Source organism: Dipodomys merriami, unplaced genomic scaffold (assembly GCF_024711535.1).
Source record: "Dipodomys merriami isolate MVZ:Mamm:240054 unplaced genomic scaffold, mDipMer1.0.p SCAF_2, whole genome shotgun sequence".
Taxonomy (NCBI): domain Eukaryota; kingdom Metazoa; phylum Chordata; class Mammalia; order Rodentia; family Heteromyidae; genus Dipodomys; species Dipodomys merriami.
Genome location: NW_027203381.1, coordinates 105,678,413 through 105,750,501, shown reverse-complemented (window position 1 = coordinate 105,750,501; position 72,089 = coordinate 105,678,413).

Here is a 72,089-nt window from a genome sequence, read left to right as displayed (position 1 = left end):
GTATTTGTCTCCCTGTGGAGAAAAGTTTGTAAATTCATTGGCATTCAGTATATAATGGTAAAATGAATGTCTTAACTAATACCCTATCTCAGCTCTTTATAAAAAGAATATGAATAAAGGATTTGAATTCCTAAGAAAATACAGATGTACAATGATAATCCATTCTTTGTATTGTCATCATTACTTAAAAGTGGAAGTAAATTGAATTGCTTTATTATCCTATTTTATTAAACCTACTTTATTTGTAATACAATAATAGTAAAGATTTTAGTAATTTCTTCAAACATTTTGAAACTTTAAACATGGATGTAATAGTTTTACTATACACATTTGACTTCTGAAACAAGCTGAAATGCATAAAATATCCTATATAATCTGATTCAGCAGGCCAGGTTATAGACCATGCTCAGAATGCATGCAAGTGAATTCTTAATTTATACTAACATCTTAGTGGAAAAATATTTGAAAATAAAAATTGATTCCAACTCTGATCATATCTACTAAAATAGAAGAAAGAAGAGCTGTAGAAAAAGTATGATAATACTTTCCTTGCCCATTTTTTTATAATTCCTTCCCTTCTCCTCTTCATTTAAATTTTTTTATTCTTAGTTTTTATTTCTAATAGAGAAACATGTATATTAAGGATAAAGTCATATATGTGTTTTAATGCATATATATGAATATTTATATATATATATGTATACATGTGTGTATATGTACATGTGCATATATGCATGTGTGCATATATAAATATACACAAAACCCATAAGATTTTCCATTAACAATTTGCTTATATTGTTGCCTTTACATATATAGTACTTTTTTTTTACAAAATAAAATAGTCAATATTTGTTAATTGGACTTGCAATATTTATAGATTTCTTAAATCTATAATTTACAACTTAAAATTGAATGACCTTGAAGAATTTTTATCTTAGTGTTTTGTGGAGCTTTATTTGGAGAATTCCTACCTACCTTTCTCAAATTAATCTTCAGAGTAGTGGATTTATCTTCAGCTAAAGGGAGAAATGCATTTCCCGAAGTAACATGAGAAACAATTTAAATATAATACATTTCTGCTTTTGACAACAGAGGAATGTAGAGAGCAAATTTAATATCTTTTCACTGAGGAAAAAACACACTGGAACAAAATATAAAACAACAACGTTCTTACCATAGACCACAATCATTACACTTCTGTGATTCCTAAAAAGAGTTTTTGAGTTTGTAGGCTCTAGCTACACATATTTTGAATTTGTATTCCAGAAATACTTTAGAATTCGGAAATCAAAGCAATGAATTCAGGAAATGCCTAGGTATATCCTTAGTTGAAATGATTGTAAAGAGAGTTTAAGAAGGCTGAAGCATCAGTATTTGAAAGAGAAGTTCTGGAAAGGAAAAACTAACAAGAAAATACTTTCAGGTATTTGCATTCTGAAGGTCAGTCATGATACTTCATGATGCTAGGCAGAAGTGACAGATGAAGAGAATTTCTGAAGATCACATAGAACAGGAAGCTGTTTGAGCTTTTTATATATGGATTATCTGAGACGGACAGTAGAAGGGACTTATCTACACATGCCTGTATGATTATATCTAGAAGAACACTTTGTTTAAATGAGCACAAAGCAGAAGAAAATTTCCAATAGGTAATTGACAAGAAAAATGGTGAGACAAAAGACAGATGAACCAATGCAACAGCATACTCACAAGGTAATATGTTGGCAATGAATTGTACAATTAAGGGGGAATATGGGGTGGGGAGGCATAGTGGGAGAAAAATAAGGGAGAGGGTAACACTGTTCAACAAGAATGTCCTCACTACTTTAGAGGTAACCCCTCTATACATCACCTTGACAATAAAATTAAATTAAAAGAAGAAAATACATTTTACCTTCAAAACAAATGGAAAACTCATTTTAGAAATGAGAGAATCCAGATACTTTAGAAACCTCACAGGTCTCTGCTTGAACACAGTAAGAACCCAAATATCAAAACTGATAATGTAACAGGAACACCATGGAAATATATAAATATTTATTTGATATGGTAATTTGAATCTCAGTATCTATTAAATTCTCAAGTTTGTCAGATTCTATATCTTAGCACATGTTATATTACATAGTCTAGGTCTGTTTTCAAGATTAGAAAACAGGAGCCAGGCGCCGGTGGCTCAGGCCTGTAATCCTAGCTACTCAGGAGGCTGAAATCTGAGAATCGAAGTTCAAAGCCAGCAGAAAAGTCTGTGAGACTCTTATCTTCAGTAAACCACTAGAAAACCAGAAGTGGTGCTGTGGCTCAAGCGGTAGAGTGCTCACCTTGAGCTGAAGAGCCCAGGGACAGTGCCCAAGCCCAGAGTTCAAGCCCCACGACCCACCAAAAAAAAAAAAAAATTAGAAAACAGACACATATACATATAGAGCCACTCTCATGAAGGATGTATTGACTATAGCAACACAGAATAATTTGGGCACTGAAAATTCAATTTTCCTTTATTAACAATGAGACAATGACCCATCTTTTTAAATTCAAAGCCATATATTGATCTGTTTCAGATGGAAATGTCAAATAAATTTCCTTGGCAAAAGATACCTAGTATAATGGTTACTACACTCCTATGGCAAGCTGAATACAGCAATTTGAGCTCCAATGTGAATTAAGGCCTTGAAATATTGTTAATTGGTATATATTAGCAAATATTAGAGTTAATTACAATAGTCTTTGATGAATAAGCCCAACAGTTTGTTGTTTTGAGAAGGAAAAAAATGTCAATTTCCTCATAGTTTGTGGTACTAAATTATACTGCAAAATAATAGTGATAAAAATAGTATATAACTGTCATAACACAAATGGACAAATGGAATACAATATAATACCCAGAAATAAACACAAGAATAGAGACAACTAATCTACATTGAAGTCACTATGAATACACAATGGATAAATGATGATTCATTCAACAAATTATGATGCCTGAAGTCTTGTTTTTATATCATTTAGAAGAAATAACTCAGATTAGATTGAAGAACTAAGCCCTGAGAACTTAAAATTCAAAAGAGAATGTATTAAGGAAATTATGGGGGATTGAACCCTAATATTGGCTTGGTAATAATTTTCCATATGAGCCCCAAATTTCACATAATTAAAAGGAAAATAAATAACATATCAAATAAAAAGTCGGTATAATAATAATCAAATTGGAAGACAACCAATACTGGGAAAGCATAAGGGAATTTTATCTCAGATATAATTTTAATATCCAAAAATAAGGAACTCAACAAAACAGACACACACAGAGGTAAAAGAAAAGGTACTTCTACTGACTTGTCTTCTGAAACTAGCCAGTATCTCCTAATATTTTCATTACCTCCCAATAATGCCATTGAACTTTGGATCTATGGATTTCCATTGATCAAATCAGAGCTTACAGAGTTCATTCATTCATACAAAGCTCCACTTCTGAACACTTCTGCAGTGAGAGCCAAGACTTCATCTTATATCCAATGTATAACAATCATAAAACAAGATAACCTGTTTGTGATGTGGAAAAAACAGTTTCAGAAAATTATTGTGATTATATCAGTAATGATAGAAAGTATTATGTAAACTGTTGTGCAGAAAGATGAAGAGAATACCATGAAAATGCTATTGAAATACAATACATTATAGAATATTCTATGAATATACTGAACTATGTGATTGGAACATGATATTCTTTGAGTGGTTAAAAATAGGCTTCTGCCTTTACAATAATTGGCCACTGGGAAAACTGGGTATCCATATTTAGAAAACTAAAATTGGATTCCTGTTTGTCCCTATGCAACAATGTCATCTCAGTGGATCTAATAGCTCAATATCATACCTGAAACTCTGAAACTCCTACAAAACTGTCTAGGAGAAACATCAGAACTTATAGGCATACGCAGGAACTTTGAAAAAAGTCCCAAGGGCACAGCAAATAGAAAAGAGACTTGACAAATGGCATTACATCAAACTAAAGTTTCTGCACTGCAAAGGACAGTGTTTCTAAACTAAAAAGACAGTCAATAAACCAATCAATAATGGGCAAAGGAGCTAAAAGGAGACTTCTCAGAAGCAGCAAGAATGGCAAATAAACACACAAGGAAATGCTCAACATCCCTGGCCAAAAAGGAAATGTAAATCAAAACAACACTGAGAGTTCATCTCAGGCAGCTAGATTGGGCAACACTGAGAATTTAAATAATAAACACAGGTGAAGCTGTTGAGGGAAAAGAACCATATTAAACTCTTAGTGGGAATGCAAACTAGTACAGCCTCTCTGGAGATTGCTAAAAACTAAACATAGACTTTCCCTATGATCCAACCATACCACTCTTTAACATTACAGGTCCGGATATGATTTTTTATAAATATTTGCAATCCCATGTTTATTGATGCACTGTTCACAGTAGCCAAGTTATGGAATCAGCCCAAATGCCCTATAACAGATGAATGGATCAAGAAAATAAACAATGAAATTTTTTTCTCACCCATTAGACAGAATAATACTATGCCATTTCCAGAGAAATGCACGGACCTAGAACAAATAATGTTAAGTGAGGTAAGCCAAGCTCAGAGAGACAAGCGACACTTTTTTCTCTCATGTGTGGAAGCTAGATATAAAATAAAGCTGGATAACTTGTACAGGGTGCTATGCATTTACAGACAAACCGACAAAAGGATACACACAGGAGACGAATCTAAATAACTCTTCTCAGCACCTAAGTACAATTTATCAAAACAAATTTGAGGTAATGGAAATGTGTTTGTGTTGGTGGTGGTAGTAGTGTTGTTTTATTTTCTTTTTCTTCTTATTGTTGTTTTCTTTTAGGGAGGCCAAATGGAAAGCAAAGGAAAGAGAGGAAAGGTGAACAAATGAAGTCATTATATTCAACATATACTATATAAAAATGAACTCTGCAACTTGTGGGATAATAAGAAAAGCAAAGAAAGGGTGACACTGTCAAAGAAATACTACTTACTACCTGATGTATGAAAATGACACTCTTACTAATAACCATAAAAAGATTAGGTTTCTGAAATAAAATAACTAACTTAGACTTGATCGATAAAACAACAGCACTGACATATAAAATGACTGTAAGTGAAATTTATGTACTTTCAATATATAATCACAGAAAGCATAACTCGATGTCAATTACGTTAACATAGCTCTCACTAGAAACTATAGTCTCAAAGTATTTTGAAAGTTCGGTATCAACTAGATAGGTTTGTCGGGTGTTTTTACACCCTGCAGAATAAATCTTATCTTTGCCAGACAAGAATAAATGTGCTAGTTCTTTTGTATTTTGACTTTTAAGTTTGAGCCAGAAGTGCCACTGAAATCAGCTTCTGACTAGAAGAGATAAAATAAACTCTCCAAAGAGCTGAGCCTGTCAAAGTCAATGAAAAAAAAAATCTCTCTCAGATGCTCAAATAATAGATGCTGAATACAGAAGTAAAACTCAAGAGAAGTCTCAATTCTTCACACATTTAAATTAAGTTTTCTTGTTCAACCCAGTGCTGGATTTCAACATCTTTACTTAATCACCCTGAGCAGGAAAATGTATTTGGATCTATAAATATTAGAGTTTTCATTGATGTGACACTGAATTTCTTTTCACCATAATGAGGCAGATTCCAGTAGAAAAGAGATGAATGAAGAATACTCAGAACTTGGTTTCTATGGAAACCAGCAATGTCTTTTCCTCATGATTAGACCCTGAAGTAACTGATTTTTTCCTTTTATATATATATTTTTTGTATTACAGAGGAATATTTCCTGAATTTTTGAAACTTCTAAACTAGCAATCCTGTGTGTTTTCCTTTTGAACTGAGTTCCATTTGCTTTATTCCAGCAGTCTCAGAATCGCTATGAAATATATATTAAGTAAGTTTAAAGCCAGTCAGTTGTAAAAGGAGGGAAACAGGTTGTATTTAACTACAATATTGTACTTGCAAATTGTTTGCTTAAGGAAGATTACATGAAAATTTTCTTAAGAATACTTCTGTCTCTTGAATCTAATTAGTATGTCTCTTTATGGGAGTTACACATGGATGTATCAGTAAGTACATATAATGGGATGCATTTTTAGCAATATTTACTTTTAGCAAAACACATAATGGTACACAATTAGCAGAACTCAGACAGCAGTAGAGAAGAAAGGAAGCAAATGATCTGGTTATTGGTCTTTGGACTGAGAAGAATCAGAGAAAACTTTCTGACACATGTTTAGACTTTTCTGATTGCCTACTTTTAATTATAAAATAGCTTGATGTAAATTTAATTAAATGTAAAATGATTGATGAAATGGGAGGGAAAGTAATAAAAGCATGCATAAAAACCAACAAATGAAATTCATTGCATTTTTAAAAACAAGGATGGTGTGTGATACAAAAGACTAGAGACTGTAAATCTGATCAATGATTATGTATGTATGGAAGTATTCAAGTGAAGCACCTTTATAATTAATATACATTAATTATTCAAAAATTTACTGTCTCTCATTACCTTGTCCATGTAATTGTAACCCTTCTGTACATTTTCACAATTAAAAAAAAATTACTCTCCCTCTTAGCTAATCTACTTTTACTCCTGCTTCAAAAGAAAAGAAGCCTTTGTTTTCTACTTTTGGTCTAAATGCCAGCTACAGTTGGATTAATTCTAAATCTCATCTCATAATTCAACTTGAGTTAAAGAGCTGATTCAAGCAGCTTTGTAGTGGACAAAAGAGCGAGTACTCCTGATTCTTCTTTTAATGGTAGATATAATTTCTCAAAATGTAAAAAAAAAAATCAGTTGATTTTCATTTAAAATTTTAACTCTTTCTCCTTCCCCAAACAAATTCTATGAGTAAGATTTGTTTTATTAAAATACATTCTACATTCTCCATTGTAGGACAAATATTATAGATTAAGAATTGTATTTTTTTTTACGGCTGGGAAGGTGGCTCCGTGGTAGAGTGCTTGCCTTGCATGCATGAGGCCCTGGGTTCAATTCCTCAGCACCACATGAGCAGAAAAAGCTGGAATTGGTGCTGTGGCTCACGTGGTACAGAACTAGTCTTGAGCTGAAGAGCTGAGGGACAGCACCCAGGCCCAGAGTTCAGGCCTCACCAACAAAAAAGAAAAGAAAAGAAAATTGTATTTTTCTCCTAAGACAGTCTAATAGTTACCTCTTTTCTATGCTGCTTGTTTAACTTCTTATATTCCTGAATCTCATCTATTATTTGTTTGATTTTTGTAAGTTAAAAATGTTAACTCCAGCAACAATATTAAAATATTTTACTTATTTCTATCTATTGTTCAGTGTTGACAAAAAACAAAAATATTTGTTCAAGTAAGTTTATAAATATATATTTGAAATTTGAAGCTTTTTTCTTCAAGGATTTCTTGAAAACCTTAATGTATCAATGTGTTTTGGTCATTGTCATCTAAAAGTGTGAAGTAAAATAGGAATTTTCCGATCCTCATCTTCAAGTATGGAATGCCTTTAATCCTCTGTGTGTATGTGTGTGTGATAGATAGATAAATAGATAGATAGACAGATGAACGGATTGTTTAACGTTAAAATGATAGATAATTTATAGTAATTTACTCTTTCACTTTAGCTTATTTTATCATTATGATATCTAGTTACATTATATTATCTTACAGATGATATATTTCTTTCTCCATTGTGTCTCAGCGATACTGTTTGGCACGTATGTACCATATTTTCTTTATCCATTCATCATTTGTTGAGCACATCATTTTGGCTATTATGATCAGAGCTATTGTTTCTGTGTCATTTTACCTTCAAAACTTTTGAAGTAATTATATTAAATTATTCACTAGATATTTTGAATGTCAAAATTCAAAGCCTAATGCATATTAATCAAGGGATGGATTTGATCAAAATACAAAACATGAACATATGGAAACATTATGATATTGATATAATTAGTTTAATCTAAATAAAAACAAAAAAATCCTCCATTGGGAATTCTTAATGAAGCATTCTGAGAATCCTCTGAATTCTTCAGTGGCATTCTGACAGTATCTTTACAGGGCTTGTGTAAAGAAACTAGTATATGAAAATGCCTTGGAAGTGGAAGAATGACCCTCAGACTTGAGCATATGTGCTACAATTGACACTTACCAAGATCGCTGAGCATTGTTCACCAGACATCGTCTCTTAAGAGAAACCCATCTTTAAACACTACCCCTTAAGTGACCCAACCACAAAATGACAGGCATGATAATAGAATATCATCCTTTTTCCTATTCTCATTGGCTTTGTAGAATCTCACTTTTATTTTTGAGATATGAATGGGGGGTTAATTGCCTTTGTGACATTTTAAGATGGTGAGAAGGAATGTAATTAAATGCTTAGATTCTTCAGAGGGTTTAACGATAAATTCTTTATTGCATAATGAGGAAAGCTATGTACCAAAAATATAAAATGATTTGGGCAAGATTTTATGAACTGGGGTTGAGAGTTCAGATAAATATTTTGTTTATTTTTCTTATTCTTTCAACTGTAGAAAATGACTTTTTGATAATTTATTTAAATTCTTAAAATTCATTGTACCTACTTGTTTGGGCCCAACACTCTTGATTTCATTTGCTTACAAACTTCTAGAACCTGCAAAGCCCTGGTAAGGTCATCAGAACCTATTAAGAACATGATAAAACTGCATATTGAATTATTTCTTAGTTATATATTAGAGATTTTTTACAAGATGACATTGGTTATATTCATGTAATCACAGAATCATAAGGTCAGACTTAAACCAATATGTCACTTCTTTATTGGTGAAAGGTAAGATATCAAAAGATGCTTTCCCAAGCACAGAATATCCTGATTCCTTTTAAAGATATTTAAATATTTATTTCATAAATTAAATATTTATTTTAAAATTAAACATTTTGTAACTAAATATTAACTTTATGTGAAATATTAACTATTTTGTAAATTAAATATAAATATATATATAATACTCCTTTTTAAAGTATAGATTCCTTTTTTTCCAAAGGAAAATTGATGCCTGACTCATAAGTTTGTGGAGAAGACCAAGATGTTTTATCATAAGAACATTGGGCACTAATTTTTATTCTTGAGTTATTATTATCCAGAAATTGCTTATATCCCTCAGAGTATATAAGGGTACTTCTCTAATTATATAAATGGCATTTAATTAGAATTACTTATTTTTGAAAATTGCCAGGAAAACTTGCTGAAGTATTTAGTCCAACAGTATGAATAAATGGTTATAAATGAATATGTAAAATACCTAAATTATAGGTGAGATCCCTATTCATTTATATTTAGAATAATAATTATACATTTATATAAGTAACATTCATTCATAGAGTGCTCTTAAACACACTTAAAATGTTTCCTATCATTTATCACAAAACCTTAAATTATAGATATTATTTGTTTCTAAAATAAAATGTAGCCTATGAAATATTGAAATCTGTCATTTCAGTTTTTATGCTACAACTAAACAGAGAAACATAAGCCATGCTGGTCAAAGATCTGGAAATGTACTTCTACATAAAAGCATAACATTCAACTGTATACAAGTCAAAGGATTTCACTAAGCATTTTTAACTTGCTAAGTCAAATATTTTAAAGAACATTCCCATTATCATACACAGTCTTCAGAATGACTTTCTAGGTGGCTTTATTCCTTCAATTCTAAAAAAAAATAGACACTCCTTTTTTTCATTTGACTCATGAGAAGTAAGATAACTTCTATAGACACTCAGAAATAACAAAAATAGTAAAACTTATGGCAACAATAATTCATTTTTCATTCTTAGAGCTTGCAATATTTAAGTAAATTGCAATCTAACCATAATCCCCTGAGAAAGTTATCAATGAAGGCAAAGTCTTAAGATCAAACCATGTGCTTCAGTTGTAAAGCTTATAACCACTTAAAATGAATTAAAGATTAATACTTAGTCTGGTGAGAAATCAGGTTCTGAGATTTATTGCAATACAACCTTGAGGATATTGCTTTTCTTATTGGGACTTGGCTTCTTTTTCTGTAGAACAAAGATGATGACCATATCATAAAGCTGTTGTAAAAAGGAATCTTCATATCAATGTCTACTGATAATCATGTCTATTCTTTTTTTTGGGGGAGGGGGTCCGGTAGTGAGGCCTGAACTCTGGGCCTGGGCACTGTCCCTCAGCTCTTCAGCTCAAGGTTAGCTCTCTACCACTTGAGCCACAGCGCCACTTCCGGCTTTTTTCTTTTTTGCCTATGTTGTGCTGAGGAATGGAACCCAGGGCCTCATGCATGCAAGGCAAGTGCTCTACCACTGAGCCACCTTCCCAGCTCAATATCTATTCTTTACTTACTATTTCAGCACCTGTACATTATTTTTCTTTCTCACTGTGTTTTTCTAATAACCTTATTTCACAAACTAAGTGATGAGTAATTTCTTTCAGAATGTGAAAATAGTTATGTTATGTGTTTTCAATTTATTTTCTATTTTATTCACAATCATTAATTCAAGAGATTTTTTTTACATCACTCAGAGATTAAGAATACACATATTTTCCCAATTTGCTTAACTCAATGTGTCTTTGTTCCTTATGCTAAGCATTTTCTTTAAAAGGAGTGTGGGATAAACTAATGATAAATATCTGGCCTACATAGCCATCTCTCACTTCCTTGACATTGTCTTTCCATTGACATTGTCCCCTCTCAAATCCCTACACTGTACATTGCCACTATTTCAAGTTGAAATTTGCTAAATTCAGCTTGCTCACTTACTTTACATTCTACCATTTGATTAATGTCTCTGATATTTAACTTTTGTTCTTAGGAATCAGAGGTTCATGGGCTTTTCTGTCTGTAATTGCTTCCAACTCCAGTCCACTGTAACTGTCTCCTGAGTAGGTAGAATCACTCAGTCTCTCTTTTTTTCTGTCTCTGTTTCCCTGCCCTCCTATTATATTTTCTCTCATATTTTTCCTTCCTTCCTTCCTTCCTTCCTTCCTTCCTTCCTTCCTTCCTTCCTTCCTTCCTTCCTTCCTTCCTTCCTTCCTTCCTTCCTTCCTTCCTTCCTTTCATGTTTTTGAGTATTGAATCCAGGGCATTATGAATTCCAGGTAAATACTCATCACTTGAACTGTGTCTTCAGCCATGCTCATGTTGTTTAATTTTCTTCTTTCTATTTAGCCATTTTGGAACTTAAAATTTATGTCCTTATACAATATTTCCAATTTGCAATAATTTTACTATGTGAGTTGACCACTTTTTCTCCCTCCTTTCAAAACTATTGACATTTTTGTGGAAACTGAGTAGGAAAAAAGGGAAGATTTTACCTCGTGGAACTACATTGTAGTAAGACAATTACCATACCAACTATAAAATGAATTAGAGGGTAACAAGCAATGAGTAGTTATGCAAATTAAGGGTTTGGGAATTCTAAAAATACATCCATGCTGTAATTATAGAGAAGTGAAGGAATTAGCTACAAGAATGTTTGGATGAAGTCATTCTAACAGAGAATAAGAAGAGAAAACACTATGTGGCTGATAATTTCTTCTTAGTCTAGCTGAAATAATTTTCTTGGTTAAGAGAATGGTGGGATCCTACATTACAGTATAATGTCACTTGCTATACATATATATATATATATATATATATGTACATTTTTTTATTTCCACTAACCCTTTGCCTTATGTAAGACATATATCACACTTAATTACTTCATGAATCTTGGCCTTGAAGCTCATGTTGACAGCTCTCATATCTGCTTTTTCTGGAATGAGACAGAGATGAAGAGCGTATTTCACTTGATTCATTAGATCATCTGTCTATTGCTGCCAGATGGCTCAATGCCAAATGACCATTCACACATCATTGGCCTGAGTCCAGTTATATGTTTAATCCTGTATAAAAGGAAGGTTGGAGAAACAATAATTTCATGATGTCCTTGTGCCTAGCTAAAAGTTCCCTAATAAGAAAAGAAATAGAGCTATTAGAGGGCAAATATAAATTTTGCTGATAATTTCTTCTTCATTGAAGAACTAATTGATTAAGGATTAAAATAATCTAAATGTGATTTTTAAAAAATTTCACTAATAAGAAGAGGTCATTTGTAGGGCCTCAGTGGCTCACGCCAGTAATCCTAGCTACTCAGGAGGCTGAGATTTGGGAATTGCAGGTCAAAGCCACACCAGGCAAGAAATTCCATGAGATTCTTATCTCCACTAAAGCACCAGTAAACAGAAGTGGTGGTGTAGTGAAAAGAAGTCAGTAAACCAGTTTAAAAAAAGGAAGGGCAACAATGCACCTGCAACCATAGAAAAATGTGTACAGTTAAGCAATGTTGTGGAGTGCTTACTTTATTGTCGACAGTGCTCCAGTTATTTTTTCATATTTGTTCATTTTAATCACCATAACAACCCTTTTATAATGGAGCTTGTACAATTTTTCTTTTACACTTTGTGTGAAATCCTACAAATAGCAAGAGGAAAAATCAGGTGGGACTTCTAATCTAAACCCTCTTGTTCATTTATGAACATATGAACATATTATTATGTATATTTAGGAACAAACTCATTTTCTTTGATTAATCTGATGGTTCATAAATTAATACAAATATACCTTAAATTAATACATAATAATAAATCTAATGTGAAGATGAATTTATTTCCACCTTTAAGGCGATTTAGAAATGTGTTAGTTATAATTTCACCATAAGAAATGCACATTGAGGCTGGGAATGTGGCTCAATGGTAGAGTGTTTGCCTTTCATGGATAAGGCCCTGTGGTAGAGGGCTAGACTTGAGCTAAAAAACTGAGGGACAGTGCCCAGGTTCAGAATTCAAGCCCAATGACAGAGAGAGAGAGAGAGACAGACAGACAGAGAGAGAGAGAGAGAGAGAGAGAGAGAGAGAGAGAGAGAGAGAGAGAGAGAGAGAGAGAGAGAGAGGAAAAGAAAAAGAAATGCACATTTGGGTTATTAGAAATTAAGACAATTGAAAATTACTCACAATATTGGAAATGAACTTTACAAATTTGGGCAGGGCGGGAGGAGTTAGAGCAGTGGGGAAGGGAAAGGATAATGGGAGAACAAGGGAAGGGGTAACAATGCTTGACAAGCAACGTATTTATTACTCATGTAACTGTAACCCCTCTGTACAGCAGCTTTATAATAAAATAAAATTTAATAATTACTTGCAAATAAAACAATTCTAAAGAAGGGACAAGATATAACTGTTCAAGTACAGACTATATAAATGTTAGCTACACTCTCTCAAAAATCAGCAAAAGGTAGTTAGGAGGATCATAGTTTAAGGTGAGCCAAGGATAAGTTAGTGGAAGATCCTATCTGAAAAGCAAATTGATAATAAAAGACTGGAGGAATAGTCCAAGTATTAAAGCTCTTAAAAGTAAGAAGCAGCCAGGTACCAGTGGCTCATGCCTGTAATCCTAGCGACTCAGGAGGCTGAGATCTGAGGATCACGGTTTAAAACCAGCCCGGGTCTTGTTTGTGATCATTTGGGTACAAACAAGACCATACTAAAGCTACCAGCACAACATTGTTTATTGCAGCATTATTTACCATAGCTAAGATATGGAACCAACCCAGATGCCCCTCAGTAGATGAATGGATCAAGAAAGTGTGGTCTATATACACAATGGAATTCTATGCCTCCATCAGAAAGAATGGCATTGCCCCATTTGTTAGGAAATGGAAAGACTTGGAAAAATTATATTAAATGAAGTAAGCCAGGCCAGAAGAAACATAGGTCCCATTGTTTCTCTTATTTTCAGTAACTAGTATATGTCTGAGACAAGCAGAAATGGTCAGATAAGTTGATGTTAGGCGAAATGAACGCCAAGATAAGTATTCAAATGTTTTTTTTTTCTTTCATGCGATTGTTTCTAACATATTTATAAGATGATTTCTTTGTTGTTTTGTATGTCCCTCCCCTCCGGTATAACCCCTGCTTTCACTGTATTTGATGTTGGTATAATTTGGGGGGGGGAGGGAAAAAACAAATCTTTTAAATAGAGATACAGGTGGACCCATTGCAACAATGATATGTACAAGTCATTATGTCGAAAAACGAACTTTACAACTTTGGCCATGGGGGGAGGGGGCGTGGGAGATGAGAAGAGTTTGGAAAGGAAACAAAGGAGGAGGCAACAATGCTTGATAAGAAATGTACTCATTATGTTGCCCAAGTAATTGTAAACCCTCTGTACGGTATTTCACAATAGAAAAAAAAATAAAATAAAAAGAGAGACCTCTCCCCCATCACAAAAAACAAACAAACATAAAACAAACAAACAAACAAAACAGCCAGGCAGGAAAGCTGTGAGACTCTTATATCCAATTAACCAGAAAATCGGAAGTGGCATTGTGATTCAAATGATAGCCCTGAGCTGAAGAGCTGAGGGACAGCAACCAAGTCCAGAGTTCAAGCCCCAGGACCACCACCAACAAAAACAAAAACAAAAAATTCTATTTGATTTTCAGAGAGCATAGCATGTACTCTGACAAAATGAACATTTAGAACCCTAAGATACGTATTCAAATGTTTTTTTTTTTTTTCTTTAAGGTGATTGTTTCTAACACATCTATAAGATCATTTCTTTGTTGCTTTGTATGTCCCTCCCCCATGGTATAACCCTTGCTTTCACTGTATTTGAGGTTGGTAGAATTTGTGGAGGGGAAGGGAAAAAAAATCGTTTAAATGGGGATACAGGTGGATCCATTGCAACAATGAGATGTACAAGTCCTTATGTGGAAAAATGAACTTTACAACTTTGGAGGCTGGGAGGAGGATTGGGTGGGGGGACGGGGAGGATGAGAAGGGACGGGAAGGGGAAACAAAGGAGGAGGCTACAATGCTTAATAAGAAATGTACTCATTATCTTGCCCATGTAATTGTAACCCCTCTGTATTTTCACAATAAAAACATATTTTAAAAAATTTTAAATTGACATGTTTTTGATCAAATTAGTTTTATATTAAAATCCATCTTACCCCTGCACCTAATTTCCTACAATAGGAATATAGCAGAAGAGGCACCTTGAAAGTTTTCTGTAAAGCAATGTAGTCAGTGCTTGGAGATATGAGGTTATCTCCTTCTCTCTATGATTTATCCTAATTATCTTTTAATTGGATGTTTCAATGGGTGTTCCAGAAAAGCACATTTCCAAAAAGTTTGCTCATTAAAGACTTCACTAATTACATTGTCCTTCAAGACTTTTCAAAGAACTTTCCCTTTTTCTCAAAGATCTTGAAATAAACAAAAGAAAAAAATCCTGATGAGATGGCAAATCCTAGAAGATTGCTATTTTCATAATGTAGATTTGCTATTTTCATAATGTAGAGCTGCATTCACCACAGAAACTTCAGACACAAAGTCTAGTGCTCCAGGAATTGGCTTAATTGCCCCTTCATATAAACCTCTGTGTGGGTAAAGCCTCCATTCGCCTATTTTTCACTTTATAAGTTGTGCCGTAGGAAGTAACGTGCTATTTATTATTGAAATAATTTTTTTTTCCATGAAGACACACTATCCTGAATCTTAGATAAAAACCTAGAGATTCTTTACTATACAGTTAACGGGTAAAGAGTCAGTAGTGGACATGTGGCTAGTACATTAGAGAGCCAGCCTTGTGCTTACAAGCCAACTCAGAGTAGGAGGCCCAGAGTTCAAGCTCCAGCCCTAGCACATATATATGAAGAAGAAAGAGAAATCATGGCTTTTATCCTCATACATGAAATCACATGCAAATTACTTTGAATAAGTAATTAAATTGAAAAGACAATGATGTCATAAAGATCATCATATGTACTTTCATCATATGTACTTTCATTCACAAATGATAACATACTTAATTTTTATTAGAAGATAAAACACTCAAATTATTGTTATATACTAATAATTCATAAAATGAACATTTATTGAAAAGGGAAATACAAGCAAAGTTGAGACCAATCATGCCAATATGTATTATAAAACTATATTGGAAAGGGAAAGCATAGCACAAGATCTTTCCAGATATATACAATGAGTATATTAATTAGAAATAGGGAAAGTTTTGATGCTAAATATGATCTGAATACACTCCAAAATATCTGATTGGTTTTATAAAGAAGAAAAAATAGTATAAGGCTGGGTTCAGTCATTCATTCTTGTAATCCTAGCAATATGAAAGGTTCATGTGCAGCCCAGGCAAAAAGTTAATCAGACCCTGTCTCAAAGAACAAGCTGGGTGTAGAGATTTATACTTTAATCTAGGAAAAATATCAGAGAAGTAGATATTTGAGATTAGTCCTGGGCATAAATGAGAGGCCCAATCTGAAAAACAAAAAATAAATAAATAAATTGGGAATCTAGCTTAAGTGGTAGTGTTTAAGAAAAGTGTGGACTTGAGTTCAAAACTCAATTCAATACTATCAAAAAACAGTTCAACATTGACAGAACAAGATCTAGATAGACAGAGGTATAAATATAGATATAGATAAGATTTATATAGGTACAGTTATAGATATATCCCTGGATATGTGTATGTGTGGGTGTTTGTGTGTGTGCGCGCACGTGCATGCACATGCATGCATACAGTGACAGGGACCATCAGAAAAAAAAAAAACAACTCCCTGGAGTTGGGTGAGTGTTTGCATATTCAAGAAGCTAGAGCATTTTCAGTTCAGTAGAAATTGAAAGGAGGAGGATGGTGGGAAGGTGGGTAAGTAGCAGACTATGCAAACAAATGAGATATTATAAAATTCTGGACTTCAGTAGGTTGTTAATAAGGGCAATGGTAAAATGCACATACTGTGAAAACAGGAAGGTGTTATGTAAATTTTCCTCTTTCATCTCTGGATGAAGACTCTTGCTCAACATTGGACAAGTGTTCAGAAAAGTGAAAGTTAGACCCACATAAACCAGTTAGGATAAGATTCGTGGAAATTTGAGGTGATGAAGATTCCCTCAAGAAGTGAGAAATCTAAACAGATTCCCAGCATGTTTAGAAATCAGAACCCAAGTAACTTAGCAATTAGAGATTTCAGTCTGTAATAATTAGATGGATAATGGAGTTATAGGTGAATTTTATAAACCACAGATGTCATTTACTTACCCACATGTCTCACATGAGACATTTAGAAATTCCTTGCAAATGCTGACTTCACATAACTTTACAAATGACTTAAAATGTACTGCCTGACGCGCACATGTGCACAAGCATACACACACACACACACACACACACACACACACACACACACACACACCAGATAAAAAGTCTAAACTCAATTTTTATTACCATGTGAGGCAAAGCAAAGACTCCCCTCTAAAGAATGAGTCTGACAGAATAACATACTGGTCATTTCTGAGTCATAAAGATCAATATCCTATTATTTTCAAGCAATCAAATGTCTCTCTAGATTTGTCTCCCTGCAATTCCCACTATCACTGCTTTATAATTTCATTGAGTTTTTCACATTTTCTATCATTCCTTTAACTTTTGATTTATTTACTGCTTCTTTATTTCTATGTCTTTTCTATGTGGCATATTAGGTAGCTGGCCTCCTCAAACAATGAGACTATTCCAAAGGAACAAGAATCACAACTGAGCAGCTGCCTCAGAGGCATTTTCTCCCCTCTGCTTTAGGTAGGTTACTTCATCTATCTGTTACTCCAGACTAGAAAAACCAGCTGTGACCTGCAAAATAGACAGGTTTAATTGTTGTACCCACATAGAGAACTTTATTCTCTGCTGTGTAGATCAAGCAGAGAGACTTTTTAATTATAGTGCATTGAACAGACTTTGGTGAAAGAGTAGACGCAACAAATTTCGCTATATAAAATTCTGTTTGCCATGAAAACAAGAGAGGGGGTAACAATGTTTGTCAAGAAATGTACTCATTACCTTACTTCTGTAAATGAACCTCTCTGTACATCACCTTTACAACAAAATTAATTTAAATTAAAAAAATAAAATAAGCAACTTCCCTAAATAAAAATAATGTATCCTAAATTTTAAAAATTCTGTTTGGCAATATATAATCTTGTTTATAGACTTAATCCTCTTTTCTTCAAAAAGAAATAATCAATTTTAATTTGGCACTATCATAGACATCTATGAAAGTGTAACAGAAAATACATTTATGTGTTTGCTTATCTAAAAGTTTTATATCTATAATTTCATCTACATATTTATACATTCTTTTACTGTGTTGCATTGCATAGATTTAATCTTTGTTGTTTGTTGTTTCTTCTTTTGTCAATTTCCAGGATGCTTGGTTCTCATGGTTCTCATTTTTTACAATTTCACTAGGGAGATTTCTCATTTTTTATGCCCATAAATCAACTCAGGAAGAAAGTGTTGATTAAAAATCTAATATTTTTTACAAGATATTAATAATCGTAGCTAAACTGGAAATTTCAGTTTTTGTATCTGCTACATAATTCAATTTCTATGAAGGTTATGCAGGTTTTAGACCTAATATTTATAGTGTTTATAATTTTAAAACTCAGTAGTTCTCAGGTCATAGAAAGAATTATTGAATGGAAATTCAGTGCAATACACATGCCTTTTTTATGCAACAGTTTAAATTTGTATTTAATACAATTCATTCACATTCCTGTCATAGAGAAGAGCATCATTTCTCAGCTGTCCATACTGATTGAGTAAACCCAAGTAGCCATACTCAGAGTAAATATGAATAAAAACTTCTGTGTTCCAACTCACTCAGAATTTGAAAAACTGCAGAGACAATCAAGCAAAAGCTGTAACATTCTGGATAAGTTAAGTGTTTCTGAAGTTGAAAGATGGATTTATTATTTATACAGTCTCATTGTGTTTAATGGGCTGTTCATTCATGCAGAGATAAACCTTCATACTACATTTGAAATCAAAGGAGATGTATTATAAACAATATTTTGAAATTCTTGTGTATACTTATATATTCAGATCTACAATATAGTCATAATCTCAGGCAATAAAAGAATGATTATAAACAAAGGCATACCATTTGTAGGAAATGGCCTTTAATTATGTAAAATTTTAAGTTTCAGCATTCTTTTTATTTCATATAATTTTAGGTACTCTATTACAAAGTAAAGTCTGAAAATATATCAAGTGCAGTGTGTAAGCACTCCAATGGGAATTTCCATAACTAGAATATATATTACTCGAGGGCTTATGCCACCATTTGCTTTAATTTGATCAGTTTAATTAAATCAAATAGTGTTATAATCCTCAAGAGAGGAATGGCTGTACTTAGGATAACTCCATTAGAAATACTTGAAATATGAGTGTTTTTCTAGAGTGTGTTAAGGACTGGGTAAATCTGTAACAGGAATTGAAGAGAAATTCTAAGGACCACTAGAAACACTATATTTTATACTTTTACTAATCAAGAAGATGGCAACACAGTAAAACAAAACAAAACCAAACAACAACAACAAAAACCCCAAAGCAATAATAAGATTAGGTAATAAATGTTGTATTGCAGTCCCACATAAACTGCTCTAGAACTATTTTATGGAGATAAAATTTTAAATGTATTTAACTAGAACACCTTTGCAATGGAATGGTATCACACATCAGGAAACACATTAGTGTTGCTATTGTTTATGACACTGAACTCTTAAGTTATCTATAGCGCATTAGACTGAGCCCTGAATTCATTCTGTAAGCATTTATTGAACATCCGTTCTCTTTACACCACTATTCTTGCGTAGTTTTTATTTATCTTATCACATGTATGTTGTTTAGTTTTCTCAAGTAGACTTTCACCCTTAACTGATGGTACCACCTGAAAGCGAGGATTGAAGTGATTTAGTTGAGTAGGCAGTAGCTTAGTGTGGTTGTATTTAAGAATATTTTAAGGAGATGGGGCAATGACTCATTCCTGTAATCCTAGATGCCTGTAAGCCACTCAGGAGGCAAAGATGAGCATTGAGGTTTGAAGCCAGAATGGGCAAGAAAATACATGAAACTCTTATTTACAGTTAACCAACAAAAATCCAGAAGTGAATGTGTGGTTCTTGTGTGGTGCAGAGAGTTTTGAGTGTGAAAGATAAGAGACAATGCTAGCGTCCTAAATTCAAGCCTTAGAGGATATTTTAAGGAAGTGATATGATCCGTTAAAAATCAAGAGTATAGACAAGGGTTCCTTTATTTTATTTCTTTTAATTGTTAAGGTGATTTACAGAGGGGTTGCAGTTATATAAATCAAATAATGAGTACATTTCTTTTGAACAGTGTTACCCCTCCCTCATTTTCTCCCAGCTTTTCTCTTCCTGATTCCCTTTCCTCCAAGTTGTATTGTTCATTTCCAACATAGTATCTAGTGAGTATCACTGCTGAATTAGTTCACCCTTTGTCCCACCATTTCTGTATTTCCTCTTTCCCTCCCCAAACCAGATACAAGAGAAAGGGTACAGAAATTAAAAAAAAAAATACAGTGTCAAAAGGAGAAAAAATATATATATATATATATTTCTTTTTAAAGAACCACAAACAGGGCTGGGAGCCCGGTGCTGGTGGCTCATGCCTGTAATTCTAGCTATTTAGGAGGCTGAGAAATGAGGATTGTGGTTCAAAGCCAGCCCCGGCAGGAATGTCCGTGAAACTCTTATCTCCAATAAACCATCAGAAAACCGCAAATGGCTTGTATCTCAAGTGGTAGAGTGCTAGCCTTGAAGAGCTGAGGGACAGCGCTCAGGCCCAGAGTTCAAGCCCCACGACTGGAAAAAAACAAAAACAAAAAACAAAAACCAGGGCTGAGAAGGTGGCTCAGTGGTGGAGTGCTTGCCTTGCATGAATGGAGTTCGATTCCTCAGCACCACATAAGCAGAAAAAGCTGGAAGTGGCGCTGTGACTCAAGTGGTAGAGGAGTGCTAGCCTTGAGCTGAAGACCTCAGGGACTGCATCCAGGCCCAGAGTTCAGGCCCCACAACCCCCCCCCTCCAAAAAAAATCCACAAGCAATACAATTTTTTAAAAAACCTCTTTTTTTTTCATTTCTTGGAGCTTATTTCGATAAGCATCATTTTATATGATCATATGTATAGAGCTATTGAGCCATTGTGATCCTCTCCTAAGAATATACTTTTTGGTCTCACTGTATGAATGTTTAGAGTCCTGTTTAATTTATCATGTGGGTTTACTTGTAGATTTTAGTCATCTTCTAATTATTACAAATGAGGGCAATTTTACTTCACTTTAATTTGAATGGCAAGAGTTGAAACAGATCACCAGAACTTACTTTAAAATTTTAAGTTTCACATATTTAACTATTTACATATTAACTCACTAAAGAGTTGAATCTGATTTTTACCATTAGAAACCATCAGCTACCCCTGAGAACTCTTAAGTCCTTTAGCAGTAGACTGACATAAATAAATGAGAACTGGGCTCAGTGTGTATGATGCTGTTGGGGTGTTATTACCCAACTAAAAGAGTATGACATGGTGAATCTATTCTATCATGTTTATGTGCACGTATCTATAAATGCTGCTAACTCTATTACCAACTTGACCTATAGTAAGCTTTCTATAAGTTCCCAGTAAAGACTCAAATGCTAGTTTATTATATCATGGATCGTTCTCAAATTCCTTCCTTGCTTCTTTGAGGCTTTCACTCCAACTACAAAAACTATTTAAAAAATCTATTAAAATTTTAAGAAGAGTAAAATAAATAGAGGTATACATGGCATATTGGTAAACGTAATCCAAGATATAAATTTGGAGAATGCTTCCAGTTGACAGCAAACGCTGTTGGTTGGATTTTTGTTTTGTTTTGTTTTTTTCAGATGCATCAACCATAATTTCTCACTTGTTCCACTGATCTCATGGGTGATAGTGGGTGATACTTCTCCATACCCTGCTACATTCAGAAAGGACTTGGTCTGAGGCACCACTTTGGGTATAAGAAATGGCTGGCAGAAAGGATGGAAACTTCTTTATCATCACTTAAAACAGGACTCAGCATTCCCATCCCGTCAATGTCTTGTCATCAGTATAAAACTGGTTGCTGTTCTTGGATAGAGGGTTAATTACTTAGCCAGGGGTGACTGTCTTCCAATTTAACCAAGTAACATGAATAATCTGTTTATTACATATGTGTATCACATAGAATTAGAAACTCATAAGGCAGAAGCTGAAAGTACTGGATAATATGGAATATAGCTTAAATAATAATATTTAATACAATTAAAAAGGACAGCTTGTAACATTAAAAAGCTAAAACAAATTCCAATTGAACAAACTGTGTGGTTACATTTATCTATTGGGATGGGTGTGTAACTCTGTACTTTTTGTCACAATATGATAAGTGGCTTCCTGTTTATACCCAGAGCAGATATCATCATATTCCATACCAAAGCAATGTCACTTTTGTCTTCATGGCTGTACTTCGTGGCTGTGCTTGCTAAGCAATCATTCTACCATTAGATCGACACCTACAGACATTGTTTCCCTTTGGTTATTTTTTATTTTCATATAAGACCTGTGATTTTGCCTTGGCCTAGGTTCAGATTACAATTTTGGTCAATTATTTAAAAACAAAAACAACACAAAAACTGACTTGTGTATCAGTGCAAACATATAGGCAAATTTGGATTTCCTAAGACAGAAAAATGTAGATTGAGGAATATAAAGAGACAAATGAGCAGAACTAGGAATACGAGAAATTTACCATATGTGTAGAACAACGCTGCAATCTCAACACGATTCCATGGTAGGATAGTCACATGTTCAAGGCTACCCTGAACAATAGAGCAAGTCCCTTACTAGCACTGCTTTTGATTAAATTAAAATATCTACTTTTTTTGGGGTGCTATGATAGTTGTAAAGGTTATAGACTTTCCTTTCAGGTGCATGATATGTTCTCCTACTTATATAGTATTTTGATTGCAAGTTGATTGCAAGATAGGGTATTTCAGTAGCTTTACTACAGGTGTTCATGTATTTTGCTACTTTTCAAATAACAATGTCTATATTTCTCTAGCTTACATATGAAAATAAATTGTTCTTGATGTAGCATATGTTCACCATTCTTGGTTAATTTCCATACTAACTCTGATATGATTGCAAATATTAGATTTGCTTTGCATATAGGCAAATGTTCTCAAATGCTTCTTTCAACCTATTTTTTTGCTCATTGTTTTATTCTGGCCTGAGAAATATGGAATCAAGTTCTACCCTGAATTATATTTTCTACTTACATAAGAGGTAGTTCAAGCAGTGAGGAGAGCATTGTCCTGGAAATATGTCACTCAACTCTTGCTCAAGGCAGTGCTTTTTTATTCTCTATTCATAAAATAGTATTAGTTGAAAATACTTCTCAATCTTTCTTAAATCTAGTATTTTTCTTCTATTCTTTAGCTTGTTTTCCTATGAATTAAAATGTTATTTTCATAATATACTTTAATGTCACCTAAATAGAAAAATAAACTTTCATTGTAAATTACATTGAGTTATTGGTTTCCTGAAATTCTTGTGAATGAATCTAAAGAGTAGCATATTAAATCATCTGTAAGATTTATTTCAAAGCTGTTCAACCCAACCACACTGGTCAGGCAAAAATATTTTCATATTGAAAATGTATCAATGAATTTCTTTTCTGTCCCTGATACTATTAATCTCTCTCAGGAATGTTTTTTACACATGTAAATATGATGATGCTTTGAATTCAGGGAGACAGGCTTCAGAGTCAAGTTCAGTTTCTTGAAATATTGAAATCTAAATGGGCAGCACTTACTGAAAATAAGACTGACATCACCACCCCAATCCACACACCATATGTCACAGAATTGCCTTCACTCTCTGCCAAGAGGTAATTTAAAGCAGTGACCTAGAAATAAAAGACTACATATACCATTACCAATCAATCCCCTGAGCCATTCAGTCTCTGCTCAGTAATATTTTAATAAATCATTTCCGTTTATATTGATGAGCTCTTAATGCAAATTGTAAGTAAAAGGACAGTTGACTTTTATTAGAAAAGGCATGAATATTTAATATGCTATACCAAAATGTTCATGGTCTATGGTTAGTATTGTACAATCTAACTCATTTTTTTAGGAAGAATTGAAATACTGGAAAATTTAAAGAACTTCATAAATATATACTTTACAACTCATTTAATTTCATATTGTCTCTAAACAACTAGCTCTATAGATAAGTTTTAGAATTCTAGTTCTGTTGTGCTTTCTTAAAAAATAAGGTACATAGGTAGTAGTTTCATTTGTAATAATTAGTATATATCTTCTTCCCAATGCAACAGCAATACTCACAAGACAGTATGTTCAGAATGAACTTTACAACATTGGGAGGAAGGTATTGGGAGTAGGGAAAGTGGGAGAAAAAAGAGAGTAGGAATGACAATGTTTGACAAGAAATGTATTCACTGCCTTACATAAGTAACTGTAACTTCCCTGTACATCACCTTGACAATAAAATTAATAGAAAACAAGAGGTAGTTTCAATAATAAAAAGTTTCAACACTCCTTGTCATTCTTCTAAATGACAGTGGACTGAAACTTGTAGGGTTGAAATGCGTACCTCTACTTGTGTGATTCTATGTTGACAGGTTCATTTTACTTCTTTATTTTACCACTGTTCTTATGATTTCATTTATATTCTCATACTAAGAGTGAAATCAGTTAACAACCAATGTTTTAAAGCTTTGAGATTATAAATTGCAATCATATAATCAATCACATTATCTTTTGTAAGCAATTTCCAAACTTGTAATTGATATGAACACACACATGTACACACATAGATTAATTGAATCATTCCCTCTACATAAATTCACCTACTTCATACATTGGAATAAATTCTAGAAATGAAAAGTCTGAGTTCCAATAAGTACAGAAGCAAGGGTTATTTCATCTTAACTTATATTGTTATCTAGTCATATTATCAATTATTTCATCATTATATTCAATTCTTACTGAGTGTGTAGAGAGGCAAGTATAAAAGTACCTTTGTTCTTGGCCCAGAAAGCTCTTCTGAATCAAACTGAGTCAAACTCTTATGACTGAAGAAGATAGATGAAATTGGATTTTATGTCATTTAAAATCTGGAGTAATACCAGTCAGAGTCTCTTTAAAAAAAAAATTCCAGCTGGGTGTTGGTGGCCTGTAATCCTAGCTACTCAGGAGGCTGAGATCTGAGGACCACGGTTCAAAGACAGCCCAGGCAGGAAAGTCCTGAGACTCTTATCTCCAATAAACCACTAAAAAACCAAAAGTCGTGCTGTGGCTCAAGCGGTAAAGGGCTCACCTTCAGCTGCAGAGCACAGGGATAGCGCCCAAGCCCAGGTTTCAAGCCCCACGATCTACCAAAAACAAGAAACAAAAACAACCCCCCCAAAAAAAATTCCATTTGTAAAAGGTTAAGGAATGATTCACTTTATAATTTTGTACACAAATTTTATAGTATAGTAAGATGTCACATAATAATTGTTATATATTCGATATATATGCATATATATCAAAAAGCAATTTCATTAGTATCATGCAATGAGCTTGCACAAGCTACCATGTCTGAAACATCACCATGATGGTATGTTTGTCCTTGAGAGCAACATCAATAAGTGTCACATGACTACAACTTAAAAAAATTTTCAGAAATACAGCAATAACAAACTATAGAAATGATCTCTGAACTATGGGCGATTGGGGGGGGAGGAAAGAAAGTGGGAGAAAAACAAGAGAGGGGGTAAAAATGTTCTACAGAAAATGTACTCAAACAAGAGAGGGAGTAAAAATGTTTTACAGAAAATGTACTCACTACCTTGTGTATGTAACTATATATCACCTTGACAATAAAATTAAGTTAAAACAAAATAAATACAATAAGTCATCAAATTTCACTTTATGATTTCTAAACTTCCTCAAAAACAAAATGAACTTCTGTCTAGAAATTTGACAGTAATGTATGGGGTATTATTATCATGTAATAATAGAAGCATTGGCTAGACACTTTGAAGTGGTTGATAAAATTTATCATTGTAGGGATAGTTTTTTCTCTGTGAATGTCTATTACAGATAAAATATTAATATCCATATAAATAGTTTATTCCATTTATTTATAAAAATTGAAAAATATAGGAGCACAGACCTGATTTGTTGATTTAAAAACCTGAATAATAACAAATAATAATAAAATCTTCAAATAATTTATAATTATATTAACTTTTGAAGTGTGAATATGAGTGATTAGAATTCTAAGTTTGTCCTTAGCATGATAGCACTAATATCTTGTTTAAAAAATCCATAAATATTTAGATAACACTCAAGACTTATTGTCTGGAATTCTGGAGGTGGAAATTAATGATCTAAATGTATATGTTTTTTTCCAGATTATTTTAATGAAAACTAAATTTGGAGAATCATTGCTCAATAGTGGACTTACATTGCCATGTGAAAACTCTTAATTGGTTTTATTATTAATCTTTAGATCTAGGTCTCATGTTCAAACCAACTAAGTGAATATTGAAAGCATGAATAGGAATAAGATCTTATTCATGGTGTGGTTTTTAAGTTTCAAATAAAGTGTCATTTATTGTCAATCTTTGATGCTACTTCTGTCTCATGCAAATGGAAATACCTTGTAAAGATAAACATTCATTTAATGACACAGGCACTGGGATCATAAAACAAATATGCATATATAGCAGAGTAGTTTGTTGTATACACAGTAAAGAAATGAAATTAGTTATATTTGTTAGTTCCTCTGGTGTACTAGTATGGCAGATACTGGGTTCTTACATTAGTGTAACTTTTAATCAAGTAATATATGTTTCCAGCTCCTATCTCCTTCTTGCTACTTAGATTTTCCAGAGTTTAACTTTGGAAACTTAAATGCCAAGAGTTGTGCCTTCAGTTATCTAAAAGCTATTGTTTCCATGGCCATCACGGCCAATGGTGAAAGGCCCTGCGGGATGCCAGTAACTCCTCATGAAGCTCTAATTCAATTCCTTTTTTAAAACAGACAAACGAAAAATGGTGTGGAAGAAGGTAGGGAATTTGAAATTATATGGGTTGACATCACTAAGATTATAATTCATAAAATCTTAAGATTATAATTCATAAAAAGTGTATCCTCCAAGCCTGATCCTGTAATTGGTCTGAATAACTAACGGACGATTTAAAAAAAATGAATACCAGAACACAGAAGTGTGTTTGGGGTTGGGTGGCGGAAGCAGGAAGGAGGGTGGGACGAAGTGGCATACAATTGAAGAAAGGGAGGGTGGGCAAGTATAGTCATTTTCTTCAATGTGCATCACATCAAAGAGAGTCATGTAACTTGACAGTAGGGATGGGAGGGGGAACTGGGGAGAACAATAAAAGGCCAAACACATAGGCTGTAAAAGACGTAAGGGGGGAGAACAACGGAATGTGTACGTGGTTTTTCAATTTTAATAGAGGAAGATATCAGTATATTTTTAATAATTTTTAAGGAAATTCACTGAGTCAAGTAGGGGACATGAAAAATCAAAAACAAAACCAAAAACTATTGTTTGCAAGCACAAGCCAAGTAATTTTCTTTAACAAATATATGAGCAGAAGTATATCCTCTGCCTGCAAAGAAAAGAAACCCAGAATTCTACGTTTGGGTGATTGAGAAGAAAATGAAAGTGTATCATATTATGATCATCCACAAATGTGTAAACACAATTATCATGTGATTTTCATTTTCTTAGCAGAGCAAATAAGTTAAGAACCCAAACAGATGCACAGGAATACCAGTGTATCTGATTTTCGATGTCAAATTAATATTGCAATATAATAATGTTTAGGAGTAAATCACAAATGCTTATAAAGAATGAGTTTATATATTATATATTCGATTACCAGTATTATTTATTTATTTATGTGGGCCTGGACTCCAGCCCTGTTTTTTGCTGATTACTTTGTAGATGGAATGATCTCATAGACTTTTCTGACCAGTCTGGTTTTAAACTGTGAAGCTTCTGGATCTCAGTATCTTAGATAGGTATGATTACAGGTATGGCTACTGTCAGCTGACTTCTGGCATTATTTCATTGTCTTGAAAAAATTTATAAGATGCATAAGATGAAACAAATTAAAGGCCCAGTCCTTATAGATTCCTAATTGTAACAATTTCAAAAGATGTGTTTTAATTAATTCTCGATGCTAGCATTTCATTTCTGTACAAAAGGTAACACTGAAATTAGTTTTCCAGTAATATTTCTATGAGCCTGAATAACTCTGTTTATTATAATACAAAAATGCCTAATAAATACACCCTTCCATCTTTGTATTAATTACACGCTCCGTGTGTGCTTATGGTGTCTAATTTACAGAAAGCAATATTCTCTTTTATTTAGGTTTCTGAATGGTGTACATATTAGTGTAATGGGCAACACACTGAGTCGCTAATAGCCTTCATGCAGGGCTGTGCCTCCCCACAATTCATGGCTGAGCTATTTCCTTAGACATAATCTAATTCATTTTAATTCTGTTAAAATCATTGTTTTCTTTGAAGATAATACAAATTAAGAAAAAATCCGAACATATTCTAATTTAAAAATATCTTCAAATAGATTTCTCATATACTGATATAGAGATCACTTATTAAATTTTATATTAATTGGCAATGATTAAAGCACGAAACCAAGACAAAGCTATAGATCACTATGAATGTATGAATGCTGTGTAATTCAGTTTTGAAAGTATATTAAATTTAAAATACAATCATGTACCAAATATTTGAATGGCTATGTTTTCTCTTACTTATCCATTAATACATAAATCTTAGAATGTCAGATTGAAGATAATACAGAAAGAAATAAAATTTGAGTTTATTTGTAGTTCTCATTTAAATGAAGTTCTTGTTTCCCTTATCTTCCCATATCTGTGAAAGAAGAATTTATTTCAACCAATATTTCTGATCTGATCTGATATTATCTTCCCAATTATAGTACATCTACTTGTATTCTAAATTTTTTATTAAAAAAAGAAGTTTCCTGGAAGCTACTTCTTATATACTTACTTTAAGGTCAAATATAGCAGCCAAAATTTGACTTTTGATTAATCATTTAAAAGTGATACATTTAAATTTTTTTTATTGGTGGCATCACTGATTTGTATACAATTAAAGAAAAAAATAAGTACTGGAGAAAAGAGTAATAGAATCCCTTACTGTAAAGTCCAACGATTTTTTTCAAGTGAATATACAGAGCAGAGATTATAAAAAATATTCTATAATCAAACTTGTTTTAAAAATAAATCTAAAACACTTTTTTTCTTTGAAATTGAGTCAATCCTTTATGGGTTCTTATTGAAGGATTGACTCCCACCTTATTCTCCCAGGTCAAGCAAAGCACCAAGTCCTTGCATACAGGCCATTCTCACTGGGGTTCAGCCAAATGTCCCCATCACCCCAAGCTGAGCATTCCACTCTGGGCTGGCCAAGGAACAAAGAGACCATAACCCATTTTTTTATATGTTCTGTTTCCTTGCTAAGATCCACATAAACCTGGCCCCAAATCCAGTCCCTCGCGTTCCTCCAAATCCGCGGGAAGGTTTGAGCTCCTGGCTGGCAATCGACAGTCCTCGCCTGTTGACTTGTGTCTGGCCTGTTCCACTTCTATTCGCCTTCATTTTCCTAACACATAACAGTTTAACTTTTTAAAAAAGAAGCACTAGTTTTATTTATAAACCAGTAATAAAAATTTTGTTAATTACTTAGTTGCTATGTACCAAGAAAATTTGCAAAGTAAAAGTAAAATTTTGACAAAACATCATTAGTTATATCTATAATTTCTCATCAGTTATGTCAACATTTAGACAACCTCTAAAAATTAGAACAATGACTTTACTTAGGAAGTATAAGAAATTCCTAAAAGTGCCACGGAGAATTATGACTTTTGATAGCATTTTAGCATGCCTTCAGGATCATATTCTGTGCTCATTTTCTGGTTTTTCCCTTGAATATAAACTAAACTGATACCTGCTTCTTTTCCTAACAGGTAATATTGAATGGAAAGGGACACAAACTATAGACCATTTTGCCAACTGTGTAGAATTAGAAAAATAAACCACCTCGTATTCCTATGTTCAAATACCATTAACATAAATAAGGAAATATAGTAGGGTATTGTTTCATGCTTGTAATCCATCTACTGGAAAAATGGAGGATCCTAGTCAGAAGTTGACCAAGGCAAAATTATAAGATGCCATCCCCCATTTCCATCCCCCAAAGACAGCCAAAATGGCTAAGGACATTAACGGTAAATTGCTTGTGTAGAAAGCAAAGTCCAGACTTCTGAGTTCAAACCTTGCCCCTCCTCTCTTAAAAATTAGCAACAATATACACAAACAAACCAAATGTCATCAGAAGCTGGGAATCCTAAAATTCAAAATGTTGCAAAAACCAAGATGCCACACCTACTACTATGGTCATTTTTTAATATCTAAAAACCATATTACTTGGAAAATATACTCTACTTCATGGCCATAAAGATAAAGGAATTTTCAATTCATAATCAATAAAAATCAATGCTTTTGATAGTGAAAACCTACCTAATTTGATGCATGGTAATATATGAATATATATATATATAATGTGTGTGTGACTTCATACTGATAAATTATGATGATATAATAAAATAAGCAAATAAAATAATTTGAGAAAACTTTCTATCTTGAAAATGGAAAATGGAAAAAATAGACAATTACAGAAAAGAGATCCAAAAAAAGAAATTTGAGTGAATGTACTTCCAAAAATTTGCTAAAGAGCCAGGTGCCGGCAACCAAGCGAGGTGCTGGTGGCTCTCCCCTGTGATCCTAGCTACTCAGGAGGCTGAGATCTGAGGATCACAGTTCAAATCCAGCACGGGCAGGAAAGTCCGTGAAACTCTTATTTCCAATAAACCACCAGAAAACTGGAAGTGGAGCTGTGGCTCAAGTGGTAGAGCACTCACTTTAAGCTGAAGAGCTCAGGGACAGAGCCCAGGCCCAGAGTTTAAGCCCCATGACCAACTAAAAAATTAAAAATTAAAAAAATGCTAAATTTATGATATCTAAGTATGAATGTCTAGCACTAGAGCTCACTTAATGCTTTAAATAAAACCCTGACTTCAGTCTGAATACAATCAGACAACCAAGCACAGAAAATACAAAATAAAACCACTTGTCCCCAAATCGATTCCATCATCACAGTCCATTATAGAAAAACAGTCAGGAAAATGGCCAAGAAGTCTGTGTCCTTGATCTACTGAAGTCTTTGCGTTTCCATTTCTATCCATGTGGCAATGTAATACATTCTGAGAGGTTTTACTGTTACCTTTCCTGCAAGCTATCAGCAGGAATGTACTTGGTTCATTGACTTAGTCATCAGGCAACAATTATTTGGAAAAATGGAATGAGTTTCACCCCAGGCCAATAAAAAATAAATTTACAAAAAACAAAAAGCAAAACACAGGTTGAGTTTTCCAAGAGGAAAAGGATCAAGGACTATACATATCAACCTGTCCTTGATTGTTCATGTGAAATAGTTCTACTACTAAGCTCCCCCTTGCAGGGAACTTTAAAAGATGCCAGCCTTTCTGTACTTATTCACAACCGCTGCTTGAGTGGCTCACAGAGACTCTATTTTCAGCCTGCTGTGGGTGGGATTGCAGCTGTGTGTGTGCAGCTGTCTTCAGTTCAACAGAGAGGAAAATGAAAACATCATTTGACCTTAGGCCTGTGCAGCAACTTCTGATTCCATTTAGCAGAAACACTTCACTGGAAATAAATGCACACAGGTAATTTGTAAACCTCAATACCTGTATCCCAGAGGAATCCTTGTCAACTACTTAGAGCTCAAAGAAAGGATGAGGGATTAGCAACATTATAACATTCATGAAAAATATCCTAGCACTTAATTTAAATAAACTAAGTATAATTTTGTAATTGTGAGAGTTCTAAGCTCAAATTGAATCATTAAATCAAGTGGTTAATTCTTGACCAGTGAACACATATAATTTTAGCGACTATTTTACTCGCTGGTAATTCAGAGAGGTTTTCATTCTTTATCCTAATAGATGAAATTAATGTTAAAAATTAAATGCCACTTAAGTTAAACTCGTATAATCCAATTATGTTTAAATAATTCAGAAATATTTTATTTGTTCCTTTTAAGTTGACATTCACTTTTAAATTAAAGATAAAATGATTCCAAAACAATATAATACATATGTCTTTTTCTTTCTTATTATTACTATCTGCTTCCTTAAAAGTCTCACCAAATGCTTTGCTAATCATCTGTGATTTCTTCCAAGCTTATCTTTCCTACCTTGATCTTTGATTATTGGAAGTAGAAATGTTGAAAACTTTATATAATTTCAGTTGGCCAACGTAATAGAGAATAAAACAGCATGTTTGCAAGGATGGAGACCAAAAATATGAGAGAAGTCACTACTGTAAGTTTGGATCCAGGACCACCTATTATGATTGAGATAATCAATACATCAATACATTTGTTTTATGTTCTGTTTGTCACACAGGACCAACTTACTAACAACTTGCATCTGTTTTTGTTGATTTTATTGTTATTGTTTAATTTCTAAATCTGACAATTCTCCACAGTGTAAACTAGAAGTTCAGCTTATGGGAAATTTCCTTGATATTATCTATACATTCTTTCCATTCTTGTTTTTGTAGTATTAAAAATAATACTTTATGAGACTAGTATCTGAGATTGAGGGAGTGACCAGATAGAAGAATTGTTTTATATTGCAGTGTCTAGATCAACATGTTTCTTTCCCACCCTGGGCTTCTAATTCAATAAAAGATCTCTTGTTCTTAACCTAGAAGAAGTAGGGGAGGGGGGAGACACTACAGACACTGAAAATTCTAAAACTTTTGTACATTTCAGGTTTTAATAGAAATAACTACCATGTTTCACTCTGCTTTATATTGCTTTACACAAAGGCAATTCATTAGAGCCAGGATTACCATTACTTTACTGAATGGGAAAAATGTGTGACATCACACATGCAAATGCCAGGTGACTGGCCAACATTAACCAGCCATTCAGGGTAACTGTTTTACCTTTGATATTGAATGCTGCCAAGCATTTATTCTTAAACTGGACTAGTTCATTCTTTTTTCCTTATAGTTATGGAAAATATTAAAAGTAAAATATTGTATACAATTTCTTTTTCTCCAAGAAGAAAAGCAATGAACCCTTTCTAAAATTTGGTGCCCAGATTTTGTGTTTTATTTTTTTCTAAAGTCATATGTGAAAAATAAAATGACATACATCAATTGTTTGTGATGTTTGAACTGAACAAAGTCAGAGAGAGAGATTCTCTTCTAATTATTATCAAAAATTTAGAAATATAATATGTAACTGTTTGGACTTTTTCATGATGTTGTACTGTCAACAAAATGCTAACAAATTTCTATGGCAAAGTTAAAACTATAAAATTAGATAGACTTTATAAAACCCAAATCTGAAACGTTTTATTGACTCATCTTTTAGGTTGGAGCATAACTCAAGTGGTATAGCATCTTCCTCTCAAGTGGCCTTGTGCTGTTGTTGTTGTTGTTTTCTACATAGCTAAGCATAATGCATTGGATAAAGAAAACTGGAAAATGTCTTTAGTAATATAGTCGTGAAGTGGTAAGGCAAAGTTGCTTCCAGGAGCCCAGTCACTAAGCTTTACTCATTTTGTGAGCCTGTGCCTCAAGATTGTGTTATCCCCAATACTTCTCAGCTCCTCCTCTTCCCGTAGGAGGAACAAGGTGGCTAGAGTTGGCTGTTTTCCTTTTTCCAGGACACTCACACTCCGGAGAAAAAGCAAAATATTCCAAGTTTAGCTAAAACAATTACTCTTGTGACTATCCTTTCTGAGAACATAGTATATTGGCTGTCAAAATAGTTCATTTCCTCCGACTCTCTACAGGATGAAGGATTTTATTTTATTTTTTTCTGTGACATTCATGATGAGAGATAAAACTCACAGAGAAGTAGTTGCCATGTTGCGAGAATGGGTCAACTTTGACATTGTAAGTCTCAAGGTTACCCACAATGAGCCTCCATCAATTTGCCAATGCAGTTTGGTTTTTCCTACCATGATATGATCCTTTGATAGTTTCTGCTTATACATTTCTCCTATGTGAATTTGTGATTTTGCCAGTTGGTTGAAAATATCTCTATTCTTCTGTCAGTCTGCCTAATTTCAGAAGTTTCTTTTTGTTTGTTTTTTGTAGGCCGTGGGGCTTGAACTATGGGCTTGGGCACTGTCCCTGCACTCTTCATCTCAAGGTGAGTGCTGTACCACTTGAGCCACAGCACCACTTCCAGTTTTTTAGTGGTTTATTGGAGATAAGAATCTCATGGACATTCCTGCCAGGGCTGGCTTTGAACCTCAATCCTCATATCTCAACCTCCTAAGTAGCTAGGATTACAGGCGTGAGCCTCTAGTGGCCCGCTCTAATTTCAGAAGTTTCTTATATCATGTAAGAAGAGTAACTAGATCTTCAGATGGCTCAAAGTCTTCTTGTTGGACTACAGTGAGGATTCTCAGGCTTCATACATAAGAAAATAGAAGATTTCAATTACTTTCAAATAATTTTATTTACGTGTTTCAGAATATAAACTTATTCTTCCCTCTTTTATGTACAAGTTGTAGGGAACATTAAATAAAAGCTTTATGATTTATATCATTTATCTATGTATAGCTTGGAAAAAGATATTTTTGCCATAATTCATGGAAAGTTATTTCTATCCCAGGATGGGATAACACAGAGCTTTATTTACTGAGGGTCTAAAAATGTTAAATTACTATATTTTAAAAACATTAGTTAATTTTCCATTCACACTGTGGCATTTATGTACTTTCTACCTGGGTAGCTTTAAACCAGACCTCAGCTTTCTGGGGTGGATTTAGGACAAGTAGTGTGAGCCAACAGCACCCAATAAGGATGATTTTTGAAACTCAGAATAAAATACCATTAAAATAATATAAAAAATAATGTAAGGTACTATAGAAGCCAATAAAATGGAAATAACCATGAAGATTATATAAAGATTATAAAAGTCAAAACAGTGTTATTGGGAAATATTAAAATGGCTTAATTAGACCAATCATTACATAATACACAGAGAAATATAAAGCTTACTAGAAAACCACAATAATCTTTTTTTTTTTTTTTGGGGGGGGGGCCGGTCATGGAGCCTGAAGTCTGGGCCTGGGTGCTGTCCCTCAGCTCTTCAGCTCAAGGCTAGCGCTCTACCACTTGAGCCACATCGCCACTTTCGGCTTTTTTCTTTTTGCTTATGTGTGCTGAGGAATCAAACCCAGGGCCTCGAGCATGCAAGGCAAGCACTCTACCACTGAGCCACCTTCCCAGCCCCGAAAACCACAATAATCTTAAATTAACATTTTGAACTTTATTTCTTTATTTCTTTTTGGTAGGTTGGGAGCTTGAACTCTGAGCCTAGGCACAGTCTCTCAGCTCTTCAAGCGTAGCACTCTACCACTTGAGCAACAGGCCACTCCCAGTTTTCTGGTGGTTAAATGGAGATAAAATCTCACAGACTTTCCTGCCTGGGCTGGCTTTAAACCATGATCTTCAGATCTCAATCTCCTAAGTAGCTAAGATTACAGGCCTGAGCCACCAGCTCTTGGCTAAAATTTCATTTTATTTAAAAACATTTGAATACTTCAGTACCCAAAAATTGAAAGTAAAAAGACATGAGCTGACAAACTCAAAGATGAATTGAAAGCTGGATGATGTGAGATAAGTATTTTTTTAAACAACTGTGAAAAGTAAATTAGATGATAATTTGAAAAGCCCCAGATGGCAGATGCAACATTATGTAATTATCATTCTCATCAGTGATTGATCAATTGTATAAATACTTGCAAAACTTGATTGTTTTCTCTATTATTTTACTTCTGTTTCATTAATTTATTCCATTGTCTTCATTGTTCTCTTCATTTATTATAATGAAGAGTACAGCTAAAAAGCAACAATTGTATAAACTTCTGTTACTTTGTAACAAATTTCTACAATGTAATGACAAAATAGTATGTGTTTCTTAGTGCATAGCTTTTTAAACGGAGGCAGTAAGAAATCAGAAGCCTAGAGCTATTGGCTTCTTTATGAGAATCTTTAATGGTGAATGAAGTTATCTGCTAGGCTCATTAAATTATCTTACTTCCTTCTTTCCTTCCTTCCTTGCATCCTTTGTTAGTTTTTCCCCTCTCTTTCTTCTTCTTTTCATTCTTTCTACTTCTCCCTGCTCCATGTTCTCTTTTTCTCTTCCTCTTTTACTTGTTAGTTTTTATCTTAAAATACTATTTTTAATTGTCAGATACTAATTCCCAGACACTATCAATAGGAATCTAAATTGGTATGGCCATTCTGGTAAACATTGGTGTGGTTCCCCAAAAGCTCAAAAGTAGAACTATCACAATTCACTTATTTTTTAAATACTTATTGTCACTTGACATAATTGCATGAATTTGTAGGGCACAACATTTTTAAAGCCCTATATGTATTAGTGATCAAATTAAGGTAAATAACATTTTCATATCAAACTTCATTGTGGAAAACATATCCACTTCCCTGTGAAGACTCGGGAACATTTTTCTCTATCGAGTTCATTTACTAAATCATGAGCCAAATTCATTTTCTAGTACTGATAGGATTCAGGTTTCCATTTACTTGTGTTCTGACAGCTAGGGTTTTCCTTAGTTCCTGAATAGCCTGCTCTCTTGCCAAAAAACCTCTCCATACCAAAGCAGACAACCTCGTGTGCATGGAATTGCTCACACATTGATGTGCCTCTCTGGAAGAGTCCTTTGGACAGGTGCATCCAAATGATCTCTGTTTATTAAACTTGTGGAACCATGTAGCATAACCCAGTATCATGTATGACTTCCACTTATATTCACAAGTTCCAGACATTATGTAGGGTGCATGCATCAGGAAGTGGGAATCTTTAGAGCATTATTAGAATTGTATCTATTATGGCAATGGAGAAACAAATAATATATAAAATGATTTATAAAATTATTACCCTAAATATCATACTAATGCACATGACTACCAAAAATAATTATATTAAAGGTTTTACTTATAGTGCTTATCCACAAATGCTGACTTTTTATTGTTTTCCTAATTTCAAGGATAAATGAAATAAATTGACTTTATCAAATCCTATTAACATGACTGTGGGTATTTTCTATTTTCATTGCACTAACTGGCTAATAATCTTAATCTAACAAAAAAATTAATTCTGTTAATAGAGAATTACACACAATAGAAATGTAATGTATATGATATTCATGATATATAATATAATCTACATAGTAAACATAGTATGTAATGTAAACCATGACATTTACATTTGTAATGCTATAGTTTCAAGTTGATTTAATGAAAGAGGAGCACTCATTGTAATGCAATGAGAGTGAAAATACAACATGTAATGAAAATAACTTAATTTGCAATAGCCCTGTTGTATATTTCCTGTACATTTAAGTATAATCTTGTGTATATTTAGCTTTTTGTATAATCTGCCTTTCATTTTGATTATTTCTGATTCAGCTGTAACTTCATTGGACCACTACTCTTGAGGTAGGTGTGCCCTCCTCCTGTGACTGGATTGCACATTGTCAGAGAGCTGAAACATGCTTCTTTTGTAACTGGAGGGAAAAATCAGAAATGCAGAAATAGTTATTAAAATGAATCAAAAGCTAAATACAAGTGACTTTTCCTTATGCACTGTAATATTCCATATGTAACCATGTTTTCTTCATTGATCAGAATTTTGAAATTTGTTCTCTTAGATTTTATGTTAAAATATATTTATTAAAATTTTCTCTTTCAATCAATTTAATTTTTCCCAATAGAAAACAAAGCAGCCTCTTTCAAGAATGAAGCAAAAATGAACAGAAACCTTACATGGCAAAGAGTGTTATTTGAACTGTTTGATATGATATTCAACGTGACTACACAGTAAGAAAATTTGAGCAAAGTCTGTACAGCTTTACCATTTTAAGTGTTGATTCAATATTCTGTCATTAATAAAATTACTCCCTGAGCTAGATAACTAGTGAACCTACAGTTTTAAAATATAAAGACCCTCAGAAATGTTCCTTCCTAATTCCTTAAGATTCCTTCCTAATTACTTAAAAATTGCTGATTCAGGGTAAGAGGAAATATGTAATACACATCCCAAAAGGAAAGGATTGAAGGGATTTTATACTAAAACATGTACTTCTTGTTTTCATTTTCAATTATGTTTCATTTACAACAAGATGTTTCTTTCAAAATAACATTGTCAAAAACAAAGAAAACTAAGAAAGTATCTGGTAAAAGAGTTCAAATAAAACAACTGTAGAGAAAAACTGAAAAGCATTGTGTGACTATTAGTCCTTATAAACAAAACACTGAGTGAAAAAAATAATTTTTAACATGGGAATATCTAAATATATAACACGGGATCTCAGTATTTAAGGCATATTTAGGTTATTAGCTTTTGCTAAATGTGTGCTTGTTTTTTTTATTCCCAAAGCAGTAACAGTAATATGTAGCTGGATTTATGATATATTTTTGGTTTTGCCTTCTGAAAATGTTGATTATCACAGGTCTGCAAAGTTCCTTCTAATTGCAACTCTGCTCCATAAAATATGTTCATAAAATGTAAAGAGGAAAAGCTACAAATAATCTGCATGAAAAATTCACCCAAAGAGAAAACATAAAATATTATCTAGAGTAGCATATATTTGGTATTCATATAGCATGCATTTAGCATATAATATATATATAGAGAGAGATTTAGGCATTATATCTTTTTAATTTAATATTATTTGATAGTACCTCAGATATATTTTTACTAAAATCTGTATTTTTAGATATTGAATATTTTGTTTTATTTCTGTATTAGTCTTCAGGAATTTGTTCCTTACCTTACTTCATTTAGTAAATGGATGCCAAAGTGTTAGGTATTTTAACAGCTCCCAGAAATAAGTGAATTTGACAAATATCATATGTATATTCCCTCAGAAATATTTCAGAACTTGGATTTGTATTTTTTTAGAAGGGCTACTTAGACTATCCGTTTAAATCAAATGAGATATTCATTCTGCTCTTTAAAAAGCTAAAAATTTCCAGTTGCCTGTGCTTCACACCTGTAGTCCTAGTTACTCAGGAGGCTGAGATCTGAGGATTGCAGTTGGAAGCCAGCCAGGGCAGACAATTCCCTGTGAGACTCTTATCTCTAATTAACCATTTAAAAATTGGCACTCTAGCTCAAAGTAGTAGAGAGCTAGCCTTGAACAAAAGACCCAGAGCCTGAGTTCAATCTCCAGGACTGACCAAAACAAAAAACAAAACATAAACATTACCTAAAACGAAATTATCTTACTTACACTCCATATTATTTGGATAAATCAATCAATGCAATAGTTTAATGTATTACATTAAACTATGAATGCTAATACTACCAGGTTACTTTTGAGTTCATTTTGTTCAGTTTTCACAAGGGTAATTTTGAAGTGGAATAAGTATGAAAAACACCCATTTTTGGTTGTGCAAGTCTCTCCAGTGTGTGGATCTGAAATCACAATGGATATGTTCTTAACCTGAATGCATTTTCAGTTCTCGGTTTAGACTTTTTGTCCTTGTTTGCTCCTGAAAGGAGGCCCAGTTCACATTCAATGTACATTTTCATCTCTCTCTTCTCCATAGACATTACTGTAGATGCACCCATCTACTGCCTTTGCCACTTAGCCCTTCAGGTTCACTATTCCCAACTTTCACTCTGAAACATTATCTGTTAGGTACAAAATAAAAAGTGCAAAATCCCAGAACTCTTTCTAATGTTCATTCCTTAAACCAGACACTTGAGCCCTATAACATATTTTATAACTTACTAGGAAAAAAATAGCAAAATATATTTGATGCACATTTAATCCTAAAGTACTCACTTTAAACAAATATATTTTGTGGAAAGAAATAGTTATAAATATATTTTCATGATTGTTAATATTACTATAAAATATATACTGAAATGCAAAAGTTTTAAGTTTTACATTTTATCTTAAATCCTCTAACACATGATAATACCTATCTCTATGTCTATATATAAATATTTCAATAAACACAGCATATGGAGTTTAAAAGCCTGGTGAGTAAACAGGAAAGAAAGGAATAGGTGTATTATATGACATTTAATTGATTTAAATGTACATATATTATCATTTTATCTGTTTTCAATTTCATTTATCTGTAGGATAAATCCAACTACTCTTGACATTAACATTCTGGCCAAAGAACCCAAAATAGTGAATTAACCATTGCTCCTAAAGGCACTGCATTCAATCAAAAGAAAACAAAATCTCTTCCCGTAACTCTGATGAAATAATGGCTTGGCTCTCTCAGACATTTCTTCCCAGCTTTATTTAAGGATGCTCTTACAAAAAGAAGGTTGGATTCAGGAGCATTAGATGGGAGATTTTATGAAAGTTGAAGCATCTTCTATAAATCACATGAAGCTTTTTCAGGACTGTGTCATGTTAGAAGAGGCAGATATAGTATCAATATTTTGGTTGTCAACTAAAAACTTTGGGCATTGGCGTTACTGCTAGGGAAAGTCACCAAGGGAGCTATGATTAAGTGGAAAAGAATAAGTTATTTGTAGTGATGTATCATGATTCATAATACCATTTTGAAATCTCCAGAAGCAAAATGTTCATGAACACTTGTTAAATATACCCAGAGCACAAAAGAGCATACATTACTTTTCTTCATATAATAGATTTTTATTATGACTTGTAGACACACAGCTATATGTGTCTACATATAAACACATAGCAAGTTATTTAAATGAAAGCTAAGTGAATATTTGTATATATTTGTGTATATATCTCCATGCATAATAGCTAGATAGGTAATAGATAAGTGAATAGGTAGATTTACTTAGATTGCATTCTAACACTAACTTATACTTTATATTTTAATGGGAACCTAACTGTAGTATGTTTAAAACTGTAATATTTGCACAAACTTAAAATTTTAGTAACTAATAGGAAATTGACAATATTCTACAATTCTTAATTCTTAATTACTTTCTTTCATAATTTTAAAATCCATTTCAAATCTTTACAAAATGGTTCATTGATAAATTATAAATAGAATTATTAATGAAGCCAAATAATGTATTTCATTCTGGGCTTTTTATGCTTACTTTCCAACCAGAATACAAATGCAAATAACACATACACATGCAAACATCATTATTCTGTAACACAAAAAACTTTACACATAATTAGCATTTTTATCTTTGTTATAACAAAGTTGAAATTTTTTGAGTAGAATTTCCTCCAAAGTGAATGTTGTTTCACTCCAAAGTTAGACAAAGTTGAATTGAAAATATATTTTTTAAAAATGGTAATTACAGGAGTAAAATAAAATTAGATGCAACTTCTTGATGTAAAACTAAGAAAGAACATTCAAGGGCTATTTTTGAAAAAAAAATTCAGCTATATCCCATGTTTTCTTTTGCTTTTCTACTCTTTAGCTTTAATCAATTAATAGAGTCTAATACAGTGTTATTTCTTCATTTAATGTAGAACAAAGCAATAATTCTATCTTTGCATAGTTTTCTTTTTCTTTTTTCTTTTGTCCATAGTGGGGCTTGAACTCTGTGCTTGGGCACTGTCCATCAGCTCTTTAACTCAAGGCGAGTGCTCTACCACTTGAGTCACAGTACCATAGTTTTCTGGTGGTTAATTGATGATAAGAGTCTCACGGACTTTTCTTCCAGAGCTGGCTTTGAACTGGGATCCTCAGATCTTAGCCTCCTAAGTAGCTATGATTAGAGGCATGAGCCACCAGCGCCCAGCTATACATAGTTTTCTACACTTCTTTTTGGCAGTTGCTCTCACATAGGAAAATAAATAGGAGAAGAATGAGCTATAATGATTGAGGTAAACAAAGATTTCATTAATAAAAAATATATGTGAGCAAGTATATATGTTTAGAAAAGCATGCTAATTAGAATTATTTATCTAAGAAGAGGGTTTCAAAATATTTGGAGTAGGTTAAGTGTTAGAATAGAAATTTCTTTCATTCAGGCCTCATAGAAAATATATCTTATGTTAGCACATGGTTTCTGTATTTCTTCTTTCAGCATACCAGCCTAAATAGAAAGTGAGCTGCCACAAAGGAATCCTGTGCTTATAATAGTCAATAGCTTCCAGAATTCATACACTGCAGTCATCACTTCTAATTATCTTCCACCTCCTAAACAAATACCATCTTTCTTCCTGGAAGACATAACATACTGATCTATACCTTGAGATGAAAGGAATCCACAGCTAAATAGACCAGAGATCAGTAGAGATCTAGACTATCTCTTCAATTATTCCTTTGTTATTCCTTTGATGGTGTAGATACTACATAAATACATTTATATGTATATATTTGGTCCACATAGGCGTTTAATTGTGAAATTTCCCTATATCTGTATAATAGGATTGCATCAAATTCCTCCAATATATTATATTCGTCTCTCCCAGACTTCCTCCTTTTATAAACAATTTTAATTGGTTATTCTATTCTGTTTTCATACATGCTATAAAGTGCCTTGATCATACTGCCCTTCCATCAGTCTCTCCTTTGTCATTATCACTCTTGTTGGCCCTCTTGAAACAGACCCGCTATTATAGTTACATCTCCTCATTTTCACAAAACATTTTCTCTTCTAATTTTTTTGAAAAACAATTCAGATTAACTTCTAATATTTTAAATAAATATAAATATCATTTCTAACGAATACTTTTTCATGAATACTCAGTATATGTTTTAAAATGTGATTACCTTCAATAATCAACTTATCACAAATGAACTTATTTTAGCACACCAGATTTCTACAGTTTAGAGGGCAGCCCTTGTAGTCCTTATACCATATATCTTTGAGCAAACCAAGCTCTGGAAGAAAATGAAGGTGATTTACAGCTATTGGCTTCCTCTGACATAGTCTTTGGTTATTTTGTGTTCTCTGTTTTATTCCCCAGCTCCGTTGATATTGTGCTGAAGACATATGACTAATTCTTCATATCAGCTTGTTAGTGAAAGGGAAATGAATGCCATTTTACTGACAATGCAAGAGGCCTTATGCTTAGAGAATTAAACAAATAATTCATAAATGTATTCTGAATTCCTAAGCCACTTGATTAAGGAAAGCACAATTCAGACCTGCAGGAAGAATATATATATATATATATATATACGTATACATATACATACATATATATGTATGTATATATATGTATGTATATGTATATGTATATATATACATATGTATATGCATATACATACATATTCATGTATGTATAAATGTATGTATATGTATACATATGTATATGTATATACATACATATATATGTATGTATATATGTATGTATATGTATAAGTATATATATATATATATACATCTGAGACTTCCAGTTATATACTTAGTTCACATTTGATTACTGCAATAAAATATATTAAGACCAATAAAGAGTTCCAGGGGAAGAGACACTGAAACTTTTAAAGAATTTTTTAAAAGATATTTATTGTAAAAAAAATGGATGTACAGACTAACCAACATATGTGTGAAAAGAACAGAAGACAACAAAGAAAATAGGAAACTGTTCAAAGATGCAATACAGTTCATTCCCCCAGATGAAGGAGGAAGCAAATCTGCAAAATGAAAGTGAACCACTTTCCATGAAAAGCACACCAGCAAGCCTGCACTCATTGTTGCTGACTGTTTAATATGTACAATTTCAAAGACAGAGAAAGAATTCGTCAAGCATAAAGGCAGCAAAACGCAAAAACAATTCCACTCAAAATGGTACTGTAAATTTGCATTTTGAATATCTTCCTGTCTGAAAAGATAGCAATAAAGAAAACTCATAGTGGTCCTCAAGAGAAAGAGAACGATGTGTTGGAGCCTTAAGTGTAATATTTCCACAGTATGATAAACAGAATGTCGCCTACAAAATACTGGGATCCAAAGAGCCAGAGTTTGCCATGATACAAAACCCTTTACAGTCTGAATTTATATGGGTTTTATGTTGCTGTTATTGTTTTTCTTTTCTTTTCTTTCCTTTTTGTCTTCTGAGACTATGACTTCTCCGTTCTCCATTCAATATTATGAATTGGTATTTTATGGTATTTATTTTGGTGGGAGAGAAACACTGAACATCATAAAGATTACCTTTGAATTAATCTTCAATAACTTCCATATGGATGCCTAACTACAGTTTAACTACAGTTAAATTGCAGCTAATAAACATTGGTTCAACTCCAAGAATCAATGCTATGGATGAATAAAAATACAAAAAGAAAGACACAAAAGCAAGAATAAGTCTGCATTAGAAGAGTATCTTTATGGAAATTAAAAAAAATAAATGAGTGAATGCGTAATAAATTATAGTGGAAAAATTAGCTAAAGACAAAAAAATAACTATCAGATAACTTTATTTGATTTTAAAGAAAGTGGGCTTAAGAAGTTCAAGGTACACCTCATATTAATCAGGAACCACTTGTCAAAAATAGTCTATGAACTAGTCAATTTGAGGCACCACATCAAAAAATACCACTAACTGGGTGGTTTAGGCAACAGAAAGTTATTATCAGAGGGCTGAAAGCAGGGAAGTGCGCGATAAGGATGTCTGATTTAGTTCATAGAGTGACCTCTTTTTCTGGCTGGTGGAAGGCTGTCTTGCTGATTCTAGCACAATGAGTTGAGAGATTGAGTGAGTTCTGATGAGCTCTTACAAGGTCATCCATGTCATTTTATCAGAGCTCATCTTCTTGGGGTTCACCTTGATCTCTTCCTTAGATGTCTCACTTCCAAATAAAGTCACATGTACAACCTAGCCTTTCGGCATATGAACATGGGTGACATACAAACTCAGTCCATAACAGGCTAAAGAACTGCAATTGATACCACAAAATTATAACATCACATATAGTAAAATGTCAACATGTTTTTATGAAATCAGTTTTGTGAATGAACATGACATTAATTTCTTTGTGTGATTATATGAGGCTTTGTACATGAAATTTTGTAATATGAAACTATTCTTATCACAAATTATCTTTAGTCTTATCACAAACTATCTTTAGTGTTAGTCTTTCTAGTGTCACACCTCTCAAATCTCACCCTCCTTATTAGAGTCTACACTAACAAAATTACCAATGTATCATCCTATATATAATTTTTATATTGAAAAGATTGTATTAGAAAAATTCTGAATATTTGAAAATATATTTTTGTCTACTCTGCAATATTCCCTTGAGATCTATTTATGTTGTTGCATAGATGAGTTTTCTCTCTGGTTTTATGGTAATTACTCTTCAGACATATGGATATAAAAGTTAATTTAAATATTCAGCTACAGCAGAACATATTAGTTCTAGTTTGAGCCATTACAAATAAATCTCCTGTGTGCATTAGTATAGGTTTGTGTGAAATATATTTGTTTTTATCTAAGATTAATACTTAGGACTATGAATGCTGGGCAGGTGTAAGTTTAATATTCTGCTACTAGTTTTCCTTCTGGCAATGTATAAGATCCAAATTTTTCATGTCCTTATATGAATTACTATCAATCACTTTTACATTAGTTGTTACAAAAAATAGTGACATTAGCAACAGGTAGTGATATTAAATCATTGTTGATTTGAATTTCTTCATAGTTAGGTTAAGCATATTTCTATGTGCTTGATTCCCATCCATTTTCAGTGAAGTGTTTTTTTAATGAAAGATTTGTTGAAATGCTTACTGTATTTTCTCATTTCAGGTTTGTTTCCTGATCATAGGCAAATGGGGCAGAAGTTAGTTTGCCAGCTCTGATTTGAGGAAATAAATACTTTAGAATTTTATTATCAGGACTGAATTATTAAAGTAAAACATTTCTGTAACATATATATTCCAAAAGTAATTTTTTAAATTTAATTTAATTTTATTTGGGAACATACTGTACAGAGGAGTTACAATTACGTGGGCAGGATAATGCGTACATTTCTTACCAAGCATTGCAGCCTCCTCCTTTGTTTACCCTTCACATCCCTTCCCAGCCTCCCCCCTTCCCCCCAATCCCAATCCTTCTCCTTCTCCTTCCCCCTCCCTTCCTCCCCCCCCCTCCCCGCACCGACGTTGTAAAGCTAGTTTTGGACATGACAACTTGTACTTCTCATTGTTGCAACAGGTCCACCTGTATCCTTAAACAACTGGTTTTTCCCCATCTCCTCCACAAGTTATAATGACATCAAATATAGTGAAAGCAGGGGTTATACTGTGGGGGAGGGATATACAAAGCAACAAAGAGATAATCTTATAAATGCATTAGAAACACATGCATGAAAGAAAAAAAACATTAAAATACATATCTAAGGGTTCATTTTCCTGACATCAACTTATCTGACCTTTTCCGCTTGACTCATACATATACTAGATATTACAAATAAAGGAAACCATGGGACCTATGTTTCTTTGGGCCTGGCTTACTTCACTTAACATAATTTTTTCCAAGTTTTTCCATTTCCTAACAAATGGGGAAATGTCATTCTTTCTGATGGAGGCATAGAATTCCATTGTGTATATATACATTTTCTTGATCCATTCATCTACTGAGGGGCATCTGGGTTGGTTCCATATCTTAGCTATGGTAAATAATGCTGCAATAAACATAGTTGTGCTGGTAGCTTTAGTGTGGTCTTGTTTGTAAACATTTGGGTAAATGCCCAAAAGTGGGATTGCTGGGTCATAGGAGAGTTCTATGTGAAGTCTTTTGAGGGACCTCCATACTACTTTCCAAGTGGTTGAACAAGTTTACATTCCCACCAACAATGAAGTAAGGTTCCTTTCTGTCCACATCCCCTCCAGCATCTGTTGTTGTTAGAGTTCTTGATTTTTGCTGTTCTAACTGGAGTGAGGTGATATCTCAATGTTGTTTTGATTTGCATTTCTTTTATGGCTAGGGATGTTGAACATTTCTTCATGTGTCTATTGTCCATCCTTCTTTCTTCTTCAGAGAAGTTTCTCTTTAAGTCTTTCGCCCACTTATTTATTGGGCAGTTGTTTCTTTGAGGATTTGTCATTGGGGGGGTTTAATTTTTTGAGTTCCAAGTAGATTTTAGATATGAGACCCTTGTCTGTTGTATGGCTAGTAAAGTGGTTACAGACAAAAGGGAGATCCAAAAGTAATTTTATATATTAGGATTTCTTTCTTGTTTATATATAAATAAATATTTCTGATTCATATACAACTTTACCCTAAGCTACAATTTAGGGAGCTCACTTGTTTGATTTTTTCCAGTTTCCACAATTAATTTTCTGAGCTATTATGTTTTTTACATTAATATTCGGAAGGAGAAAGAATGATCCATAGAATAACTATGGCTTAGACATTTGTTTGCATAAACATTTCTGTAGAAATCCCACTGGTCGAAACTCAGCCACATGCAGAACATACTGAAAAGGAGCTGGAAGGTATAGGCTGACGGTGTGATTTAAAGAAGATCTTCCAAGTTCAAGTTCACAAAGAAACTTTTCCCATATTTAGCACTGTTCCATTCTCATTTGCAATCTTTCCTTTCAGAGTCCATCCACTATCTCTTACACACAGACAAGCCAACATCCTAATGAACTGCAAGTACGTCTTCCTAGGTATTTCACCTGCATAGAAATTATAAAGCTTTGGGAAAATCAGTGTGGAGAGTTTACAGATCAGATATCCTATGATTATCCCTATTTAATCTCTCCTGGAAATTATTTCTGGTTCCTCGCTGCAGGGCAATACTGGGCATTTTCTCTCTGGCAAATAACTTCCTGGAAATCTCTGAGTTTATTTATTTATTAGATTATTTTGAGGGCAAGGATAGCTTCTTATCTACGAGAGAACATTTGGAAAAGCAAAGGCTATTTTAGGCCTTAAAGAAAGAAATATTCATTTGCTCATGTTAATTATTAGAGTGAGAATGTTATAAACTATAATTCAGTGTTGCTCTCATCTATGTTTTCCTATTTAAGAAAATCTCAAAAGAAAGAAAAAACATGTTCTTTAACTGAAAAGTGCTCCAGTGTTTTGCTCATTCCTACTGAAAAATATGAACTGGAGGTTTCTAATAGTTTACGATTACACAGAATAGTATTTAAGAATGTGAGTTTCAATTTAAGCAAATACTTAATTTTGTTCATCTCAGAAAATTGTTTAAATTCATAAAGTAAGCTACTGCAGGTGAATTGATCATCCAAAATTGCTGCATGCATAATAATTAGGGAATGGATTTAGAAATACATCTACTTCCTGTTAACATACAGCATTTTACCTATAATAGAATAAAAGTCTTAACTTCATTTATTTCTTGTCCATTTTTAGGAGAAAACTCCTTTTAATCAAACAAGACCTAGAATTTATTTGGGCAAAGTAACCATAGACTTGGCTAAATATTAAAATACAATGTAGCTCACCATTGTTTTCTGAGGTTCTTCTTTTCCCCCAATTGGCCACATCTGATGAATTTAAGCACCCACACACCTTTTCAGAGCCTTGGTGGAGGCGCTGAGCTTTAGAGGATTCATGCCGTGCAGAGTACAGAAAGCCTGCACTGTGACAAGATATGATGTCTTTATGTAAATTTGTTTCTCACATTTTAGTGGTGTCTTAGTGAATTCATCCTGGATCTTTCACACTCTACCAAGTGTGATTCTTTCAGCAATAATTTCAGTATAATATTTGATACAATAGCCACAACTAAAACATGTCTAGTATTGATTGTCTATATGCTATATGTTTATATAGCGTAAAATGTGCATTTTACCTACAAGAATGACATGTTAATTGTCATTGCTAATATATTATGAGGAGATTTTAATATAATTCATCATATTTAGTTGTGACAAGAATTTAGCTTGGATGGGGCTATAATTTTAGCCAATGTACATAATTACTAAAACTTAAGAAATTGAAATTGGAAATAAGTGATATATATACACACATATATACATATACATCATTTATACTTTAATAGTTTATCAATGTATAGTACTTTTCCAACTTTTTTTAAAAAGTATTTTATTATATGGAAGAAACTTTTTTGATGATTACGAACTTTAGTACTGGATATATTAAATTTATGCCTTATATAAGTGTATCTAATGACATCAATATTCCTTCTTCATGATTGTTACAATTCCAAAACTTTAAGACTGATTATATTTGATAATCCATTTTATTTGTATTAGCTTGTTTTTCAACAAAATTAAATGACTAGCTTAGATTACAAGGATAATTTGAAATCAGCGTGTTCTTGGCAAGATAAAGATAGGAGTGGGGTATTGAGCAACATGGTATCAAAATAGACTAAAAATACATTTCTGAAAGCAAACATCTTTCCCACACTGACAGGAATGTGTGTTCCTTCCCACTTTTGTTCCCACTAATCACTTCTTAAGAAGCTTCTCACAGTTTCTTTGAAAGGAATTTATTTAATATATTTTATTTCAGAAGTAGAAATAAAATGGAAGGAAACTATTTTCTGGAAGAATAATCTTGGAAGAGGGGAGAAATTTTTTAAGGAAGTAAGGGTAATGTTTAACACAAATGTTTTTAAAAGTAAATGAAACACTACAAATTATCTTGAAAAAAATGGTAAGAGTTGAACTTTGTGTTCTTTATTCTGTACAAACTGAAGAACGTTTGTAAAAGGTCTGGAATGTATGATTGTTTTCTATTTCTGTATCAATTAAGACACCAGTCTTCCAGAGCACAATAAAACAAATAGGCAAAAGTACGAATGCTTGGTTCTAGTCATCTGAAATTTTAAAATGATTTTCAGATTACCTGAAAACTATAAACTTAATAAGATTTCTAGGAAAACAATTAAATATAACCGAATCTAGAGACAAAACTCCAATCTACTACTTCTACCAAATGAGTCAATATTGCTAACTAAATTTAACTAAGCATTCTACCAAAATTCATGCATTGATGCTTGGAAGAAAATACCTTTGCAACTCTTTAATGTGAGGTGTGAATCATTAAAATTTTGAGTCTGAAAAGAGATTTAATTGCAAAATTATTACATCAAACTTGTACAATCAAGAGGAGATGGAAAAATTACAAACAAGAATTGTCTGGGGGGGTAGTTGTGGAGATGGGAGGGAAGGGTGGGTAGGGGAAAAACAAAGGAGGTGGCAACAATGCTTAATAGGAAATGTACTCATTATCTTGCTCATGAAACTGTAACCCCTCTGTATACTATTTTCATAATAAAAACGTACCAAAAAGAATTGTAATCCCTCTTACAGTATTTTCACAATAAAAAAATCTTTAAGCATAAAAAAATTGTTTAAATGAAAGTATATGATAAATATGTTTGTGTTTCTCATACATCCAGTTGCATAAATTGGATTAATAATTACAGTCATCTATTAAAAATAGTAGCATACAAGATTGGCGTTCTAAGCAAGGTAATTGTGGCTCATGCCTGTCATACTAGCTACTCAGGAAGCTGAGATCTGATGTCTTCTGTTCAAAGACAGCCAGAGCAGAAAATTTTGTGATACCCATCTCCAATATTCAGAAAAAGCCAGAAGTGGCTCTGTGGCTCAAGTGGTGGAGCAATATCCTTGAGCACAAAGAGGCTGAGGAACAATGCCCAGGTCTTGAGTTCAAGCCTCAGAATTAGAAAAAAAATGGGACTCTAATTTAAACATTTTATTACACAGTGGGGAACTACTGAGCAAAAGAAACATAGTAATCTATTTGCAATTGCAATTATCAATTAAAACTACTATTTACAACATTATTAGGCTTGCATGCCATTCCTCATTATAATTATACCAGCTGAAATAGCTTACTAAAGACAAGATACAATTCTAGCGGTATATATGATTATTTAGTCTTTGTGTTAATTATTGGATATTCATTAACAAATGACTTCAATATTGTTATTGGCAATTTACACATACAGAAACAGACACACCTCATCAAAGTCTCACAATGCTTTTAAGTGAAGAAGCCACAGTGTCACAGCTCTATATATTAGAATCCCAAAGCTGATCTATAAGCACATTTACTTGAACCAATCAAGATGGGAAACAGTAAATTATACTATATCAATGTTTCTATCATGACTTCTCTGGTTTTAGTTATTTGAACTATTCTAGTCATCCACTAAAATATCGTTTCTTTTTTGGGAGGTGGGGGGAGCGGTTGTGGGGCTTGAACCCTGGGCACTGTCACTCAGCTCTTCAGCTTAAGGCGAGTGCTCTACCATTTGACCCACAGATCCACTTCCGGCTTTTGAGTGGTTTATGGAAAGTCTCATGAACTTTCCTGCCTGGGCAGGCTTTGATCCGTGATCCTAAGATCTCAGCCTCTTGAGTAGCTAGGATTATAGGCGTGAGACACCGGTGCCCGACATCATCCTTTCTTCTTATTTAAAACTACGTTTTAACTATTAGACATGCTGTAAAGACTCACCAGATTACTGATGGAAAGTAGAATTGATATACTGTATTGATCTGACAACTATTCTTAAAATCTAGCAGTCCTCCAGAAGATGAGAACACTATGCTCAGGCTGAGGGGTAAAATGGAAATAATGAGTGCATGACTCTTGGGCAAGCAGGAGCTGAGAGAAATTGAATTATTCTAATATATTTTAGGTTATATCATCAGTAAGATTACACAGATAACACAGCTGGTTGGCACAGACAAAAAAAACAGATAATCATGAAATTACCAAAAAGAAAGTGCACTCCAGAAGCAGATGAATGAATCAGAACTATAGAATTGCTGTAAATTTATGCATATTTTCATCACACAAAGTTGTTTGTAACTTTATGTGTTGTATATTGGTACTATACTTTATAATTTAATGTTGTAATATTTAATTGTAGGATACTATGTAAGATCTAGATTAAAGGGAAATACACACCAAATGGTTTTAAAGCACTAACCATTCCCTCATATGAAGACAGATTTAGGCATTCTTCTATTGCAGTAACTATATTATTTTAAGTGGAAAAATACAGCTATTTGTATCATAAACTGGACATTTAATTTAAAAATAATTTGACGTGCTTTGAGTTGTCTAAAGTTATGAGGGAATTATAAAGATGAAGATTATGTCACTTAAGCCTCCAAAATTCTAAAGAGTTTTCTAATAACAATTATTTAATAAACTAATTTAATAATTTAATAAACAGAGACTCAAGTTTTCTGCATGTAACATAACATTTTATCAGCATATATCTACGCCTAACAATTGAAAAGTGAAAATTAGTACCAGGAAATACAGACTGATTTTGCTGAGATGAATGATGCTGGCACGATTTGTGTTCACCAGTTAGCTTTAAGGTAGATTCTATTGGAGTTTGCCTATGATATTAAATTTCACAAAGCATCAATTGCTAGATGCCAGAAACTATTTTTACTATGTAAATGCTAACAAGAATTTAAGTTTTAGTAGCTGTTGCCTATTATATCATTTTTCTGGTTCTGGCAGATATAAGAGATCCCATAGTGTGCTAGTTCTGTAGCTTGCCATTTTTGTTTGTTTGCTTTGCTTGTGATGAGAACTCTAAAATCTTAGTTTGAAGCCTGTTTCTTTTATATTCACCTACCCTGTGCATCACCACATAAAGTTGTCTGAAACTCATTTCTGTGTTGCTTATGTAATCTAAGGCTCTTCTCAACATTGTAATATTATTTGTTTTATATATTGAACCAATCGTCAGGTCAACACAACTTTTGTATGTTTAACTTTGAAATGTAACCTGACATAATTAGAATATTATCACGAGAAGTATCTGGAGTTCAATTAAATAAGTGTACAAATCTTGTTCTCTGAGATGCCTTTTTAAATAGCAATAAATGCCAGAAAAAAGTAAGAGTTAGTAATTTGCTAAATAGCATACATAGAAATAAAAATAATTATAGAATGTGAAGAAAATATCCACCAAAGCCTGTTTTTTTGTATAAAGAGTCAGATACTTGCTATTGAAAGGTATTGAATTGTAGATGACAAAGTGTTTGTTTTACAGTTAATTAATAAATGCTGAAGGCCTGAGTTTGGGGATATTGTATGTTAGTTTTTAAAGGAGTGATTACTTGATGACAATGCCAGTGTCAAATATTCTATTTGATAGACATATTTTTGGATTCATTTTCATTAACTTTCTGTTATTTCTGAGATGGAACTCAGAAATAACACATTGAATACATGCTTGACTATGTTGTCAGAAAACTGATTTTTATCACATCTACAAAGAAGTTTCCATGTTAATTTCCATTTCAAACCTTAGGAATGAATTAGAGGATGTTGTGATTACTTTTTGACAACTAAAATTATTTTGAGCTCTTTGGGATATTCATCTTGATGTTTGATTACATAGGAAAATAACACATTTGTACATACTTGTCAACTAGCATTAACTTTTAGGATCAACTGGATGTCAATGTTTTCAGAATAAAGCAGTAAAATGTATTCTTAGGTTCTTTTAATTCATAAAATAATAGAATTTCAATTTACCTTATCAGACCTACCAACATTTTATCACCTAAATGCATTTTATTACATATTCTGGATCTTATTCATACAATCTAAATATACATTTAAATACAAATTTATTAGTAGACTTGTTTCTAACAACTTACTAGCTATTTGTTAGATACAAATTAAAAATAAATATATCCTACTGCATTGTTGTTGGGAGAGTAAACTTGTTCAACCACTTTGGAAAACTGTATGGAGATTCCTCAAAAGACTCCACACAGAGCTCCCCTATGACCCAGTAATCCCACTTTGGGGCATTTACCCAAATGATCACAAACAAGACCACACTAAAGTTACCAGCACAACTATGTTTATTGCAGCATTATTTACCATAGCTAAGATATGGAACCAACCCAGATGCCTCTCAGTAGATGAATGGATCAAGAAAATGGAATTCTATGCCTCAGTCAGAAAGAATGACATTGCCCCATTCGTTAGGAAATGGAAAGACTTGGTAAAAGTAATATTAAATGAAGTAAGCCAGGCCTAAAGAAACATAGGTCCCATGGTTTCCCTTATTTGCAATAACTAATATATGTCTGAGACAAACAGAAAAGGTCAGATAAGATGATGTTAGGTGAAATGAACCCCAAGATAAGGAAACAAGTGTTTTTTTTTCTTTCTTGCTATTGTTTCTAACGTATTTATAATGTGATTTTTTTTTTGTTGCTTTGTATGTCCCTCCCCCACGATATACCCCGTTTTCACTGTATTTGATGTTGGTATAATTTGTGGAGGGGAAGAGAAAAAAACAAAAAACAAATCCTTTAAATAGGGATACAGGTGGTCCCATTGCAACACAATGAGCTGTACAAGATGCTATGTTGAAAAAAGAACTTTACAACTTTGGCGGGGGTAGGGGGGAGTGTAATCGTGGAGATGGGAGGGCAGGGATGGTAGGAAAAAACAAAGGAGGAGGCAACAATGCTTGATAAGATATGTACTCATTACCTTGGTCATGTAATTGTTTTTTGTTTTGTTGTTGTTGTTGTATTTATTGTAAAAAAGCCATACAGAGGAGTTACAATTATGTGGGCAAGGTAATGTAATGAGTATATTTCTTATCAAGCATTGTTGCCTCCCCTTTTGTTTCCCCTTCCCATTCCTTTCCATACTCCCCTCCCACCCCCTGCTCCTTCCTTTACCCTCCCCCCCCCCCCCCCCCCGCCAAAGTTGTAAAGTTCGTTTTTCGACATGATGATTTGTACATCTCATTTTTGCAATGGGTCCACCTGTATCCCTATTTAAACAATTTGTTTTTTCTCTTCCCCTCCACAAAGTATACCAACATCAAATACAGTGAAAACAGAGGTTATACAGTGGGCGAGGTACGTACTAACAACAAAGAAATCATCTGCTAAATATGTTAAAAACAATCACAAGAAAGAAAAAAACATTTGAGTCCTTATCTTGGAGTTCATTTCGCCTAACATCAACATATTTGACAGTTTCTGCTTGTCTCAGACCTATACTAGTTATTGCAAATAAAGGAAGCCATGGGACCTATGTTTCTTTGGGCCTGGCTAACTTCACTTAATATGTTTTTCCAAGTCTTTCCATTTCCTCAAAAATGGGGCAATGTCATTCTTTCTGATGGAGGTATAGAACTCCATTGTGTATATATACCACATTTTCTTGATCCATTCATCTACTGAGGGGCATCTGGTGTGGTTGCATATCTTAGCTATAGTAAATAATGCTGCAATAAACATAGTTGTGCTGGTAGCTTTAGTGTGGTCTTGTTTGTGATCATTTGGGTAAATGCCCAAAAGTGGGATTGCTGGGTCATAGGGAAGCTTTGCTCATGTAATTGTAACCCCTCTGTATGGTATCTTCACAATAAAAAACTTATTTAAAAAAAAAAAAAAAACGGAGCCATGGCTCCACTCCCAACTTCTGCTGGTTAATTGGAAATAAGTATCAGTTGGATTTGTCTACCTTGGCTGACCTCGAACCATGATTCTCAGATCTCAGCCTCCTAAATATTAAAGATTATAGATGTTAGCCTTTAGCACCTGGCTAAAAATATTCAGTTTTTGGAACATTAGGGATGCTCCATATGTTTTTTTTCTTTTCTTTTTATCTTTTTGGGAGATACTGGGGTTTGAATTCAGGGCATTATCCTTGTTAGGATGTCTCAATCCTGTTCAGCCATGCCTCGAAGCTCTGTTCTGTCTATATTATTGTACACTAGTTGTACATTGGGGTTGTGCATTGTAACATTTCCACATGTGTGCACAGTGTATCACTCTTCCTACCCTACTTCTGAAAATAAAGTTTAGCAGGTTTGATTTTTCTACTTTCATACATGCAAAAATATATACATATAGTACTTCACAGAAATATGTGTCCTATGTTTCACAAATATTAATCTTCAAATTAAAAGATAGTATAAGGAATACAAAATATATTGAAGAAGAAAATAAGACATTTAAAATAAGGCTAAAAATAGAAATAATTGAAATTGCTGAAATTTTAAAATTAGGTACAAATAAAACATTGCTTTGCTTACCACTCATGAAATGAACAGGTCAAAAGTAACACAGGTACCCAAAGAAAGCTAATTTCAGTGCTGATGAAAGAAAAAGAAAGTACTCAGCAATAACAGTGAGGAAAAAATATATACAGTTGTAGGAAAGCATAATGTGCAAATTAAGTAAAATTACTATAATTAAATGTATAAGAGTAAACTTGGAACAGAAGTTCTTCTTAGAAAAAATGTTATTTGAGTTTACTTAAACTATATTGGACAGTCTAAGATACTTTAATTTAATTAAGACAGATATAATTTTCTTCCTCTCATCAAAGGTCACATTTATTAAGTTACATAAAAGACTTAATATTTTGATTTCTTAATTAAGGCTCTCCACATGTTTAGCTGTTACTTTCCATTAAATTCTTTACCTATTCTCTTAATCTTAAAATGCAAATTTTAATTTACAATAATTTTTATAAATTGCAGGTATCTTTTTGTTATTCTCAAAGAAGTTTTTTTATCACTTAAAAATCATTTCCCAAGATATATATATATATATATATATATTCATTTTAAGTATAATATATATACTCATCTCTTTATATTAGTTTTAATCATTCTAATTTATCAGTACAGTATAATTTCTTAAAGTATCTTTATGTACAGTTGTGTGGTAACTATCAAAAGATTCTTGATTTTGTGTCACTAAATTATACTTATTGTTCAAATTTTGACTTGTTCTACATATGAGAAGTCTATGTCAATATTACATAATAATAAATATAAAACTATTTTTCATGCCTTCAGTCCTTTTATAATTTAGGTTAATATCCCTGTAGCTTTTAGAAAATTGTTCATTACACTTAAATAATTTTTGTTTCTATTTTATTTAGTATTTTTACTAGGAATAGTGGGTATATTACATAAAGAGTTTTAATTATCTGCCATACATTTTTCTCTAGTTTGCTGAGTATTCAACCTTAGTTTTCAACACTCAAAATTTTCTCATTTTGGCTGGGCACAGTGGCTCACGCCTCTAATCCTAGCTATTCAGGAGGCTGAGATCGGAGGATCACAGTTCAAAGTCAGTCCCGGCAGGAAAGTCCAAGAGACTCTTATCTCCAATTAACCACTAGAAAACTGGAAGTGGTTCTGTGGCTCAAGTGGTAGAGTGCTAACCTTGAACTAAAGAGCTGAGAGATGGGGCCAGGCCCAGAATTCAAGCCCCATGACTGACAAAAAATAAATAAATAAAATAAAATTCTCATTTTGAACTATGCTTAACGCTATCAAAATAAATGTCATGATATCTGTAGTTTATTCTATTATATGCACAAAATTATTGCAGGTTGAAAATTGCTTTTCAACTTATCTTTAGCGTGGTGTGGTACTAAATTTGTAAAGACACAATTTAAGTATTTTTCTAGGCAAACTCATATAAGTATGGGATACGTATTCATAGATTCAAGTATAAAATAAATATAAATGTATCTCATGAAATAGGATATGATGCCCATCTATTACAATATTCTTTTACAAAGACAGACATCTTTATTTAAAAGCAGAGATTGTGATGGAAATTTTCAGAAATTTGTGGAAAATATGGGTGAAAGTCATATCAAGTTGTCTCTTTAGAATTCTTAGATTTCTGATTTTTCTCTTTTTCTCTTTTGTCACTTTATTGCTACAGCTGTGCTATAACTTCACAGAAATTCTCTTTAAAATTAAGAGGCAGCTATGGAGTTGCAGTTAAAAAACAAATAACAGCACCTCCAAAAATCTAAGGTAATAGTGTGTATATTGAACTCTCTTCCTATGTTAAAAGGATATGTTGTCCCCAAATTATGTGCTGTGATGTCCTCCACGTGTTTGCTAGGATCTTGCTTTCTCTGGTAATATTGTCAATCTATTTTGGTTAGAGTTTTCACTCTTTGAAAATAAGCATCAGGCTAAAATCCACAGATGACTTCAGAGAATCAAGCAATATTATTAAACCAAGACAAACTTGACTAGTTTTTCTTTCTTCCCATTCCCAGAAGATACTTCAACACCAACATCAAGAGACTGTGGGAATTTTCCAATCATGTCTCAATATCTGGATGGTAGCAAGTTTGTTTTCAGGCATTTCGGGTTGACGTATACAGAAAGGCCCTGACTGTTCAAAGAAAATCACAACTTCAGGTTTAAATGTAAGAGAAAATAAAATAAGAGGGATTTTTAATAATGAGAGAGAAATAAAGCATGAAGTGTCTGGTCTATAATTCCACATGGGAAATCCAGTCTATAATCAATTTCAGTCTCCTAGTGCCTGTTCCATGGTTGCTCTGGCCTAGTAATGAAGAAATGCAATAACTTTTTTCATTCAACAAAGGCCACACTTTATTTCTTTACTGCATCTGCCCTAGCCAGAATGCTCCCTTCCTGATTGCAAATGGCTCTATAAACAAGTGATTTCTTTCAAGGGAGACACTTCAACACTTGCAATAAATTGTCAATTATTTCTTTCATTTCAGAATTGTGAGTGAGATTCTGTAAGTTTGAAACATTTCTAATGATTTTTTGTAAAGGCTGTGCACCAGCAGGTATTGGACTATGTTGGTGGACCTTCACACATACGGTTTGGTATTTCCAGGCAGTTTTCTTACTCATTGACAGTTATCAAATGATATGTGTAAGGTCTATTGCTTTAGAAAATGAAACATTCAACTACTGATTAAAATAAAATATGGTCTTACAGTAGAGCTTATAAAATTATTCAATGTTTTAACTTGACAATTTCAGAGGTGTGTGTGTGTGTGTGTGTGTGTGTGTGTGTGTGTGTGTTTGTGTGTGTGTGTATCTGTGTATTGGCAATACTAGAGTTTGAACTAAGGACCTCTTGCTTGCAAGGCAATTATTCTAGCACTTGAGTAATGCTCTCACCATAATTTTTTTTCATAATATGAGATTATTTTATAAAACCAGTAAATAAGGACATTACATAGAAAGTCATGCCTAATACCAGAAATAATAGTTCTCTTGGAAAACCAGACGTATAAAATATTAGGTTTCACATATGTCTTACATAATCAGTCATAAATTGCAATATGTACATGTGGAATATTTCTTCAAGAGTAATAAAATAAAGTATTAGGATACAATAAACAAGTTTTACTGTAACCCTTATTGATCATAGAATTATACATTAAATTAACTTAGTCTTTACAAATTTCTTAAGTTACAACTAACAAATAAAACATATGTTTAAAATATACAAGTTTTGATATATGTACAAATTGTAAGATGATTACCACAATCAGGGCCATTAACGTATCTGTTGACACCTCTAGTTACCAACACATAGGTATTCCAGATCTACTCTCTTCGGAAACTTCAAATATACAATGCAATATTATTAATTATAGTTGAACATAACTACACCCATATGCAATATCAGAATGTTAACATTGAATTTCTAGCTTGCCTAAAAATACTATGTAAAACAAGTTGCTTTAAAGTTCTTAATATAATGCAATAAGTATCATTATACTTTGTGAGCATTATGTTTTTTGCCTAACAATCTGGTGTTTCTGAGAATATTTCTCAATGTTGACTTAGTTATTTGTATAAAGACTATATAGAAGAAAGGCAAGCAAACAAGAACTTGGCTGGAACAGTGTTAGAACTTTGCCTTTTCCTTGCTTCCCCATCTGTCCGTTCTTCACTTTCCTTCTAGGCAGCCATGAAAAGATGCTGTGGTAAAAAATTTAAGGCAGCAAAATAGAGATAGGTTAGTGAACTAGAATATGTTTAGAAAAATTTTAATAAGGTGTAATTCAAATAAAGTGTAGACTCAAGATTTGTTGATAGGAAAAAAACTGAGGAGCAGGTTGATCAGATTAGATTTTATTTTCCAAGAAATGAAATTGTTGATACTTTCTCAAGATGAGTGCTAGAATACATGAAAATTGAACTCTAGGATATTTCAAAAAGACTCTTTCAAAGTAAGTGATAGATAAAAAATGGATTAAGTAATTAAAGGATAGTTGTATTAATCACTTATTGTCATTTAGATAAAAAGTTGATTAAGTAATTAAAGGATAGCTGTATTAATCACTTATGGTCATTTACAATGTCATCCAATGATATTATCACAGGGTAGATTTATAACTTTATAGCAGGGGAAATATGAAGTATTAAGAGTCCTCTATTGTGTCAAAGAACAAGGTAAAGTAGTATGAGAAGTTCCAAATTTTGTTAGAGGGAGAATAGTTTATAACTGACTCCTTTCAAGAAAGAAGTCTATAAATGCCAATGGAAAAAAATATTTGTTTACCCAGTATGTATAGTAGAATAGCTGTAATATTAGTTAACAAGAGAAGTCCAAACATAAGCTTGTTTAGGACATAATACAATGACTATAGGTTCTGATGTAGGAAAATTAATGTAATTAAAATGATACAATAATTCTGAGAAAGTAAACTAAATGCAAAAATAAAAAGAATCAATGAAAGGAAGACCTAGAAACATATACAATTTGTGTAAGATATGAAGGCATGAGAGCCACATAGCATACATGAAGAGAAAGTGATAATTGCTATATAGACATTTATTTCAAAACCAATAATATCACTTTTTCATATATTATGTGGGCTGTTATTGGGTCAATGATGCATAACAAGAAATTATATGAACTATTTATCCTGTTCATTACTTCATTGTGTAGCAGCAGTGAGCTTTTATTTCCCTATTGGATATAAATGAAGAGATGCATCCATCCAAACTTAGCAGAACCAGAGTGCAGTGAATCCCTGGTGAAATAGATTCAATAATACATATTCAGCAAAAGAACATGCATGCATTTTTCTACACTGTACAAATGAGTGCTTTTTTTTTAGCTTACCAGAGTCTTCCAAGCCATCGCTGAATGAAATAACTTAAAAGTGTAGTATGTTGAACACTTACTAATTTTATGTTGCATAGAAATAGTTTTGAACAATGGAGATGGCTGGCCCCTAAATATTTACTTAACACAATTCATTTTTCTTACCCAGTGCTGCATGAAATTGGTAGTTAGAAAAAACCTCCACATATAGTACTAGTTAAAAAATGCAACTTACTCTGTATTATTTTTGATGTCCAAAAATAAGTAGTTTTACAAAGGACTTCCAAATGTACATGTCAGTTGATCAATACAATGCATCTTGATTAATGTCACCCCTTCCATCATTCCCCCCTCCATCTCTTCTATCCATCCCATTAGGTTGCCAGGTTCATTTTTAAAATATGCACATTGAATATTATTACTGTATTCACTCAATTTTCCTCTCTCCATTGGTCTGTCCTGCTCTCCTTGACCCTGTGTCAACACATTCAAGGTCCTTAGTATGCATTTTCATAAATAGTAAGTTAATTGTCACAGGAATTACACCATTGGACAGGACTCCTCACCTCTGTATACCCTACTGTTTTCAATGTATCTGTGTGTATGTGCATATGACGCTATTTCTAATGATCATTGGAGTAATATATTGTAAATTGTCATTGATTCATGGTATTCAGTATGCTATTATTTAATGTATCATAAACATAAGTTCATTTCCCATTTTTTCTGATTAATGTAACTATTGAAACTGTCAGCTTATCTATGTTGATCACAATAGACAATACTCATTTTTTTTTTTTTTGTCAGTCATGGGGTTTGAACTCTGGGTTTGGGCGCTGTCTCTGCGCTCTTTAGCTCAAGACGAGCACTCTACCGCTTGAGCTACAATGCCACTTCCGGTTTTCTTGTGGTTTATTGGAGATAAGAGTCTCACGGACTTTCCTGCCCTGGCTGGCTTTGAACCGCGATCCTCACATCTCAGCCTCCTGAGTAGCTAGGATTACAGACGTGAGCCACCGGCGCCCAGCTTACAATACTCATTTATTAAAGGCCACTATTGCTAGGGGAATATTTTGTGTCATCTAAGCAGAAAAAATAACCCTAAGTTTTAGGATTTAAAGTAAGAAGATTATTCAACCATAAAGAAAGCTATACTAAGCACATAAACCATACCCAAAGGTTGCATTATTTCCTTCATTTTTTGTAACTAGAATGTGCCTGTAAATCAACAAGCAAATACACTGGATGATAAAAGACAAAAAAATTCACTTGCACATGATACATTACATAAGACTAAACATTTACACAGTGACAACAAGGACGCTGTTGTTAGGAGAGGACCACAAGGTCTCAACTGCTATGTAAATATGATCACATAAAATGAAGTTCATTGAAACGAGCCCTCAGAAATAGAAACAAGAGGGTTTTTTGTTGTTATTTTGCTTCCCCTCCCCTCCTTTGTCTGTTTTTTTTTTAAAGTTTCCTGAACTTTTAGTCTTTTATATAAATTCATTGTTTTGGGGAGGGTAAAGGGAGTAGGGAAATGGTGAGACAAAGGGTTAATAAATTACCCCCGCCCCCATGGGCTAAATACTTAAAGAGAGATTTCTCAGAAGAGAGTCCAATAGACAAAAGAAAAAATATTCAACGTCTCTGGACATACAAGAAATGCAAATAAATCACCGTTGAGATACCACTTCACTCTATGAAGAAAATGGTCATTATCAAGAAAATTAAATAATAACAGAGGCTGGCAGAAATGTGGCCAAAAGGAAACTGTAATATACTTTTCATGGGAATGTAAACTTGGTCAACCACTCTGGAAAGCAATATGAAGGCTCCTCAAAAGACAACATAGGGCTTTCCTCTGAACCAGCAATTCCACTCTTGGGCATATATTAAATAGACCATAAGCAAGATCACACAAAAGCGACCAACACAACCATGTTCAGATGCCCCTCAGTGGACAAATGGATGAAAAAAATGTGGTATATACATATACAACTGAATTCTATGCTTCCATCAGAAAAAAAATATTTTGTACCATTTGTAAGGAAATGGAAAGACTTGAGACAACTTTAATAAATGTGTTCTTTCTAGATTATACTCAAGTCACAATTTTTAGGAACCTAAAAAAGATTATTCATTTCAAAACAGGGATAAATTTGTCTTTGGAAAAAAAATCATCATGTAAGATCAGGAGACTAAGAATATGTACGTGTATGTATATATCTGCTCTGGGTGAGAAAGAAATTTGGTTTGGTCTTGATCTAAGATATAGGACACTTTAAATTCATCTGGTGCTATTAAAGAAGTGTACTTTAAATCAGTTTGATTTTATCAAGGCAATTTATTTTGCCCTCACACAAATGTAGGAATGATTTACAATGAGAGTCTTTATCTCATAAAATAACTAAATGAGTTTTCTGCTTCAAAAGTACTTAAATCATCCTCTTTTCTCAACACAGGCAACAATTTATGCTTTTAGTAATACCAGCATAATATCAGAATCTGTTATTCTTTGGTATCTTTTTTACATGCTCATTGTTTATAACTCAGGTTAATCTAATTACTTTTTTGTTGTGCTTTCTAAACTCAGTGGGGTATTTATCACCAAAGGTCTTATCTATATCACCATTATCATTAATCATTTGTGGATTGGTTGGCTTCTTATGCATTTTTATAACCTCTATTACAAGTCACTGTCTGGCCTTTCCTCAGAAGTAACAAAACCAAGTGTTTTCAAAAAGTTGTAGCTTTTTCAGCAAAAGATTTTGAAACTCCATCAATCTTTCTTGCCAAGAAAATATATATTTTTCACTGGTATAATCATAAAAAAATAAATAAAATAATTTTGTTGACTATATAGAGAAAGATGAAAATCAATAAAAAAATTCCCAAATACATTTGAAATCTGCATCATTTGAATGAGTTTTTACAAACTCATTTCAATATATATTTTTATTGTAATGATACTGTACACATGGGTTACAAATACATGAGTAAGGTAATAAGTACATATCCTATCCAGCATTGTTACCCCTCCTTTTTTTCCCCTACCATCCCTTGCCTCCTCAGCTCCCCAACTCCTCTTTTCTCACCCCATCCTGAAGTTGTAAAGTTTGTTTTCAACATAGTGTCTTGTACATTTCATTGTACAACGGGTCAAACCATCATTTTGATATTTCCCTTCTCCTCTCCAAAATAGAAAAATATATATACAAGATGCAGGGTACCAGACTCAAATACAGTGAAAACAGGGGTTATACCATGGGGGAAGACATATGAAAGAAACAAAAGAAATCACATAGTATATTACAAGTACTATAAAAACAATAACAACAAAGAAAAAAACCTCTTGTTTCCCTATCTTGGGGTTTACTTCGCTTAACAACATCTTATATAGTCATATGTGCATAGCTTTTGAAGTTTTCTACTTTTCTGGTAAGATTATCCTAGACATATACTAGTTATTGCAAATAAGAGAAAACATGGGACCTGTGTTTCTTTGGACCTGGCTTACTTCACTTAATATACTTTTTTCCAAGTGTTTCCATTTGCTAACAAATGGAGCAGTGTCATTCTTTCTGATGGAGGCATAGAATTCCATTGTATATTTGTGTGTGTGTGTGTGTGTGTGTGTGTGTGTGTGTGTGTGTGTCTGTGTGTCTGTGTGTCTGTGTGTCTGTGTTTCACATTTTCTGGATCTATTCATCTACTGAGGGGCATCTGGGCTGGTTACATATTTTAGATATGGAGAACAATGCTGCAGTAAACATAGTTGTGCTGGTAGCTTTGGTATAGCCTTTTTTGTGATCATTTGGGTAAATGCCCAAAAGTGGGATTGCTGGGTCATAGGGGAGCTCTATGTGTAGTCTTTTGAGGAGCCTCCATAATGTTTTCCAAAGTGGTTGAACAAGTTTGCACTCCCACCAACAATGGAGTAGGACTACCTTTTGACCACATCCCCTCCAGCATCTGTTATTAGATTTCTTGATTACTGCTATTCTAACTGGGGTGAGGTGGAATGTTAATGTTGTTTTGATTTGCATTTCTTTTATGGCCAAAGAAGTTGAGCATTTCTTCATGTGTCTATTGGCCATTCTTATGCCCACTTCACAGAAGTCTCTCTTTAAGTCTTTTTTTATTGTGAAAATACCGTACAGATGTGTTGCAATTACATGGGCAAGATAATGAGTACATTTCTTATCAAGCATTGTTGCCTCCTCCTTTGTTACCTTTCCTATCCTATTTTTCGAGATAACGACTTGTACATCTCATTGTTGCAATGGGTCCACCTGTATCCCTAGTTAAACGATTTGTTTTTTCCTTTTCCCTCCACAAATTATACCAACATCAAATACAGTGAAAGCAGGGTTATACCGTGGGGGAAGGACATACAAAGCAATAAAAAAATCATCTTATAAATATGTTAGAAACAATTGCATGAAGTCAAAAACATTTGAATATTTATCTTGGGGTTCATTTCATGTAACATCAACTTATCTGACCTTTTCTGCTTGTGTCTGACAAATAAGGGAAACCATGGGACCTATGTTTCTTTGGCCCTGTCTTACTTCACTTAATATAATTTTTTCCAAGTCTTTTCATTTCCTAACAAATGGGGCAATGTCATTCTTTCTGATGGAAGCATAGAATTCCATTGTGTATGTATAAAAAATTTTCATGATCCATTCATCTACTGAGGGGCATCTGGGTTGGTTCCATGTCTTAGCTATCGTAAATAATGCTGCAATAAACATAGTTGTGCTGGGAGCTTTAGTATGGTCTTGTTTGTGATCATTTGGGTAAATGCCCCAAAGTGGGATTGCTGGGTCATAGGGGAGCTTTATGTGGAGTCTTTTGAGGAACCTCCATACTACTTTCCAAAGTGGTTGAATAAGTTGATACTCCCACCATCAATGCAGGAAGGTTCCCTTCTATCCACATCCCCTTCAGCATCTGTTGTTATTAGAGTTTTTGATTATAGCCATTCTAACTGGGGTGAGGTGATATCACAATGTTGTTTTGATTTGAATTTCTTTTATGACTAGAGAGGTTGAGCATTTCTTCATGTGTCTATTGGCCATCCTTCTTTCCTCTTCAGAGAAGTTTCTCTTTAAGTCTTTAACCTACTTTTTTATTGGGCTGTTGTTTCTTTGAGGATTTGTTGTTGGCGGATTTAATTTTTTGAGTTGCAGGTATATTTTAGATATGAGACCCTTGTCCATTGCATGGCTAGTGAAGATCTTCTCCCAATCCGTGGGCTTTCTATTGATCTTGCTAGCTATGTCCTTTGCCGTGCAGAAGCTCTGCAATTTCATGCAATCCCATTTGTCCAACCTTTCTTTGATTTGTGTGTTTCTGGGTCTCTATTAAGAAAATTTGGGCCTGTGCCAAGGAAACCTAGGGTTTCTCCTATTCCATCCTGTAATGTTTTCAGAGTGTCTGCTTTGACTTTGCAAAAGTTTCGGATCAGCTCGAGTAACTTGAGAGTAGAGTACATGGGGTTCTTCAATTGCAAGATCATGTCATCTGCAAAGAGGGAGAGTTTTACTTCATCTTTCCCTATTGGGCTCCCCTTTATGTTTGCATTTTGTCTTATTGCTCTAGCTAGGCATTCTAATACTAAATTGAAGAGAAGTGGAGAGAGTGGACATCCTTGTCTCGTTCCTGAGTTAAGAAGAAATGGCTTTAGCTTTTCTCCATTAAGTGTAATGCTGGATGTAGGTTTGGCATACACAGCCTTTATTATATTGAGGAATGTTCCATGGATTCCTAGCTTTTCCAGAGCTTTCATCATAAAGGGGTGCTGGATCTTGCTAAATGATTTTTCTGCATCTATTGAGATAATAATGTGGTTCTTATCTTTGCTCTTGTTTTGTGATTAATTATAATAATTTATTTGCATATATTGAACTAGCTTGGTAGCACCTTTCTTGATCATCATTACTTGTGGATCTTATATGTAGTACAGCTAACATTACCACATTTTAATTTTTATTTTTGCTTACAATAGTATTGTATTTTAGTAAATGGAAATGGAACTGACATGTAAGAATGCAAGCACAGGTACACCAATAGAAAAAGTGTTGGTAGGCATTAGAAAAAATATTGACTATTCTCTTTAAATTTAAATATATTACTTTTAAAATGGCATGGGAAAATATAATCAGCATGCTGAAACACTATTTTAAATTCATGCTTCTGAAAACTAGATCTATTTGTATATCAATGAAGATCAAAATGTATCTACCTTACTGAGTTGTTGACGCTGGGATGAGTGTTTAGAGAAAACTTGCTTGTACTTCTTGACATAGCAAGGAAAAAATGTTTGGAAGTTAAGGAACTATTAGGTGTGCAGATGCCTTAGCAAGACACAAGCAGGTATTCACAAAGACAACAGGGATCTGAGCAGCAACTTCTGCTTGCCCTCCTGACAGTTACCCAGGAAGTCTACATTCAACTCATCTGAACTTTTCATCAGGGCATTTTTTTTTTCAGGTTTTCAGAGAGTTGGTAATATCGGTTCCAACTGTCCCTTCTTTGAGCTTTTTATGAGCTGTACAAGATTAAATCTTTATAGTGATTTAGGTTGTTGAAGTAACTAAGAAGTTTCTACTATTGAAATAATTACAGCATGATCTCTTATCTGCGTCTAGGTACATGTTCCAGAATTTACTGAGAGGAGGGAATAGGTTTTAATGTACTGGATTTAAATTACTATATTGTAAATGGAAAATATACATTGAAACTATTTGTGGCCAAAGTGTTGGGTGTTCTATTTATATCCATGAATACTGAATATGAATTGCTATACAAAATACAATACAATATGAATATCTTTAGAGAGCAACTAATATATTCTGGATGAAACAAAAGTTTACATACACTATGCCATTGATCTCATGTATGTGTACACATACACTAAACTCTTAATAAACATACATCAGTTGTATTGTTAATTCTTTACATCTATGCATTTATTTTATTATGAAAACAGTAATATTTATATATTTTTTCTATTTCATCTTACAAGAGACACAGACAGAATAAGTAATTTCTAAATTAACAATATTTAAGGGAGAAGCAGAAATTAAGTTTTCTCTGTCTTCTGAAACAAATGTTCTTATTTCACATGCAAATAACTCCTCACATTTACTTTATTTGTGAAGATTTTACTATTAAATTTTTGTATTTAGAATAGAGTCTAATCTTGTTGAAGTATTTTATTCTATCAGTAATTTTAAAATTACAAAGGTCTCTGGATAATATTGGGTTAAGTTTGAGGGGATTTTTGGCCACTGATAAACATCAAGACAAGCAAAAAGAATAAATCAACAACAACCCTTAAAAATAATAAGAATACCCCATGACTGACAAAAAAAAAAAAAAAAAAAAGAACAGAATTACGGTTGAAAAAAAAAACGTGTCTATGAGAAAGAGTGAAATTTTCCTTTGGTAAACATATGGATATTAACAATATTATGTCTATAGCCTCGATTGGTTCGCCATTGAAAGTGTTCAAATAATTTATGGAGAGATTAAATAAGGAGAGACAATGGCTTAAGAGGAGTTTTGCAGATGGGAGATACAGACAGAACAGAGCCCTCTGCTACTCTACCAATATTGGCTTTAGGACAGACTTTATAAGGTTAATGGCATTTTGTTGATTAGCACTCTGTTTTTGTGGCACCTAATGGCTGTCTGTTTTTTCCCTAAACCTAGTTTACATTTCTTGCATGAGAGAAGAATGTAAAGGTTCAGTTTTCACATTAAGCATTCTATCCGGCCCATTTACACACTTGTCTCTCTGCATTCCATGGCCCATTTCAAGCACTTGGCTCACCAAGTGCATTCCACCTAGACTATAATATTGCTCTAATCTTTTAGGAAACATTATTTTTTGAAAGTATGTTCAACAAGAAATGTACTCACTACCTTATATATGTAACTGTAACCCCTCTGTATACCACCTTGATAATAAAATTAAATTTAAAAAAGAAAGAATGCATCATACACTTTTCTATTACAGATTTTGCAAAGAGAAAGATTGGTCACAAAATAGTAATGGATTAGAATTCATAGGCTGATGGATGTGTAGACAATAATACTAATTATTTCAATGTATATTCTTCTTCTCCATGGCATTTACAGGGAGACACTAGAGACAGTGCAGACATAGCAAGGAAATAGACGTAGGAGTATACTTTCTAAAAATCACTTCCTGAGGGAAGGTAGGACTGCATGTGACTTTTCATGCTGTCTTTGATGGGCTGTTGCTCGATCTTAGTTACCCACTAACCAACTCCAGGGAAAACTGAGGTTATGGAAGGGGTTACCAGCCTCATCTGTTGGCTACTGATGAGATTGTTTGTGTTCTATGCCATTTAATGCTTTTTTCTCAACCTTCTGATAGTTTGAAGAATGTGATCCTTCTAGACACCTGCTCCTTCCAGGAGGGAATCCAATCCCACAGCATATGAGGGGAAATATGTGTGGATAAATGTGTAGACAGAGGCAGCTGATGTGTCGCTTTTTATTACTAATAGTGTCAATGCAACATTGCCATAAAACTATAGCTCATATAAAGTAGATCAATGCAGTGTGTTGTTTTCTCATCATTGGCAAACAAAAAGGTGAATGACATTCTCAGGTGAAGTTCTCACATGGGTTCGACTGATACCAGGTGCGGCCTCACTCTGCTCCATTCCAGAAAGTAGAGGTGACGGTAAATGAAAATCCCATTATTGTGTAGGAGATATTGTCTTTGTTCTAAATGTATTGCATATACATATGTGTTTTATCTAAAATTTAAAATAAAACAAGAAAGCTTCAGTGCATTAAAATATTTAGAGGCTTTTTTGTTTGCTTGAAAAAATATTTTCTTGTAATCAGTATGAATTTTGAAACAAAATTGAGTTACTTGGATTTAAGGAAAAATTGTATATACTAACATCCTAATGAAAGGATAACAGAATTGTGGGCTAATATCTAGGTTGATTTACTATTAAATAAATGTAATTAAGGTTATTAAATATATTAAATAAATGAATGAAATAAAGCAAACCTGTTCATTAACTATTAAAATAAGTATGATAAAATAGCTTCAAGTAGATGTTAACAGAGATGAATACATCTGTGTAAAACTTATTATCAAATAAATTAAACGATATCCCTTTTAAATTAGTACTGGTAATTTATCAATTATCAAGTAATTTCTTGACTTGGGATCAAATTGCCATCCTGAAAACATTAGGAAATTTCTTTCTTGAGTTCTACATAATTGCCACTAATTGAGTACATTAGGTGTAAAACCAGGCTGTGTAAATGAACCACTTAACATTTAATTACAGCTTAGCGCAGCACATAACCTTGATTTAATTTAAAAAAATAAAACTTACATATTATGAACTCTCACTTTTTTCACAGTTGTAGGGACATTCCAAAACAGATCTCTAAAGTGAAGTATAGAATCAATCCATAAAATATGAAAGATAAAGTTGTGTTATGTTATGACAACCCAAACTTAAAAGTACTTAAACTGTTCTGCAGTTAGGACATCTAGAATGGTAGAGAGATTACAGTGAACCTTTTTATACTTATGAGTTATACCAAGTGAATATTACCAAATCATTAACCTACAAATATGTATAACCACTATATATTAAATGATGTTTAATCAGTTGCACCATCTCTTACTCTTGGAGCCAGTGTATGATGTGCTTCTATAGATACAGCAGGCTGGGAAGAGTGTATTTCTGAAAGTTCTTCTTATCTTGTTCAGAGAATGAACATACAGTCCATGTTCGCAAACATAAGCCTAGAGGAGCAGGATTATTCATGCCACACAAAACCGTCAGGAACATTGCCGGGTATCAGACCACTGATATCCCTCTGGGAAAAACTAATAGATCCTCATCTTTTGCCTGAAGTGGAAAGTGGAAAGCAAGTTCTGACCAGAGGGAGAGATAGCACTTACTAATAATTAGCTCCACTCTATTTGAGAGGAATGGCTTTATTTATAACAGAAAGCAGAAAACAGAAAGAAACTTTCTATCTCAGGATATTGGGTGAAAAATTATGTCAGTTGCAAGCCAGGATCGCTATGGACGCGTGCTCCTAACTCTAGAGTGGTCGGAGAGATTGTCCAGGCTGTGCGCTGACACGTGGATGGACACAGAGGACCCTGGGGCTTCAGGGCCTTGGACAAGATTTGCAATTCAACACTAAGCAGCAAATTGCTCAGGACCAACGGTGACTTCAAGAGCTGAAAAATTAAACCACTCACATCATGGCCATCCAGAATCTGTGCACTTGAACAAGGCTGCACTAATTTAGGGATAATCAGAGAGGCCACAGAGCTACTAGTACTTAGCCAAAAAGGACAAAAAACTATGACTTCCTGAGCTAATGAAAACAGCATCAAAGAACCCACATGTGAAACAGGGAAGGATTCCAGTCAAACTAGTGAAGACAAGTCAGTGTGATCTTTAAATGATAACTGGTTTGTAATGATTCATGGGCAGATCGTAGGTATTCAAGCTAACACTTAACAAAATACAAAGAAGAGAAGAAAAATACTCAAAATTGACGATCGACCTAATATGGAAAATAATCAAAATCTGCCATGAAAATATATTCTTAGAAATAACCTTCCACCAAAAAATAAATTAGATCCAATTATTGACAAAATCTGAAAGTATGCTTCAAGTAAAACCATTATGAGACTGGAAATTACAACTCATTCATCACTGGGAAGGAATCATTTGTCAATCATCCATAAAATCGGATATGTGAATTCAGAATATATGAACAGATTTTCTAATTCAACAATATTAAAACTTAAATGTATAGATAACTTAAAAGTATAATAAGCTGTTCTCACAAGAAGATATACAAATTACTAGTAAGTATTTGAAAATTTTAACACGGTCTTGCATTGAGGAAATGTAAATCAAAAGTTACAATGGGAATAACTGTAGCACAGTTAGGATGAGTGTGTAAGATGCCAAGAGAAATAAAAAAAGGAATACTGCCAATGATGTAAAGAACTGGAAGCAGCATACATGTCTACTGGGAATGAATAATGGTACAGTGACAGTAAAACAGTCCATCAGTTATCAATTGCATCTTTAGGT